Below are 72089 nucleotides of genomic sequence, written 5' to 3' on the forward strand. Positions count from 1 at the left end.
TTAGATGTAGTAAAGACATCAAATTTAAAGTGGTAAAAGGGAAAGAAACCTTTTGGCCTCTTTCAATAAACTTGACAGCAAAGAGTTCTCTGGTCTTCTTGTCACAAACAAGCTTTGCTACTCCAAAATTACCAGAACCCAACTCCTTTACTATCTCATAACGCTCCATGATCAAGAGAAAAAAAAAAAAAAAAGATAAGGGGTTTCAAATTCTTCAGAATTCAGAAAGAATCAAACTTTTTTTGGTCCAGTGCTATTATAACTGAGATTGACTTGCAGAATTTATAACATTCAAAGATAAGAACAAAGGGGTTGAAAATATTCAGAGGTTTATTTGAGGAAAGACTAGAAAACATTAACTGATAGTCTATTGGGTAGATTTTCTTGGCAGGTACTAAGTTGTTCAACTATTGTCATCACTAACTAGCTCAGAATGTAAGAAGAATATTTTACTTTACTGCGGTTAAAGGAGACTTTTGCAAGTTAGATTCTTAAAGCCCGTTTGGATGAGTTTTGACTTCATTATTTAGAAATTCGAACTTTTTAGCTTATTTTAGCTTAAAAATAAGTGTTTAAAATGTTTTTTTTCTTTTACTCAAACACTACGAGAGTATTTGGATTTAATGTTTATTGACTTTTAAGCTCTTTTCTACATTTTGAGGTGTTTGGGTAAAATAAAAAATGCTTTACGCACTTACTGTTACGCGGCGCCTTCCTGAGACTTCCTGGAAGGGCGACGTAAGGCTAAGCAACCGAAGATTCCAAAGTTGCTGTCCGCCAACCGAGGTTCCCTCCGCACGCTAGACGAGACTGTCAGTGCCGTGCGGGAAAATCAATGTCAAGAGCAATTGAGAGAACAAAAAGGTGAATTGAGAATGAGAAAGAAAGAGAGCTTGTTTGCATTAATGAAAATTGATTACAATGAGAGCAAGCGGTGTCGAGGGGGAGAGACACCAGTACAGAGAATTGATTGCTTGCTTGAAAGTTTTGATTGCTTGATCCCCCCTAATAATGCTTTAAAAATAAAAACCCAAGTCATAGAACTAGACATGGTTTTGCTAGAGAAACACAACCAAAAATACATAAAGTAAACTACTCTATAATTACAACAAAAGAGACCTAACTAGAGCAGGTCCATGTGCACCCTCGGTCGGGGCACTGTCATACGCGCAGGGCACGGTGTGCGCGCGCACTGGGGCGCGGGCGCTAGGCGCTGGGCGCTGGCACTGTAGCTGGGCTGCACTGACACTGGGCGCTGGGCACGCGTTGGGGCACGGCCAGCACAGGGGCGCGCGCGAGGGACATTGATGGGGCGACATAGGCAGAAGCAACCTTGTCACTTGGGGCGTCCGAGACCACGGGGCCGTCCATGGCGCTAGGCGCTGAGAGGCTTGCCATGGCGCCATGGGGCGCGCCTAAGGGGTCATGGGGCATGGCTGGAAAGCCGCCCATGACATTCTCCCCCACCTGAGTTGGCGACGTCCTCGGCGCCTTGTTTGCAAGATAGTCATCGATCAGGTGCTTGTAGGCTTTGAGGCTGGTGCCTCTCTCCCATGTATTCTCTTCGGCATCACATCCCAACCATTTCACCAGGAACTCTTGGTGATATTTTCTTGAGGCATGTATGACTCGATCGTTGAGGATGGCTTCTACTATCCTTTTTCCGGTTGCTTGTGGGCCTCGAATACTGGGTATTGTGAGCTGGCTGCGTGAAGGATCTTCTGTGTCTTCTCGAAAAGGCTTTAGAAGACTGACATGGAACACAGGATGAATCTTCCACCAAGCTGGGGTATCCACCCGGTATGCTACCTTCCCAATGTGCCTCTCAATGGACAGAGGGCCAATGTATTTTTGCAACAGGCGGGGGTCATGGACCCCTGCAAATAGGTATCTCTTTGGGATCTTCACCATCACCTTGTCCCCAACCTGATATTCCACAAAGCGGCGATTTTGATCTGCATGCCTCTTCATCCGCTTTTGTGCCTTCACTAGATAGCTCCTCACTATCTCTAAATTCTGCTTCCATTCTTTCGAGAAGCTAGCTGCTCGTGGAGATTTGGCCATGTTTGGGGCATTCACAGTGTGTGGGAGTAGCGGTTGCTGCCCGGTAACAATTTCAAAAGCGCTCCTGTTTGTGCTAGAGCTCTTTTGTGAGTTGAAACACAGTTGGGCTGCATCCAACAACTTCACCCAATTTTTCTGCGAACCGGTGACAAAGTGCCGCAAATATTCCTCCAACATGTCATTGAACCGCTCCGTCTAACCATCGGATTGCGGGTGAAAACTCGAGCTGTGACTCAATTTAGACCCCAAGCACTTAAAGAGCTGGGTCCAAAAGTTGTTGGTGAAGCGAGAGTCGCGGTCACTAACAATATCCTTGGGCAGACCCCAATATTTGACAACATGGGTGAAGAAGAGTCGAGCTGTCTCCTCTGCTGATATATACTTGGGTGCTGCAATGAAGGTGGCATATTTAGAAAACCGATCAACCACGACCAAGATAGTCGTGAGATCTCCGACCTTGGGCAAGCCGGTGATGAAATCCAATGAGACGCTTTCCCAAGGCCTCTTTGGGACCGGCAATGGCTCCAACAAGCCCGCTTGTGTCAAGCGATCAGACTTGTCTTTCTGGCATACTAGGCAAGTCTTCACATACTGAGCGACATCATCTGCCATCTGGGGCCAATAATATGCACGGCGTAGCAGTGCCATGGTACGTTCTTCTCCTGGGTGGCCTGCCCATAAAGTATCGTGACATTCCATTAAGAGAGTTCTCCGCAAATCTCCTCCTTTAGGAACATAAAGGCGGTTTCCTTTTGCCTTCAAGAACCCGTCCTCCATGTAGAACTGGCGAGTTTTCCCTTGACCTGCTAGGTCGACCAAATACTGTGCCGAAGGGTCTTTGGTGAGGAGATCCTGGATTTGATATTTTATGGTGGTAGCTACTTCGCTCCCCCTGAGGGTGGCGAGCAAGCATACCGATGCTAGATCGGCCCTTCGGCTCAGTGCATCCGCAACATGGTTGGTCTTCCCACTTCGGTATTCCAGATTGAAGTGAAATTCCGCTAGGAGTTCCTGCCATCTGGCCTGGCGGCCATTTAGACTTGGCTGGGTCATGAAGTGACTGACAGCCGTGTTATCCGTCTTCACCACAAATGGGGATCCCAGAAGATAGTGCCTCCAAAGGCGCAAGCAGTGGACAACAGCCAATAATTCTTTCTCGTGAGCCGCATAGCGTCGTTCTGCATCCTTCAACTTTCTACTCTCGTAGGCCACCGGGTGCCCCTCTTGTAGCAAGACTCCGCCCAAGGCGTAATCGGAGGCATCCGTTTCCACCTCGAAGGGTTTGGTCAAGTCGGGCAAGGCCAAGACAGGGCTACTAGACATAGCCGCTTTTAGTGAGTTGAAAGCGTCTGCTCTCTTTGGCGACCAGTCCCAAGGTGTGATCTTCTTGAGGAGTTCTGTCAGTGGTAATGCAATGAGGGAGTAGTTCTTGACGAACCGCCGATAAAAGTTGCATAGGCCAAGGAACGCCCTCAAGGCATGGATATCCTTGGGTGGTGGCCAGTCTGTGACAGCCCTGATCTTTTGTTGGTCCATCTTGATGCGACCTTCTTCAATAACATGCCCGAGGAAGTCAATCTGTTTTTGGGCAAAAGAGCATTTGGACAGCTTTACGTACAATTCATGCTCTCGCAACCGAGTTAGGACTTTCCTCAGGTGCTCCAGGTGTTCGCCTAACGTTTTGCTGTACACCACACTGTCGTCCAGGTATACTACCACAAATTCATCAATGTATTCTCGAAAAACCTGGTTCATTAGGGTGCAAAACGTGGCTGGAGCATTGGTTAAGCCGAACGGCATGACCAGGAAGTCGAACGAGCCATATCTGGTTACACATGTCGTCTTGGACTCGTCTCCTTCAGTAATGCGGACTTGCCAATAACCTGTCTTCAGGTCTACTTTGGTGAACACTGTGGCGCCGCCCAGTCTATCAAATAAGTCCGCCATTAGTGGTATGGGATACTTGTTCTTCACGGTGATCTTGTTGAGAGCTCGATAGTCAACACAGAGCCTTAGGGTACCATCATGTTTCTTTTGGAATAGTACAGGTGACCCATAAGGTGATTTGGAGGGCACGATGATCCCCGTGTCCAGCATCTCCGTCAATTGTCTCCGAAGCTCGGTGAGTTCGGGTTGTGACATTCTGTAGGGTGCGCGGGCAGGTGGCTTCGCGCCGGGCACCAATTCAATTTCATGATCGACTGTCCGCCTAGGCGGGAGTCGCTTCGGCATGTCTTGTGGCATGACATCCTCAAACTCCTTCATGAGCTCCTTCACAGGCGTTGGAATGGGGCCTGAAGAAGACTCAATCTCTTCAATGCAAAGGGTAGCCAGGAACGTGGGTTCTTGTCGATGGACCCCCTTCTTCAGTTGCAATGCAGAGATATTTCCTGATGCCATCTTTATGGTTGTGCACGGGACCATGCAAGGTTTGGCCCCGTTTGCTCCCATCATCAGAAGCATGTCCGCATAGGGTATGGGGATGATGCTAGTCTGCCTCATGAATTCCAACTCCACTATCAAATCGAAATCGTCAATGATCACTACTCGCAAGTCGAACTTGCCTTCATAAGGACCCATCTTTACCGGCACTCCTTTGGCTATTCCGCCCACCAGTTGGGGTGGCGAGTTGATAGCTTTGACACGACCCTTACCCTTTCCAACAACTAGGCCAAGGCGTTCTACTTCTGTGGTGGCCAGGTAGTTGTGCGTAGCACCTGTGTCTATCATGGCCTTAATAGGCTTGCCATTTACTCTCAAGTCGACAAACATCAGGGTCTTCTCCTTTCTGGGAGGAGGCCCGTTGCCTGCCTTTGCCTTTCCCTTCTTGGCAGTTGATCTTGGGTCTTTCTTTTTGCATATGCCAGCACTGGTGCCTTCTACAACGTTGGAAATGGAACAAACAAGTGCATTGAAGGCACTTATTGGTTCTGTCTGATCCGCATCATCCTCATCATCATCCGTCCCATCATCCAAAATTTGATGGGCGTTCATCTGTGCCTGTGGGCATTTATTGTTCCAATGTGGTCCGCCGCAATGGCGACATCCTGAGGGGGGCTTCCGCCCCCGATCATTATTATGAGATGCAGCACTATTGCTGCCTGAGGAAGAACCTTTTGATTTGGTTGCACTACGATCTCCCCCACTTCTGCTGGGGCCAGCATTGTAGGATTGGCCCCCTTTGAATCCCCCACGGGCTGGTGGTTGAGGTTTATCCTTTCGATCATCCACTTGATAGTCACTGAGGCATTCCGCAGCTTGGATGGCCTTGGGCAAGGTATCCACCCTCTGTCTTTGTATTTCCATGCGGGCATAGGGTTTCAAGCCTTCCATGAACGTGAAAAGTTTGTCCTTGTCGCCCATGTCCCTTATGTTCAGCATGAGGGCAGACAACTCGCGGACATAATCTCGGACTGACTTCGTTTGCCTGAGTTCCCGAAGTTTCCTCCGTGCATTATACTCGACGTTCTCGGGGAAGAACTGTAAGCGGATGACTGCTTTTAGTTCTTCCCATGTCTCAAGAGCATCCTCGCCCGCTTTTATGGCTTCATATTTAACACGCCACCAGAGTTTGGCGTCGCCTTGTAGATACATGGCAGCAGTTGCGACCTTCTTGGGCTCTTCCAGTTCACCCACAGCGTCAAAGTACTGCTCGATGTCAAAGATAAAATTTTCAACTTCTTTGGCATTTCGAGAACCCTGGTAGGGCTTTGGTTCAGGAATCTTGAGTTTCTGGGGTGCCAGGGCAATGTTTGCCGCGCCCCCGATGGGATTGCCCCCTCCTCGGAGTAGGCCTTGTAAGGCAGCATTGACAACATTGAGCTGATTAGTCAAATTGTCGATGGTTACTTGCATGGCAGTCAGTCTATCTGCCTCCTGAGTCCTATGGGCTAGGTCCTCATCTCTTTGTGTGGCGGCCGCCTGTGCGGCTGCATCAGTGTCAGTAGCAATGTTTACAATGTCTTGTTCGGCCTGCCGCATCCTGCGGTCCAGGTCCTCCACCCTTTCAGTCACGGGTCGAAATCTGTTGACCGTCGTTTCCAAAATCAAGAGGCGGTCTCCATGGTTCACCATGGTCAGAAAATGATGACAATAGCAACGTGTTCCCTCGTCCGATGTCGAGCCTAAGCTCTGATACCAACTGTTACGCGGCGCCTTCCTGAGACTTCCTGGAAGGGCGACGTAAGGCTAAGCAACCGAAGATTCCAAAGTTGCTGTCCGCCAACCGGGGTTCCCTCCGCACGCTAGACGAGACTGTCAGTGCCGTGCGGGAAAACCAATGTCAAGAGCAATTGAGAGAACAGAAAAGTGAATTGAGAATGAGAAAGAAAGAGAGCTTGTTTGCATTAATGAAAATTGATTACAATGAGAGCAAGCGGTGTCGAGGGGGAGAGACACTAGTACAGAGAATTGATTGCTTGCTTGAAAGTTTTGATTGCTTGATCCCCCCTAATAATGCTTTAAAAATAAAAACCCAAGTCATAGAACTAGACATGGTTTTGCTAGAGAAACACAACCAAAAATACATAAAGTAAACTACTCTATAATTACAACAAAAGAGACCTAACTAGAGCAGGTCCATGTGCACCCTCGGTCGGGGCACTGTCATACGCGCAGGGCACGGTGCGCGCGCGCACTGGGGCGCGGGCGCTAGGCGCTGGGCGCTGGCACTGTAGCTGGGCTGCACTGACACTGGGCGCTGGGCACGCGTTGGGGCACGGCCAGCACAGGGGCGCGCGCGAGGGACATTAATGGGGCGACATAGGCAGAAGCAACCTTGTCACTTGGGGCGTCCGAGACCACGGGGCCGTCCATGGCGCTAGGCGCTGAGAGGCTTGCCATGGCGCCATGGGGCGCGCCCAATGGGTCATGGGGCATGGCTGGAAAGCCGCCCATGACACTTTTGGGCAAAACATACACCTTAACTTTGCGATTTAGAGTAGATATACCCCTCGTTATAAAAGTGGTATATATATGTCCCTGTCGTTACAAAATGGTGCAAATATGTCCTTTATGGTGACGGAATTTTAAAAAAATAGTTTATTTTTTAATTAAAAAAATGTCACGTGACTTTAAAAAAAAGTCTATCCATTTTTTTGAGTAGACATACTTTCTAAAGCTACATAGTAATTTGTTTTCCTGGTGGATCGAGTCTGGTTTATTTTTAAAATGGGTAACTTATTTTCTTTAAAGTCACAGAGATATTTTTTTAAACGAACCAGACCCGGCGCATCAGAAAAAAATTACCATATGACTTTAGAAAAATATGTCTACTAAAAAAAAGGTAGACTTTTTTTTAAAGTCACATGATATTTTTTTAATTAAAAAATAACCTAAATGATTTTAAAAAAAAAAAACATCAACAAAAAGGGTATATTTGCATCATTTTGTAAAGGCGGGGTATATATACACTACTTTTGTAACGAGAGTATATCTGCTCTAAATCGCAAAGTTGAGGAGTATATTTGCACTTTTACCCCTTACTTTTAAACTAAAAAAGTTCAAAAATAAGACAAAGTCAAAAGTTGAGTATTTCCAACTTATGACTTTTATCTATTTTGGCTTAAAGGCACCTACAATAAACCAATCCAAACTGGCTCTTAATCAGAGATTAAATCGTGAACGTCTGTTGTTAACAAATGCTTTACTTTAATGTAAAACTTCCTGGTTCGAATTTAGTGGAGCAATATAAATACCGAACCCTAAATAAAAAATACTACTAGGAAATTTGAAAAAAAAGAAAGAGAAGTGATTGGACACGTGGTAAACGTTGAGAAGGAAACAAGAGGTAGGAAGTTGTGTACACAGCATGACAAAACAAGTTGCTTGTCGGTGAGATTCTGCAGAAAATGTTGGCACTAATTGTGATTTTGGTGGGTCAATTGATTAGAGTTCTTCATGTTGGGCCTGGACCTCTGAATTTGGGCTTTTTGAGGAAATTGAAATGATCCAATTGAGAGGGATGAGATCCTCTAAACTTGGGTCATCCAAAGCCCACCAAAGGCGGTGGAGATCTGGGAGGAGGCCCCATACACATACAATCATTTTTTACACTAATCCTATTTAATTAAGTAAGGGGTTATTTGGTATGGGGACAAAATTATGCTGGGATTATAATCCTGGGACTAGGGCTGAACATGAAAAATCGAACCAAACTGATAACCAAATCAAACCGGAAAAAAAACCGACATTTATTTGGTTTGATCTGGTTTAGTTTTTAAATTTAAAAACCGACTATATTTGGTTTGGTTTTGGTTTCAAGTCTAAAAAAATCAAAAAAAAAAAAAAAAACAAACAAACAAAACCAAGTTTATATATACATAGTCTAAAAATTATATTTGTATATATATGTGTGTATATTTTAATTTTTTTATGAAAAAATTACAATTTATATTATGTTTTTATACTCTTGGACCATGCTTTTGAAAAAAATTACTTTGGCATATTTCCATGTTTATAGCAAACTCTGGCAAGGAATATTATATCTATAGACTAGTGAGTCACTAGTACTGTTAGATACTTTAGCATGTTTCCATAGTAAAGATGTGGCAAGTTTTTATTTTTAGAAAGGTAATAACTAGTAAAGGTGAGGCAAGCTTTTGTGGCAATATACAATTTTCTATTTCAGATGAATTTGGTTTTAGATAATGACTATAATGTATTTTTAAAAAACGGCAAAAAATGAAAAAATCGATAAAACGTGACAAAAACCGAATAGTAAAATCCAATATAGTTTGGTTTGGTTTGAAAATTTGAATAACCGAATTAATTGGTTTGGTTATTTTTTAAATAAAAACCGATCCAAACCGAACCGTGAGCACCCCTACCTGTGACTAAATAATCTCTGAATTATTTAGTACTAGTTCTTTGTTTGGTTCATTGGATTAAAGGTGGGATATACCATTAATAATCCAAAGCATATGTTTGGTTTGAAGTTGGATAAAGCTGGATAAACTTTTCATTTCCAATTTTAACCTTGATACTTCAATGGCTTATTGTGCATAAGTAGTACAAAACTTATGCAGAAAAATGCTGGAAATATGCAAAAAAAAAAATGCAAAAAAGTGGGCAGAAAGCCAAAAAATGCAGAACTTGTGCAAAAAAGAGTGCAGAAATCATGCAGAAAAATGTAAAAACGAATGCAGAAAATATAAAAAATGCAGAAATTGTGCAAAAAGGAGTACAGAAACTATGTAGAAAATGCAGAAACTGTACAGGAATTGTGGTTAAGGGGTAAGATGGTCATTTAGAAAAGTTATCCCAATATTATTACTACCGGTATTAGTTATACCAGGTTTCCAATGGGATAATATTATCCAAGATTGTGGTATAATTTTATACCGGGACTAATTAATAACTCAAACCAAACGTGGTATAAATTTAACCCAAAAATTTAATACCGATATATCCTACCTTATACCCTCTACCAAACAACCCCTAAATGTATTAATTAAGCCTACTACATCACTATTCAGGTGGGAGTTTTATAAAATCCGGCCAAAGTGATTTTTGTAATAACCGGAGCAAAAATAAGATGATTTTTATGTAATAAAAAAAAGAATAATTTTTGTGTAATGAACACAAAGTTGGATGACCAATTCGTGAAGAACATTTAAACCAAATACAATTTTGATGGCTTTTATGTAATTTTTAAAGATTTGTACAAAAAGCAAGTGTGAAAAAGTTTTTTGTTCTATTAAGAGACGAGACATGATTTCATAGTTGATACGCTACCCAGGGGTATCTTGTTAAAATTTAGTGCATTTCCTTGACATTATTTTACGTTCCAATGAGAGCCAAGTTGTGTGACGGTAACAGGAAATTGCATTCTACTGGTCGTTTGGTAGCTGGTTAGAGTTATGCAGGTATTAATAATATATGGATTAGTTATGAGATAATCTATGTATTATTTTATGCAGGTATTAGTTATGCAGGATTTAGTTATTCATGTATTAGTTTTCGCATTTTATTCTGCATAAAATAATACATAGATTTCCTCATAACTTATACATGTATTAGCTATGCGGGTTTCTAAAATGCAAACCAAACATTGTACTAATTTTATACATGAATTACTCACTTCATAACTAGCTACCAAATACAGTATTACTTATACAGGACTTTAATACATGAATAACTTACTCCTAATCAGCTACTAAAAAAAACCCCTTTGGTTCATTGGATCGCCGAAGTCCAATATGTGTGTACTCTTATGTGATGTTAAATTGTTGGTTTCAACTTTCAACTTCCAATAAAGAATGGCGATTGTGTTAAGTTAATAACGAATAATATTAGTTTATTTATTGGTGAATGCTTAGACAGTTAGAATATTCTTAAATTTTTTGCGAAAGAAAAATACTAAGAGCCTGGTTGGATGGGCTTAAAAAAAATAGCTTATAAGCTGGAAACAGCTTATAAGCCAAAAAAAAAAAAAAATTGGGGTAGCCTAACTTATTTTTTTTGGCTTATAAGCTGTTTTCGGCTTATAAGCTGCTTTAGATAAGCTAAGCCAAACGGGTCCAATTAATTTTTTGGGCTTATTTTAAGCATAAAATGGCTTTAAGCTGGCCAGCCAAACACTCAAAAAAGCTGAAAACAGTTTATAAGCAACTTATAAGCCAATCCAGACGGGCTCTAAGTAATACTAAGTATTGGAACGAAATAGGTCCAAGCGGAGAAAATGGATATTAAAGCTTCATATAAGACCTCAACTAGTTATTTGTTGTTGTTAGATTAATTTAGGAGTGGCAAAACTAGCCAAATTCATTTGACCCGCCCGATCCGCCCAAGCTTTAATGAGTTTGGACTAGAGTGATTTTGAAAATGAACAGATTTGGGCTAGCCCAAGTTGACCATCACAAATTATCAAGGGAATTCGCAGTAATGCCCTTATTTTGGGGTGGTCTTTAATTTTTGCTCATCAAAATGAAAGTATTTAACTTTTGCTCTTCTCCTAAAATCTTAGGGTTCCGGGTTCAAACCCCTGCTCAGGCGAAAATTAAAAAAAAAATTGTTAGGCAGAGGTTGCTTATAAACTTTACCCCATCGGACATAATGTGCCTGCAAACTATGCCTGATGGGGCAGAGTTTGCCTGCAAATTATGCCCAATGGGATAGAGTTTATAAGCAACCTCTGCTTAGCAATTTTAGAGTTTATAAGTGAGAGAATAGTTGCAATCAACGGATATCAATATTTTTAGTTTCTCAAAATGTTTTAAAAGTGAGTTAAGTTGGCTGGGTTGGATTATGACCCCATCCTGTAGCTCATCTTAGCTCAAACAAACTTTGAACAGGGTCGGCATTGACCCATATATTGATTCAGCCCATTTTGATCCGTCCAACTTCAGCCCAAACGACCATTTGCCTCCCCTAGGCCTACCTAGATTAGAGAAGTTTTGATAAAAAATTAAAATTAAAATCTTGTGATTTATTGAAAAAATTAACGTTTTTTGATTATTGAGAATTAACCCAAATTGTTTTTCCCAAAACCAAAAACAACCAAATGGTATTTCACCAATTTTTTTTACTTCAAGTGCTTCTTCATAATTACTTTCTCAAAAAATGACCAAAACCTTCAAAACCAGATATATAAGATCCAACAATATACTACTAGTAAATAGCAAACATTAAAAATATGACTATCCTCAATTCGATTCTTTTTCCCACTGGGTAGATTCCAAAAGCGATATGCTCATTCTTCCTAGGGAACTGGTCCAAAGAAAAGATTAGGAAGTTGTATTGGTAGTGGACACTTTAGGTAAAAGGTTATTGGTATTCGGTGTTTACACCAAGTTAATAGATCAATAAGATATGTTTGTATAGACATTTGTTAAATCACTTTACTATTGTAAGTTTACTTGATTTTGTGTAAATATCTGATGGGGATAAATATTTACCCGACACTTGGTATATAACTTTATGCCTTTTTTTTTCTTTTCCATTTGATATATTTTTGCTTCGAACTCTATATAGGCGATTAATTTGGATTTTAGACAAGATATTTTATTTTGACAATAAAACACTCTTTATCAAAGATGATTTTATTTTTAAGATTCGAGTTCGAAATTTCTCATTGAGAATTGAATAATGCTTACCACTCCACCCAATTTTTGATGGTATATATTTAAACCTTATTCAATCGAATGGCTCAAAAACACAAAAAGAAAAAGCTCTGAATGAGTTGTTGCTGTGTGACTGTGTCAATGGATTCTTTAGGGCATATATGATGATCAGCAAAAAAGTGGACCATGTCACAAATAAAAGTTGCACCGTCCATGCCCATCACCCCCACTTCATTCGCCTAAAATGGCGGGGACCCCTCCACCTGACCCACCACACTTTCAACTCTAATTCTAATAAAATTATAAAATAAAAAATAGATATATACTCGGAAGCATTATATGCATCAAATCAATGAATACCTAATTGGTACATAAGACTATCACTTAACTAATACATAATTTATTAAAAAGGGAATTCTAGTAGCTCAGTTGATGAAACTTTCATTATTGGTGAGGGTTGAATTTCCATCTTGTAATCCCCTTCAGCATTTTTTTCCCTATTTTTTTTTTTTTTTTAAAGATACTCCATTCGGTCCAAAAAAAGTGTCCACTTAGCCATTTGAAAGCCCGTAAAATGCTAACTCCTAGGCAAAAATAAATAATTTGACTAAAATGCCTCTAATTAAATACCAATATTGGTCACTTAACACTTAATAAGGGCAAAACTTGAAATGTAAGGTTAATTTTTTCTTGATTTAGTAAGTGAACACTCTTTTTGAACAAAAAAATAAAGACTAAGTGGACAGTCTTTTTGAATCGGAGGAGTAATACATTAAAGTAGTAGTGAATAAGATAATTTTTTTATAATTGTACTGTCTGAACTAGTTTACGCACACCTCGATTAATTTTATAAGATACCTGGGCGGAGCTAAGGTTCCTGAAGGGGCCGAAACTGTACACTATATATACAAGGTCAAAATTATTATTTACGTATATATAATAGTAGGTGTTGAATCTCTTTAATTAACTTCTTTATATGTTTACTTCTTTTTAATTTAAATTTTCTTAGTGAAAATCCTGTCAAAAGTATGTACTATCTATCACCTGTATAAGTATCTGATAACTCTAATCACATAAGAAGTGTTTTTTAGTAAACTTATATCATCTAACTATAAATTTATTACTTGACTATACATAATTTCATGCATGAATGGGCATGTTTCAGGGCCACTAACCTTCCCATTTCTCTCTACATTCCGTTTGATTTCTTTAATACAGCTCTAACGTTGGTGCCACATAAATTGATATTTGACTTCCTTTTCCAACACTAGCCTCCCTCACCCCATTTTCCTCCTCCCATTACTATATTTTTCCTGCACATACTTAACACAAAGATAGAAAAAACTCGGATAACAGTGATTACATATAGAACTCCTAAATTTGTCTAGAAGTATCATGCAGAGTAAACACACACACAAGAAAAAAGAAAAACTAAAAATACCATACACGATTGATAACATATAGAACTCATCCTAAATTTGTTCCTATCTTTCTACTTTAATAAGAACTCATGTAAATTAATCTGATACAAATAATAATTTTTTTGACAATCATTGACATTTGAGGGTGAGGAGTGTGGACTGGTGCAGGCAAGAACTTCCCCACATAGAAACAAAAGTTTTGTTCCATGCTCTCAATATTCCCGCTGAATAAATTAAAATTTATTCGGAAACTTCACTAATACTGTTCTACAAAGTTACTATACCTTTCTATTTTAATCATTCAAACTTGAGAATCAGAAGTCTAGGATAACTTTAGAACGTACAAAACGAATAGGAATTTCGAATTGCAAGGACTTGATTGGATTACGACTTACAAAGAATGTGGACTCATTCGAAACCAAAAGGAAAAAGTGTAGTTAATTACACCTTGCTCGGATGGTTGCTAATTATTGTGTCATAAAGTATTGTATTACATCGTATTGTATTGAATTTTTTGAATAAACACAATGTTTGAATAAATTGTATTGTTTTCCGTCGTACATAATGTTAGACATCATCAATAGAATAAATCTACAAGAAAGTGGGTACAATGTATTTATCATAAAAAGATACGGTAAATAATAGAATATAATTATTAGACAATACACAGAGACAAAATAAAAACAAAAAAAGATAACAACGTGATCAAACCAAATCAATAGTTAGATAAAATGAGACTTTTAATCGTTACGCAATGATAAATTTAACAATACGATGCAATAAAATATAAATAACAATCAAAACAAACAACAACAACGTCAATAACGTAACCATTGCATTTAAATCTAACAATACAATACGATAAGCAAACAACCAATCAACCATCCAAACAAGCTGTTAAAAGCAACAAAAACAAAATGTTAAAAACAAACTTTATATTGATAATACCAATGGGCCCGACGTGATAACCAATGTAAGCCCAATTTCAGCCCAAACACAACTGTCCAAAGCCCAGTCAACCCCCCAGCTCAAATCCCTGCTGTCAATCAATCACTCTAACCGAACCAACGGTCTAGATTCACCCATCAAAATAAAACAACTAAAATCTCTCCACTCCTCTCAATTCAAAAAACCCCCTCTTCCTCTCACAATTTTAAATAATTCCATTCACAAAAAAAAAAAAAAAAAAAAGAACTCAAAAACGCCCTCAGATCTCACACAACAGAGAGAAGAAAAAAAATGGCAGTCGCAGCAACGGCGCGTGAGGAGAACGTGTACATGGCAAAGCTAGCAGAACAAGCGGAGAGATACGAAGAAATGGTAGAATTCATGGAGAAAGTGTCAAATGGACTTGGTTCAGCAGAACTAACAGTTGAAGAGCGTAACCTTTTATCAGTTGCGTATAAGAACGTGATAGGAGCGCGTAGAGCATCATGGCGTATAATATCATCAATTGAACAAAAGGAAGAATCTAGAGGAAATGAAGAACATGTTAACAGTATACGTGAGTATAGATCTAAGATTGAGAATGAGTTGTCCAAGATTTGTGATGGGATATTGAAGTTGCTTGATACTAAGTTGATTCCTGGTGCTACTTCTGGGGATTCAAAGGTGTTTTATTTGAAGATGAAAGGTGATTATCATCGTTATTTGGCTGAGTTTAAGACTGGGGCTGAACGTAAAGAGGCTGCTGAGAGTACTCTTACTGCTTACAAAGCTGCTCAGGTTTGTGTTTTTATTTTGAGATTATCTTTGATCTCTTTGTTGATTTGATTAGATTTATGGATCTAAGCTTCTTAATATGTTTATATCTTATCAGATCTTCTATTATGAGTACTTGTTTTAGCAGATCTTATATTTATGATTTTTGGCACAGTGATGTTTTTAACAGCAAGATCAGTTTTTTGGCACATTTTTCAATGTGTGTGTGTGTGTGTGTGTGTATATATATATTAAGAAATGCTCCTTTGTTGTGAATATTGACCTTTTTTCTGTTAGCAGTATATGTTAATTTATGTTGTTTTTGATTATGGGTGTGTTTGGAAAATGTGATTTTAAGAGTATTTGCATATATTCAAAGCAAAACACGATGAGTTTTTTGAATTCGGAGTGCAACTTCTGGTGGTGGGGGTAGAATGGGTGTAAGTGGTGTGTGGGGGGGTGGGGTGTGGGTAGGTTTGTAGTTTGGGTGGTGGGGAGTTAAGGCGAGGTGGGGTAGGGTGTGGGTGGGTTTGTAGTGGGGGTGGGCTGGGTGGATAGTCTGGGCAGGGGGATTGGTGTGTTTTTATTGATTTGGAAAATGTTTTCCTCAATTGTTTAAGGAAAACACTTTCCTCCGTTTTCTCCTATTTTGCGGAAAACATTTTCAGTCATACCAAACACACCCTATGTGGTTATGGATTTTCTCTTCATGTACACGGGGTTATTTGTTTAATTATGTTTTGGGCACAGAAAAATGCTGATTTTGTTTCTGTTTGTGGCATGATGTTATTTAATGAGCTAATGCTCTGTGATTAGCCATGATGATGTCTTGGTTATGGTATGAAGTATCTTGTTTTGTTTTTTTTCAGTTTTCCTCATTTTCTACAATGCTTTGTAGGATATTGCATCTGCGGAACTTGCCCCAACACATCCCATCCGACTTGGACTGGCTCTTAACTTCTCTGTGTTTTATTATGAGATCTTGAACTCTCCCGACCGTGCTTGCAACCTTGCCAAACAGGTAAAACTATCTTCCGTATAGATCTGATGTTTTCTAGTTCCAGGTTATCTTATATTTGTCGAAGCCGTTTGTTTCCCTTAGCAACCTGTGCATCTTATTTTTGCATCTCAGCTGCGAAAAAGTATCTTCCTTTTGATATCATGTTCGTCCTATGAAACAGGCCTTTGATGAAGCAATTGCTGAGTTGGACACATTGGGAGAGGAGTCTTACAAGGATAGCACTTTGATCATGCAACTTCTTCGTGACAATCTCACTCTCTGGACCTCTGATATGCAGGTAATAACCCGGCTCTACAGACATTTTTCCAATCATGGTTGTTTCCTTGTCTATTTACACTAGCTATAATTGGTAGGATGTATGGCTTTTACTTGACAAAGGGTGCTTGCAGTGCTAATGGCGTTTGTGATCTTACTTTTGGTGCAGGATGATGGTGCTGATGAAATCAAGGAAGATCCCAAACCTGAAGAAAAAAATTGAGGGAAAATGGAACCCTCTAATTTGCTTTTCACTTCTCCCTGGTTGTTTTTATTGGGAGAAGCTGATTATCATAATTTCCTTGCTATTATGGTTTTCCATTAAGAGGTTCACTTCTTATTGGCAACAAACAACTTTAGTATTGATGTTTTAAATGTTCCATCTTTAATTTAATGTGGTTCTGGAGATTAAGAGGTTCTCTTTTTTTTTTTTTTTTTTTTTTTGATGTGGTCCCATCTTGATGTTTTCCATTAAGAGGTTCTCTTATTGGCAACAAAAGCGTTTGAATTGTTATTGTGTAATTCACATATCAAATACATCAGAGTGTAACGCAACAATCTGTTTTTGGTAATAAAGCTTTATTTGTGTCGTCTCTCTCTCTCTCTCTCTTTTTTTTTAATCTTGGAGGATTAAGGGGCTGTTCGAAAGTGTCAAAAAAGTCTTGTGTAGTGAAGTCGATTTTCGTTGGAGCTTCTTGTGTAACTATCTTTCAATTTTGAGGGAATCGTAGTTTGTCTTAACCTGTCCTGGACAAAAATAGTTAGGTAAAAAGTATCACGTGCCCTTTGTTGCTGGTTGCAAATTCAATGGTTCTCTCGTCCTTTCGTCCAGTTATGCAAATTGATGCCGTCTAGTTTAGTCATTCACCTACGTATTCATGTTTTTTGTCCAATTATACGTACTACCGTTTTTTCGAGGTGCCTAATTAAAGTGTGCTGCTGCTTCTTATCTTTCCACATCCTATCTAAGATCAAATAATGAATCTAATGTACTACCGGGGCGAGGTATCATTTGGGATCACAAGGGTGATATACTTAAAAGTTTTTGCCATTACGGTCAATTTAGTAAGTAGTAACAATCTGGTAGAAGCAAAGGCAGTTTTATAAAGTAGTAAAACTTGCAGCAATTCTGGTCTCCTGAATGTTGTGGTAGAATATGATTCATTGTTAATCATCAACATAATCAATAGAAAGATGAAGCCTTTTTGTCAAATTGTTCATGTGATTGAGTGTATTTGGGATTGCTAAGTCTGGGAATTTCATGTCAAGCCATACTTTTAGAGAGCGCAATAACATTGCTGATTATCTAGTAAATTTGGGGGAAGTGTCTAAATCTTGTTGTATCTTCAATGAAGCTGTTTTGTCACGGGCCTAAAATCTAAGGCAGCGTGGGGCAGCGATGAAGGTCTTAACTACCGCTCAAAGCTTCAGCCCAAACTCTAAGTCACTGGCGGAAACAGTGAATAATACAAAGGCAAACACACACAAGAACTGAAAGTAAGAGGCACACGGATTTGGGAGGCAAATGCCCGTTTTTGATATATCTCCTATATCTGTCCTTTACAAGTATGTAAGGTGAAAGTGAATTGAATGCCTACTGCCCTGAAGGCTTACAATATTTATAGCTGGAAAAGAATCCCTAAGCTGGCCAGTGGGCCCTATGCATGTGGCTGCCTTTGTTGAACAGCTTGCTGTCATGGACCACAGGCTGGCAGATTCAGTGCTTGCCTTAGCTGGAGAGTGGCCCACGAGCAGAAAGGTGTGCGGCTGGTCTCCCACTCTTGTCTGGCAAGCTGGCCTCCCATTATTGTGCAGACAGATGGGCGGCTTGTCCCCCACTCTTGTCTGGCCAGTGGACGTCCCACTCCTGTGGACCCTTTGGCATGCTGACTTTGACCCGCGTGTGGTGCTGGCGGCGAACGATGAGGGGCGGAGGAAGGCGGGTCGGTACACTCTCCCTCAACCGTTTTGGCGACGACCGCGGCGCCACACAATTGCAAGAATTCATGGACCTTATCTTTGAACTGCCATAAATCCTCGTATGCTTCCCATGTAGCCTCCTCGGGTGGTTGTCCCTTCCAATGGACAAGAAATTGGGCTTTCGAGTTGCCCCATCCTTTGCCTCGGACTAATTGATGGTCAATGATAGCTTCAATTTCTTTGTCCTTAGTAGCAGGAGTCTCAAAGATCCTGGTGCGGCTGGCTTGAGCTCGACCCTCGTCTTCCTTATCTTCGAAGTATGGTTTTAACTGACTTGCATGGAAGACGGGGTATATTCTCAGATGGTGAGGCATGTCCAACCGATAAGAAATCTTGCCCACCTTGGCAACGATTTCAAAGGGGCCCTCGTATCGTCGAATCAAACTCTGACTCAGTTTCCTTAATGACTTGAACTGCCTCGGATTGAGTTTGACCATGACTTTGTCGCCAATTCTGTAATTTGTTGGACGACGCTTGCGATCTGCAAACTTCTTCATTTTTCGAGAAGCCTTGTCAAGATATGACCTAGCCATATCAATTTGTTCCTCCCAGGCCTTGGCCATATGAAACGCCCCTGGGTTCCGCAATTCCGCTCGAACAGGCAGCGACTGCGGTGTGTTGGGCTGCTGCCCAGTAGCCAACTCAAATGGGCTCCTCCCTGTCGCCTCGCTCCGTTGCAGGTTGTATGAAAATTGGGCGGTGTCGAGCAATTTGGCCCAATCTTTCTGATTAGCACTAACAAAGTGCCGCAAATATAATTCCAGTAGCGCGTTGACCCTTTCCGTTTGGCCGTCAGTTTGTGGATGAAAACTGGTTGAGAAATGTAATTCTGACCCCAGCAAACTGAATAACTCCTTCCAAAACGCCCCTGTGAATCGTGGGTCGCGGTCACTAATGATATGCCTCGGCACACCCCAATGCTTGACAACGTCTTTCAAGAACAACCTTGCAGCTTCCTTGGCTTTGCAACTAGCCGTGGTGGGGCTGAAAGTTGCATATTTTGAGAACCGATCAACCACCACCATAATGGTGCCGAAGCCTTCTGAATTGGGCAAACATGTAATGAAGTCCATGGTGACGCTGTCCCATGGTCTCTCAGCTACGGGCAATGGCTCAAGTAGGCCTCCAGGTGCCTTGTTCTCTACCTTGTCTTGTTGGCACACAAGACATGTGCGGACGTAGACTTCAATGTCATCTCCCATGCGCGGCCAGTAGTATGATGACTCTAGCAACGCCATGGTTCTCTTTTGTCCTGGATGGCCTGCCCAGGCCGTGTCATGCCCCTCCTTGATCAGGGTACGCCTGAGATTACCCCATCTTGGCACATAAATGCGCCTGCCAGTAGTGTAGAGGACACCGTCATCTACCCAGAATTTCTTTGTTTTGCCTTGACTGGCCAAGGCAAGAAGTTGTTGTGCCACTGGATCATGCTGCATCCCTTGCTTGATGGCATCAATAATATCACTGCTGGCCGTGCTAATCACAGCTGCCAGCACCGCTTTGCGACTCAGCGCATCGGCCACGACATTAGCCTTCCCTGGTTTATATTCCAAGGTGTAGTCGAATTCTGCCAGAAAATCTTGCCACCGAGCTTGCTTGGGTGACAGCTTTTTCTGAGACTGGAAATAACTTGTCGCCACATTATCTGTTTTGACAATGAAATGTGCCCCCAGCAAGTAATGACGCCAGGTCCTTAGACAGTGGACTACGGCTGTCATCTCCTTCTCTTGGACAGTATATCTCCGCTCCGCATCGTTCAACTTTCGGCTTTCAAAGGCTATAGGGTGGCCTTCTTGCATAAGGACGCCACCAATAGCAAAATCTGAGGCATCAGTATGGACTTCAAACACCTTGGTGAAGTCAGGTAGGGCCAAGACAGGCTCCTTCACAATTGCCTCTTTCAGGCCGTCAAACGCCTCTTGACACGAAGAGGTCCATTTCCACTCGTGACCTTTCTTCAGCATGTCGGTCAGTGGGGCTGCAATGGCCGAATATCCAAGGATAAACCGCCTGTAATAGTTGGCAAGGCCAAGAAAGGACCGAAGTTCGGTTACTTTGGTTGGGGCCTCCCAATCTTGAATAGCACAGACCTTGTCGCTATCCATTCTGATTTCTCCTTGGCTGATTGTATGGCCAAGGAACTGCACTTGTGGCTGGGCAAAAGTGCATTTCTCCTGCTTGACGCAAAGGTCATTCTCCCTCAACACTTGGAAGACCGTGCGGAGATGTTCCAGGTGTTCCTCCAAACTGTTGCTGTATACTACGATGTCATCAAGGTAGATTACAACAAACTGGTCCAAGAATGGATGGAAAAGCTTGTTCATGAGAGTGCAAAATGTGGCAGGGGCGTTGGTTAGGCCGAATGGCATGACTAACCACTCGAACGCCCCATATCTGGTCACACAAGTCGTTTTTGACTCGTCCCCTTCGGCAATCCGCACTTGATAGTATCCTTTTCGCAGGTCCATCTTGGTGAATACCTTGGCTTGTCCCAAGCGATCGAACAAATCTGCAATCAAGGGAATGGGATACTTGTTTTTCACCGTGACCTTGTTAAGGGCACGATAGTCAATGCAAAGCCTCAGCGTTCCCTCCTTTTTCTTTTGGAACAAAACAGGTGCTCCAAATGGTGCCTTTGATGGGCGAATGTGCCCAGATTCAAGCAACTCCTTGAGTTGCTTCCTGAGCTCTTCAAGCTCTGGTGGTGCCATGCGATAAGGAGTCATGGCGGGTGGCTTGGCTCCTGGAACCAACTCGATTTGGTGGTCCACCTCCCTACGTGGGGGTAACTTCTTTGGCAGTTCATCGGGCATCACGTCCCTGTTCTCCTCAAGGACTCGCTGCATACATGGGGGTAATGCTTCCCCCTCTTTAGAACTGGCTTCATCCGCAACTGCCACAAGAGTCGCTAGAAAGGTTGGTTCTCCCTTCTTGAACCCTTTTACCAACTGCATCGCGGACAAGCGCACGCCCGTTTGATGTACACGAATCAACGGCACGTCGCAAGAACAGCTTGGGTCTCTAATCAACAGTTGGTTGAGACGCGGCGAAATAAACGCGTTGATCTCGTACCAGAAATCCAGACCCAATACTATATCAAATACATCCATAGGGGCCACAGTGAAATCGGTGAATCCTTGCCAAGTGCCTAAGACGAGATGGACTTTTGGGGCAAATCCATTTACGTCAGTGGGGAGGCAGTTGACTGTCTTCAGCAGTGAGTCACTGGAAACGTAGGAAAGGCTCAGCTCCTTTGCCTTTTCTTCTGTAATGAAGTTGTGCGTTGCACCTGTGTCTACCATGATGCGGACTGGCTTTCCTTTTAGGGTTACTTCCACGAACAATGACTCTCTCGGTCTGATTTGAGGTGGCTTAGTTGTGATGGCAGCAAGTGTCATATGATTGAACAAGCCTGCAACTTTAGGCTTCGCTTGCTCCGCAGCTTCTGCCTTTGGACCTGGTTCACTGGTCTGACCTCCGGCTTGCGCACCAGCTTGCTTGTTGGCAGCAAGTATTGCGCCTAGTTTGCCCAACGAAGGGCAATTTCTGTAGAGGTGGCCTGATTGTCCACACAGGTAACAGCCGTCGTTTGAGGTGGAATTCTGCTTCCTTTCTTCGTAATTTTTGCGAAAATTGGAGTTGGAACCCCGGCTGCGATCCCGGTCTCCCCTGGAATCACGACCCTTGTTGGAGACAGATCTACTTTTGTCCCCGTTGCCTTGATCTCCCTTGGCAGCAGCTTGCTTCCCTCGGTTATCTTTTGCTTTGGTATTGTCGGTGCGAAAATCAACTAACGATTCCGCCACCACAATTGCATTGTCAAGACTGTCGACTTGACGCCTTTGTAACTCTTGTTTGGCCCAGTTTTGGAGGCCATCCATGAAGTAGAACAACAGTTCCTCGCTGCTCATACCTGGGATCTGAAGAGTGAGCTTTGTGAATTCTTTCACGTACTCGCGGATGGTAGACGTTTGCTTGAGCTCCCTCAACTTTCGACGGGCCTCGTGCACAACGTTTTGGGGGTAAAACTGCCGTTTTAGCTCCCTCTTGAACTGTTCCCAATTCTCAATGGAACATGTTCCCATCTCCATCTCCGCTTTCTTTCTCCGCCACCACAATAAGGCGGTATCGCTCAAGTACATGGCTGCTGTCCGAATGCGAGCAACTTCTTCGTTAATGTTAACGTGCTCGAAGTACGCGTCCATTTGCCAAATGAACTCTTCCACATCTTGGGCGTTCCTTTCACCCTTGAAATTTTTGGGTTTAGGAACTTCTATGCGGGTTTCTCGAATATTGACTGGACCAGCACCGTTTCTGAGCCTGGCCGCTTCCAGTTGCGTCTCCAAGGTCTCTACCTTCGCTTGCAAACTGGCCAGCGCCTCTGTGAGCCTGAACTCAAGGCCGGTCAGCGCCTCCTTGTGGTCATAGCTCTCTGCTTTAGCTTCTTTTTGGACTTCGTCTAGTCCGTCAAGAGCAATTGATTCAAGAGTTTGAAAGTTCTCTTGTAAGGCGTCAAATCGCTGGCTTAAGCTGAATAACCCAGCTTCAGTGTTGATAACTTTTTCCACCAGCTGGTTTGGCGTCGAACTTTCGCACACATCACCCGTAGAAGGAGGTAGTTGGAAGGTCAGCCCTTCAGATGGAACAGCGGGTGGACCTCGGACTTGGCTTCGGTCCCGTTGTTTCTTCTGTTTGGTTGTCTTCTTGGTGGGAGATTTTTCTCCACCGTGGTGCTCGTCGTGAACAGTTTCTTCGTTGGTGTTTGTCATGATAGTAAACTCGCTCTGATACCACTTGTCACGGGCCTAAAATCTAAGGCAGCGTGGGGCAGCGATGAAGGTCTTAACTACCGCTCAAAGCTTCAGCCCAAACTCTAAGTCACTGGCGGAAACAGTGAATAATACAAAGGCAAACACACACAAGAACTGAAAGTAAGAGGCACACGGATTTGGGAGGCAAATGCCCGTTTTTGATATATCTCCTATATCTGTCCTTTACAAGTATGTAAGGTGAAAGTGAATTGAATGCCTACTGCCCTGAAGGCTTACAATATTTATAGCTGGAAAAGAATCCCTAAGCTGGCCAGTGGGCCCTATGCATGTGGCTGCCTTTGTTGAACAGCTTGCTGTCATGGACCACAGGCTGGCAGATTCAGTGCTTGCCTTAGCTGGAGAGTGGCCCACGAGCAGAAAGGTGTGCGGCTGGTCTCCCACTCTTGTCTGGCAAGCTGGCCTCCCATTATTGTGCAGACAGATGGGCGGCTTGTCCCCCACTCTTGTCTGGCCAGTGGGCGTCCCACTCCTGTGGACCCTTTGGCATGCTGACTTTGACCCGCGTGTGGTGCTGGCGGCGAACGATGAGGGGCGGAGGAAGGCGGGTCGGTACATGTTTCTTGGTTAGAGCTTCAATGAAGTTAGAACATGATGGTATCCCAAGTCTCAAATTTAGGCCTATAAGAAACAAGTTTGTCTCCAATGACAATTGACAATCTTTTAAGCAGATTGATGAGAACAATTCTGTACAGTGTCTCAACACTGATGCTATGACTGATTCAAGGCTTAGAAAGGATTCACATACTCACAGTATAAGTTTTTCTGTACAAATTTGTAAAATTTTGGTTGACACCAACCTTCACGGTGTAATTAATGCTAAGGCTCATGTCCTCTTCCATGTAATTATGATTTTTAGTATAATACAAATCGGGCGGCCTAACTCCTCCATCATAATGATGGAACTTTTTGGGGAAAAAGGTACTATTTGTCAATTTGATTGTAGGCCTATGAATATTCATTAGTGTTATTTATGTTGTAATTCAATTCTCCTAGGGCCACAGTTGACCCCTGTTATTTTAGCAACAAGACACACCGCCCATACTCTATAGAAATCAGTGGCGGAACCAAGATTTCCGCCGAGGGGTTCAAAATATAAAAAAGTAAACATACGAAGAAGCCTAAGGGGGTTCAACATCTACTATATATACATAAAAAATAATTTTAACCTTGTAAAAACAGCGTTTTTTTCCGCCGAGGGGGTTCGGATGAACACCCTCGGCATAATGTGGCTCCGCCACTGTTTGGAAATTTCTACTGTACATGCTATTGTATTGCTCATTTTTCCTATAACGTCACTGTTGATCTTTCGTGTTCCAAAGGGGTGAATACTAAAAGTTCATAGGCAGTAAACGCCCTCAAACTATTGTGGAGTGCATTAATGGACCACATCAGAATAGGCTTCGTCCACGTTGAGTACCTATGAAAGTAGACAGCCAAAAAGAAGCTGTTCTTTTTCGAGACGCATGAATATTGCTGGATTGTGTTTGTCCTAATCTTGTTATTCACTGAATGTGTTTTGATTCGTCAACATCTTACTATTTTTTTCTTCTTCTTCTGGTAAAAGACAATTTTCGGAGGAGGCTTTTTTGTTTAAAAACTAAAAAGAAAGAATGTACCAATTAGTTAGATTGACAAGTTGAGGATGTCTTCGACAGAATGGCACTTGGTCCCTAATGTTTTTTCCCTTCCCTCCTCTCCTCTCTTTTGGGGCATTATAAATAAAAAAAAAAAAAAAAAAAAAAGAGGAGAAAAAAGCAGCAACCAATATTTAAACGTTGATTTGCAACTATTTGGTCGTATTTAACAAATACGGCTCCAAGTATGGCCGTTCATGGTAATGGGAACAAACACTCCAACTTGATCTATGTGACCTTCTTATTTGAGAATCACATTTTTGTTAAGCTTCATTCTGAGATCGGATAGAACTGAAACTCCTGGACTACAAGAAATAAGGCCCAAATATGCACATTGAAATAGTTTGGGGCAATTCACAGAATTGCCCTTCTTTTGGGGTGGTCTTTAAATTTTGCCCCTCATATTTGCGCTCTTTAAATTTTGCCCTTCATATTTGTGGTCTTTAAGTTTTGCCCTTAGCTTGGATACCTGAGGTTCTGGGTTTAATATAAACTGTTAAGTCCAGATATCGATCCCACGGAGACTTAGATTCTACTGTCAAATTAATTCAAATTCGAATGAAACTATTCAAGAAAGTGAAAATCAAGATTGTTTGTTGTACTAAACTAAAACTTGAAAAGTAAACAATTTGTGATGGGTGTTTTTATGACTGGGACTATGTGGACAAGGACTGTAAGATTTTCAGATGAGAGAAAGATCTAGGGTTATGACTTTCGACAATCCAGTTGATCTTCAGACAATTCCACCTATTTTGTTTCCTGGGTTACTAGTTAACGGGTTAAATTATGCTTTATGATATTCTCTCGAACTACTCACAAGCTTGTAGATGTTACTATAACGCCTATATCTCTATGGTCATCAGAGGTAACAAGAACGCGTTTATTTCTCCGTATTCAACTAAGTAGGGCTAAAGGGTATATCTCTATCCTCATTAGCGAAACGATTAAATCGAACAAACTCTATTTATTCTTATTACGTACGTGAATTCCCTTTCTCAAGTTCAATTCATGCACCACGGATAGTGTCTAACTATTGACCAGATAATCAAACAATTGAAATCAAGAATTAATAAGCAACCCACAATATGGAAAATCAATAGATAATAATTGTCATCACATCAACTTTCAAGTCTTTCGCCACAACCCTAGAATTAGGAGATTAGCTACTCATGGTTCGATCATAGACAAAAGAAGCCATGAATAAACTAGGGTTGAAAAAGATGAAAAATAAAATAACCTAGAAAGAGAAAAAGGAGAACGGTGGCTTACAAATCCTTGAATAATCCCAGCACACCGTTCTCAGCTATTAAAACGTCTATATATAGGCTAGGGTAAAAATAATAAATAAGGAATCCAAATCCTAGTCTAATCGGGAGAACTTCCGCAGATCCCCGCTTTCCTTCCGCATCGCGGAAGGATCGCGCAGAGTACTGAAGCTTCTCGCTTTTCTTCCGCGATGCGGAAGGATCGCGAGATGCTGATGACTGAGTTGGTTGTTCCGCTTTCTTCACGCGATGCGCCTCGATGGCCTGAAGTTCTGAGGCTTCTCGCGATGCGGAAGGAAAGCGAGGTCTCTTGAGTCGATTAAATCTCCTTTTAGTTCATCCTTTGCGGTCTTCGACTCGTCACATCAGCCAATCGACATATGCTACGAATTCCAATCATTTCAAGCACAGTTTCCATCGTTTGTCGTCATCGTACCTATACACATGAAATATAACGACATAAGTTCAAATACGACGGTTACGTCATGAATTAAGCGATAAAAGTCATAAGAAGAAGCTGTAATACGACACAAAACATGATATTTGTGCCAAATATCAGGGTTCGAACCCCCGCTCAGGCATAAAATAAAAAAATAATTTCGCAAGGCAGGGCTGGAGGGAGTGTATGCCGGATCCGGCATAAAGTCCTTAAGGAAAAACTAAAGTTATGCCGGAGGGGACATAACTTTTTCTCAAGGCATAGTTATAGTTATGCCTTATGGGGCAAAACTTTTCCATAAGGAACTATGCCTTATGGGGCAAACTTTTAATTAAGGCATAACCAAAAGTATGCCTCATAAGACAAAATTTTTCCTTAAGGCAAACTTTTAGTGTTGCCTTAATGAAAAGTTCCGCCTCATGGGACATACTTTTAGTTATATTTTATGGGGCACACTTTTAGTTAAGGCATAACTAAAAGTATACCCCATAAGACGGAACTTTTCCTTAAGGTATAATTAAAAGTTTGCCTTGAAAAGTAAATAAAATAAAATATATGTCTCAAAGCAAAGTCTGCCCCCTCCGGCATAACTTTAGTTTTTCTTTAAGGATTGTTTGCCGGATCCGGCATACACTCCCCCCAGCCCTGCCTTGCGAAATTATTTTTTTATTTTATGCCTGAGCGGGGGTTCGAACCCAGAACCTCAGGTATCCAATCGAAGGGCAAAACTTAAAGAACACAAATATAAGGGGAAAAATTTAAAGACCACCCCAAAAGAAGGGCGATCCGTGCAAAAAAATGAATAGTTTGGCCCTTAACGTGGTCATACTTGGGACCAAGTAGGCCCGAAATGAAAATGGCATAAAAGGCTAAAGACAAAAAAATTGCGCGGATTGTCCTTCATATGGACCGGTCTTTAATTTTTATCGTTCAAATTGGTGGTCTTTAATTTTACTTTTCGCTTAATATCTTGAGGTTCGGGATTCGAATCCTAGCTTAGTAAAAAAAAAAAAAAAGAATTTTTGCAAGACGAATGTTTGGATTCATGGCAGAATTTTGTAAAATTCTACTCATGCAAAACTTTGCCTTAAGGCAGAATTCAAGCCATTGAGAATACATCAACTTTCCTATAAAACAGTATCTGCTAGTACCTATCTCGACTGTAAAGATAGAATGTACATGTTTCAACAAAGAACGCCATATCAGGAACCGACTTGTCCACTGCTGTACTAAAACTCCCTACCTAAAAGAAAATCCCTGTGGTTCTAAAAATAGCCTGCGAAATACTCTTTATCTTGAGCAACCTGAGCCAAGTAACAACTTGTTGAAGGCAAAACTCTGTTTTGCGAATTCAAACTTTAATTTGTAATTTTTTTTTTAAATTTTTGTCTCAGCGGGGGATTTGAACCCGAAACCAAAGAATTTTTAACGAAGGGAAAAAATTAAAGACCACCCCCATCGGAGGGTAATCCTGCAAATTGCCCGTTTAATTTTTGTCCTCAAATTTTTGGTCTTTAACTTTTTACCTTTCTCATTTAATGAAATTTGTGGGCCAAAGTACCTTATTCATTGGTCTACGAAACCAGAGACTCTAGGTTCGAACCCCAGTTTCTAAGTTGTTACATAGAAAACATAATTTTGTAGGATAACTTAATTTCTATAGTAATTATGCCGGATAAGCTATAGTTTCTATGTAACTTCCTTTTGGGCACAAGGATGCGAGAACCAATCCGAGTAATCAACCGCTTTTTCTACAGAACTATGTCGGACAAAACATAATTTCTATGTAACTACATTGAAACTATGCATTGCCTGGCAATTTCTGTAGAAATTAAGTTATTCTACAAAACTATGCCGAAAAAAGCATATTACAGAACTATGCCTTAAGACATAACTTTTCCCGAATAGGCATAGGTTCTATGAAAACCTTGCCTTGCGAAATTATTTTTTTCACTCTGCTTGATTCGAATCTAGAATGTCAGGGATACTTTCGGTCACTTTTTTATTACTTAAAGTGCCGAAAGGCAAAAACTAAGAACAACAATTTGAGGGGCAAAATTAAAGACCACCCCAAAATAGGACATTTGTACGAATGATCCGCTAAAAGACTAAGGACCCGTTTGGCAATAAGAATTATTCATTTTTTTTTTCACTTTTTACAAAGAATAGTGTTTGGTCATGAAAATTCCAAATACAACTTGAAGTTGTATTTGGAATTTGTAAAACTTGTTTTTTACTTTTTTCACAATCAAAACCTTGTTGAAAAAATAAACTTCACCATAAAAACACTATTTGTAAAAATTATGGCCAGACACAATTCCAACTTCAAAATTAAAAAAAAAAAAAATGAAAAAGTTTTTGATTTCTGTGGAACCGCTGCTAAGATTTTAAACATTGGTTACTGAACTGAATCGCAAAAGATAGTATATTATTATTTGATCTCTTGAAGTTGGACAGTCAAATGAATCAACTAAAGCAGACCTTGAAAGGAAATGAGAAGTACATCATGAAAGAAAGATGAAATATAGAGAGATATGCAAGAACTAGTGTTTAACACAACGATGGAGGCATGATTTTCACTAAATAAATTCAACATTCACTATATTTATATTAATATTTTTTTATTTATATATAAATTATAATTTTCCTGTGAAGTAGCTCCGCCCTTGATCTAATGCTCGAGCTACAACCTTACGCAGACATAAGCATGACAATTTTTACTAGCAATAGGTTGTCTTTTTTGAGCTACTTAATTTGAAGTCTAGAAGATTAAAATTCAAAACCTGTAGCTCTTTAATTCACTAATTAATTATGAGGTTTACCATCTACCACAAGTCTTAAAAAAAAAAAAAAAAAAAAAACCTCAATTTATGTGGCACTTTTTTTTTCTCATTTTCGGAACGTTACAAAATGCCGGACATCATTCATAATTTTCAAGAATTCAAATTTATTAAACCACTCAAATGTTAATCTACGAGGTTATGTTTTCTCTATCAAGACTAGCTTAAACTTTAATTTCTTATTTTACTATTACTAATAATAAGAACAGATAAGTCAATTTAACACCTTAAACTCAGGACCTACCAAGCAAGATCAAATAAACAAAATAAATTGGAGTGCATTTTTCTAATAAATTAAATAAATTATTTTAGAATGATTCTAAATAGTAAATACCAATGGTGAAAATATCATCAGTAGGAGCGTTGGACCATATAGATCTGGTAATGTCGTGAATTTTCCCAATAGGCTATCTATATTATTGGAGGTCTTAAATGCAAATATCTCTCACTGTGTCAATTTTTTGTGCTTTCGAATACCTTTTATAGCTCGCTCCACCATATATCCAAGCTGACCAAGCACGTAAATACTCAGATACGATGTAATGTTCAGCGAAAGAGATTTGGATGAATTCAATTCATAGCCAGCGGCGGAATCAAGATTTTCACTAAGGAGATTCAAAATATAAAAAATTAAACACATGAGTAATCCAAGGAAATCAAACATCTAATATATATACATAATTTTTTTTTTATCTCATATGTACAATTATAATTTTCTATAATTTTCTGGGAAAGAGATTCAGATGAACCCCTTGCCCTAACTCTGCCCCTGCCTGCATCATTGTATATTAATAATGAAATTTTTTATTCCATAAATTTCAAATATATAGAACATTCTCCACGCTGACGAGGGGGGAAAAAACAAGAAGTGAAAACACTTACTCTGTGAGCTTAGTCTTTAATAGTTAGTTGTTTGTCGTATATACCTTGAAACTATTTAGTATGCATATGAATTTCATTTTCATCTATTATTCACACAAGAAAAGATCAACTCATTTAATCCAATGCTCAAAGATAAAGCTAAGGGAAATGAGAAAACACATATTACTTCCTGAACTTGTCACTGATTATCAGTGACATATCTAAATTCATGCACCTCAGGAAGTAATTGACATTTTCTATGTCATATGGAACATGAGGATATAGCGGTTGCACTTTATGATAGTGCAATTTGAAAATTCAGGACACGTATATAGAAGAAATTATGTATTATTTCCTTGGAAAATCCCATAACAAAAGTGTTCTTCTCGTTTCTTTTCTCCCCCCACATGAGAACTTGGAGAATGGTGCCTCGGTCAAGATACTTGTTTTGACAAAAGAATCAAAGGACGGACCCAATAAAGGCAGAAAAGGGGGAAATGTGATGGCAACAACAACAAAAGCAGTCTAAGCTAATGATGATTGGCATATATGGTATCCCTGTTTTAACTACAGGCGCTTTGGTTGAGGATATTGTTTTTTCCACTTGCATTCTTCCATCTGCAACATATGAAGATTCCTCCCTGGCATACATTGTGTGCGTCACAACGTCCCTATATGGGACTAATGTCACGGGCCTAAAATCTAAGGCGGCGTGGGGCAGCGTTGATGGTCTTAACTACCGCTCAATGCTTCAGCCCAACTCTCTGTCACTGGCGGAAGACAGTGAATAACTCTCAGGCAAAACACACACAAGAAGTTAAAGAAGATGAACACAGGTTTTGGGAGGCAAGTGCCCTTTTCTGATATATGCTTTAAATGTATCTTTACAAGAATACAAAAGATGAAGTGAGTGAATAACTCTGCCCTAATGGCTTACAGTATTTATAGCTGGAAAATCTGTCCTATGCTATACAGTGGGCTTCTAAGTATGTGGCTGTGCTGAACAGCTTGCTGTTATGGACTTCCAGCTGGCAGGTTGAGTGCTTGCTTTAGCTGGCCAGTGGCCCACGAGCAGAAAGGTGGGTGGCTGGTCTGCCACTCTTGTCCTGTAAGTGGGCGTCCCATTATTGTAAGTGGGCGTCCCATTATTGTAAGTGGGCGGCTGGTCTCCCACTCTTGTCTTGTGAGTGGGCGTCCCACTCGGGTGGGACCTTCGGCAGGCTGATTTTGACTAGCGCCTGGCGCTAGTTGCGGACTGACAGGCGCGGAAAAGGGCGGGGCGGTACACTCTCCCTCAACTGTTTTGGCGATGACTGCGACGCCACAGAACTGCAAGAATTCATGGACTTTATCCTTGAATTGCCATAAGTCCTCGTATGCTTCCCATGTAGCCTCCTCGGGCGGCTGTCCCTTCCAATGGACAAGAAATTGAGCCTTCGAGTTGCCCCAACCTTTGCCTCGGACTAACTGATGGTCAATGATAGCTTCGATTTCTTTGTCTTTTGCTGCAAGAGTCTCAAAGATCCTGGCACGGCTGGCTTGTGCTCGACCCTCGTCTTCCTTGTCTTCGAAGTATGGTTTTAATTGACACGCATGGAAGACGGGGTATATTCTCAGGTGATGAGGCATGTCCAACCGGTAAGAAATCTTGCCCACCTTGGCAACGATTTCAAAGGGGCTCTCGTACCGTCGAATCAGACTCTGATTCAAGCTCCTTAAGGACTTGAACTGCCTCGGATTGAGCTTGACCATGACTTTGTCACCAATTCTGTAATTAGTCGGGCGACGTTTTCGATCGGCAAACTTTTTCATTTTGCGGGCAGCCTTATCAAGATATGACCTGGCCAAATCCATTTGTTCCTCCCAAGCCTTGGCCATATGATATGCCCCTGGGTTCCGCAATTCAGCTCTTACAGGCAGAGATTGCGGTGTGTTGGGCTGCTGCCCAGTAGCCAACTCGAACGGGCTCCTCCCTGTCGCCTCACTCCGTTGCAGGTTGTATGAAAATTGGGCTGTGTCAAGCAGCTTCGCCCAATCTTTCTGATTGGCACTAACAAAGTGCCGCAAATAAAGCTCCAGTAGTGCATTGACCCTTTCGGTTTGGCCATCCGTTTGGGGGTGAAAACTGGTCGAGAAATGTAACTCCGACCCTAGCAAGCTAAATAGCTCCTTCCAAAATGCCCCCGTAAATCTTGGGTCACGGTCACTTATGATATGTCTCGGCACGCCCCAATGCTTGACGACGTCCTTTAGAAACAACCTTGCAGCTTCTTTGGCTTTGCAACTAGCCGTGGTGGGGCTGAATGTTGCATATTTTGAGAAATGATCCACCACCACCATAATTGTGCCAAAGCCTTCCGAATTGGGCAGGCATGTGATGAAGTCCATGGTGACGCTGTCCCATGGTCTCTCAGCTACGGGCAATGGTTCAAGTAGGCCTCCAGGCGCCTTGTTCTCTACTTTGTCTTGTTGGCACACAAGACATGTGCGGACATAGACTTCAATGTCGTCCCTCATGCGGGGCCAGTAGTACGATGACTCTAGCAATGCCATGGTCCGTTTTTGCCCTGGATGGCCTGCCCAGGCCGTGTCATGCCCTTCCTTGATTAGGGTACGCCTCAGATTGCCCCATTTTGGCACATAAATGCGCCTGCCTGTGGTGTAGAGGACACCGTCATCTGCCCAAAATTTCTTCGTCTTGCCTTGACTGGCTAAGGCAAGAATCTGCTGTGCTACTGGGTCGTGCTGCATGCCCTGCTTGATTGCATCTATAATATCACTGCTGGCTGTGCTGACCATGGTTGCCAGCACTGTTTTGCGACTCAGTGCATCGGCCACAACATTGGCCTTTCCTGGCTTATACTCTAGGGTGTAGTCAAATTCGGCTAGAAAGTCTTGCCACCGAGCTTGCTTAGGTGATAGCTTCTTCTGAGACTGGAAATAACTTGTCGCCACGTTATCCGTTTTAACAGTAAAGTGTGCCCCCAGCAAGTAATGACGCCAAGTCCTTAGACAGTGGACTACCGCCGTCATCTCCTTCTCTTGGACAGTGTATCTCCGCTCCGTCTCGTTCAACTTTCGGCTTTCAAAGGCTATGGGGTGTCCCTCTTGCATGAGGACACCGCCAATGGCAAAATCTGATGCATCGGTGTGGACTTCAAACACCTTAGTAAAGTCAGGTAGAGCCAAGACAGGCTCTTTCACAATTGCTCCTTTGAGGCCGTCAAATGCCTCTTGACACAAAGGGGTCCATTTCCACTCACGACTCTTTTTCAACAAGTCGGTCAGTGGTGCTGCGATAGCTGAGTATGCAAGAATGAACCGCCTGTAGTAGTTGGCAAGGCCAAGAAAGGACCGAAGTTCAGTTACTTTGGTCGGGACCTCCCAATCTTGAATAGCGCTAACTTTGTCGCTATCCATTCTGATTTCCCCTTGGCTGATTGTGTGGCCAAGGAACTGCACTTGTGGTTGGGCAAAAGTGCATTTCTCCTGCTTGACGCACAAGTCATTCTCCCTCAACACTTGGAAGACTGTGCGGAGATATTTCAGGTGCTCTTCCAAGCTGTTGCTGTATACTACGATGTCATCGAGGTAGATCACAACGAACTGGTCCAAAAATGGGTGGAAGAGTTTGTTCATCAGGGTGCAGAAGGTAGCAGGAGCATTGGTTAGGCCGAATGGCACAACTAGCCACTCGAACGCCCCATATCGGGTCACACAAGTCGTCTTTGACTCGTCCCCCTCGGCAATACGCACTTGATAGTATTCTTTCCTCAGATCCATCTTGGTGAAGACCTTGGCCTGTCCCAACCGATCGAACAAATCGGCAATTAAAGGAATGGGATACTTGTTTTTAACTGTGACCTTGTTAAGGGCACGATAATCAATGCATAGCCTCAACGTTCCTTCTTTCTTCTTTTGGAACAGCATAGGTGCTCCAAATGGTGCCTTAGATGGGCGGATGTGCCCAGCTTCAAGAAACTCCTTGAGCTGCTTTCTCAGCTCCTCTAGCTCTGGTGGTGCCATGCGATAAGGGGACATTGGCAGGTGGCTTGGCTCCTGGAACCAACTCTATCTGGTGGTCAACCTCCCTACGTGGGGGTAACCGCTTGGGTAGCTCATCGGGCATCACGTCCTTGTTTTCCTCAAGGACCCGTTGCACGCATAGGGGTATTGCTTCCCCTTCCTTGGAACTGCTTCCATTCTCTGCTGCTACAAGAGTTGCAAGAAAGGTAGGTTCCCCTTTCTTAAACCCTTTTACCAACTGCATAGCTAACAAGCGCACGCCCGCTTGATGCACACGAACTAACGGCACGTCGCAAGAACAGCTTGGATCTCTAATCAACAATTGGTTGAGACGCGGCGAAATAAACGCGTTGATCTCGTACCAGATATACAGACCCAATATGATGTCGAAAACATCCATCGGGGCAACGGTGAAATCGGTGAACCCTTGCCAAGTGCCTAAGATGAGATGGACTTTTGGTGCAAATCCATTTACGTCCGTGGGGAGGCAGTTGACTGTTTTTAACAGTGAGTCACTAGAAACATAATAAAGGCCCAATTCTTTTGCCTTTGCCTCGGTAACGAAGTTATGCGTTGCACCCGTGTCCACCATGATGCGGACTGGTTTGCCTTTTAACGTTGCTTCCACGAATAGTGACTCCCTCGGCTTGATTTGAGGCGGCTTAGCTGTGATGGCAGAAGTGTCATATGATTGAACAAGCCTGCCACTTTAGCCTTAGCTTGCTCTGCAACCTCCGTCTGTTCACCTTGTTCACTGGTCTGAGCCCCGATTTGCGCACATGCTTGTTTGTTGGCAGCAAGCATTGCGCCCAGCTTGCCTAATGAAGGGCAATTTCTGTAAAGATGGCCTGATTGTCCACACAAATAACAGCCATCGTTTGGTGTGAAGTTCTTCTTCTTTTCGTCGTAGTTCTTACGAAAATTAGAATTGGAACCCTGGTTGCGGTCCCGATCTCCTTTGAAATCACGACCCTTGTGGGGGACAAATTTGTTTTTGTCCCCGGTGCCTTGATCAACCTTGGCAGCTACTTGCTTCCCTCGGTTATCCTTTGCCTTGTTATTGTCGGTGCGAAAATCATTCAAAGACTCCGCCACCACAATGGCTCCGTCAAGATCTTCAACTTGACGCCTTTGTAATTCTTGTTTGGCCCAGTTTTGAAGGCCATCCAAGAAGTAGAACAACAAATCCTCGCTGTTCATGCTTGGGATTTGAAGAGTGAGCTTTGTGAATTCCTTCACGTACTCGCGGATGGATGACGTTTGTTTGAGCTCCCTCAACTTTCGACAGGCCTCGTGCACAACGTTTAGGGGGTAAAACTGCCGCTTTAACTCCCTCTTGAACTGTTCCCAATTCTTGATGGAACACGTTCCTTTTTCCATGTCCGCTTTCTTTCTCCGCCACCACAGTGCGGCGGTGTCGCTCAAGTACATGACTGCTGTCCGGATGCGAATAGCTTCGTCATTTATGTTAACGTGCTCAAAGTACGCATCCATTTGCCAAATGAAGTCTTCCACCTCCTGAGCGTTCCTTTCACCCTTGAAGTTTTTGGGTTTAGGGACCTCTATTCGGGTTTCCCGAATGTGGACTGGACCAGCACTGTTTCTGAGCTGGGCCGCTTCCAGTTGCGTTTCCAAGGCCTCCACCTTTGCTTGCAAACCGGCCAGCGCCTCCGTGAGCCTGAACTCAAGGCCGGTCAACGCCTCCTTGTGCTCGTCGCTCTCTGTTTTATGCTCGTTTTGGACTTGCTCTAGTCCGTCAAGAGCTATTGACTCAAGAGAATTTAAGTTCCCTTGTAAGGTGTCAAACCGCTGGTTCAATGTGAATAGTCCAGCCTCTGCGTGGATGATTTTCTCCACCAGCGTGTTCGACACCGAACTGTCGCTCGCTTCACCTAAGGACTGTGGCTGAAAGGTCAGCCCTTCGGAAGTAACAGCGGGTAGCCCTCTGACTTGGCTTCTGTCCCGTTGTTTCTTCTGTTTGGTCGTCTTCTTGGTAGGGGACTTGTCTCCACCGTGGTGCTCGTCGTAGACAGCTTCTTCGTTGGTGTTGGCCATGATTGTAACTCGCTCTGATACCACTTGTCACGGGCCTAAAATCTAAGGCGGCGTGGGGCAGCGTTGATGGTCTTAACTACCGCTCAATGCTTCAGCCCAACTCTCTGTCACTGGCGGAAGACAGTGAATAACTCTCAGGCAAAACACACACAAGAAGTTAAAGAAGATGAACACAGGTTTTGGGAGGCAAGTGCCCTTTTCTGATATATGCTTTAAATGTATCTTTACAAGAATACAAAAGATGAAGTGAGTGAATAACTCTGCCCTAATGGCTTACAGTATTTATAGCTGGAAAATCTGTCCTATGCTATACAGTGGGCTTCTAAGTATGTGGCTGTGCTGAACAGCTTGCTGTTATGGACTTCCAGCTGGCAGGTTGAGTGCTTGCTTTAGCTGGCCAGTGGCCCACGAGCAGAAATGTGGGTGGCTGGTCTGCCACTCTTGTCCTGTAAGTGGGCGTCCCATTATTGTAAGTGGGCGGCTGGTCTCCCACTCTTGTCTTGTGAGTGGGCGTCCCACTCGGGTGGGCTCTTCGGCAGGCTGACTTTGACTAGCGCCTGGCGCTAGTTGCGGACTGACAGGCGCGGAAAAGGGCGGGGCGGTACACTAATTTCCACAATAAAGTTAATTCCTTATATTATTTGCTTCAGGCCAAAACTAAGATGCTATTGGAATAGCTTGGAAAAACTAAATGGTTTAATAGAAGGCAAGGGAGGGACCTGCCCACCAGCAGAGGCGTAGTTTCTTGTCCTTCATTGCTTCATTTACTTTGTATTTTATAATCTTGCTGTCATATTTTTCTTGCAACCCTGCTTTGAAAACTTTTCTTTTAATCCGAGTGTTTGTAGGAAACAACCTCTAGGGGTTAGGTATGTGTACATTCTACCTTCCTCAGACCCACTTGTGAATTATACTAGGTATGTTGTTGTTTAGGTTTTGAATTCTAAAAAATACAACTTACTAGGTTCTGGTTAACTTATTGATGCATCATAAATAAACTTTCAAACACACAAGTACAAAGTTCACGTCAAAGCTATTGGGTTCTGTCAAACTCGTAGACAGGCTGTCTCTTAAATCCCCGATCAATCTCTACACGTTCAGTCGATACTACCAATCAATGCACCATGACTGAAAAGAACTATGTTCCAACATAGCTAGAACAAAACGATTATGTCTCGATCTCAAACAAATCGGTAGTGGCTTGTATAGAATGCTCACTATCCATTTCGCTCCATTTAAACTCGTTTCAAATTAACACAGCTGAGCTCATGAAATTTCTTCCATAAACACATACTGCCAGATCGGGACAAAGTTTATCATCACTACTTAAAAAGTGGTGTTTGGATGTGGTTGCTCTGCGTAAAGCAGATAGTAATTGATTCATAAGGTTACATGGAAGTTATAACCTTGAGCGGGAATAGACCATCTGAATAGCCCCACTGCAGTGTCTCCAACCACACATAAAATAAAAGCTAAAAGAAGGTTCTTGAAATCAACCGGTCAAAAGAGGTTCAAAATTAATAGAGCAGGAACTAGGAACACACTGGTCCACATATTGTACTCTTTTCATAAAATCATGAACCAAAAGAAATACAAATCACACAAGCTCCCCACGTCAGTCACACACTTTACCTTTATCTTTTTAATTAAAGACGTTAGCGACTTCAAAACAACATTTCTGGTTAAGACATCTAATGTTGATCAACAGAATTCACCATTGCACTTCAAACCACAAACTAGGAACTATCTCTAAGTGGCTTCCACTTTCCAAAACATGTACAACTAGGGGCAAGCCAGAGAGGCGGTAGGAGGACAGGAGGTTCCCATAAAGAGGGTTCATCTGAGTTCCATGGTCAGAAAATCACACTGTATCTATAAAGTCAATTTTTTGCTTGTGTATATAAAAAAAGATGAAAAAAAAAAGATGAACCTCCTAGGTAAAAATCTTGCCACTATGTACAACTGGCAGACAGTTTATATGTCCATGCTCATCAAGTATAATTTTCCCTTTGGAGTAACATAAAATTGAACTAAACAGAAGGAGCAGTCCGTTAGCAGATTCGTAAATCTACAGTCTATCCTATGTTGCAACATCACTATCAACTTCAAACTCCATGTCAGGATAATCGAGACCCACAGTGTGTTGGGGGACAACCAGTAAACAGAGATTATCTGTGTGTATGGCTTCGCTAACCACCATTTTACAGCAACCACAATACTTAAGAATCTAAAGCAATCCAAGAACAAAAAGGGCCAATTTCGTGAACAATGCTAGTGACAAACTCACAAACACTAGAAATAAGGCCTCAATTCCTCCACCCTTATAAGTTGAAAATGCAATAGTCATGCTCTTCAAGACTTTACAAGCTTATGTAATTTGGACCCTCAAAAATATTGCCGCATCCGTGTCGAATTCTCAAAAAATGCATAGCTTTTGAAGTATCTGAATGAAATACCTCAATAAAGAGAAGTACAAACTAGAAACGGCACAAAAGCAAATGCACAATCTAATTTGAACTTATTACTCTATAAGAAGACTACGCTCCCCTGCCTTCTTGCTTCTTTTTTATAAGAGTGGTGTTAGAACCAGTTGAACACACCATAGCTATTAAACTGGTATCTAATATCTTCGACTAGCATAGGCAACGAGTAAACCTACCAACCAACCAAAGCTTAGAAATTGGAAACAAATCTCATCAAAAAAAAGAAATTGGAAACAAGACCTAGCATTTATTGTCTTGTCGAGACTTGAACTCCGGGCTCCCATGATTTTTACCCACTTCATTCACCGCCCGTTGTGACACTTCCTTTATTTCTTCTTTCAACACAATTTAACAAAAGAGCAATAGTTGAGAAAAAGAAAGTTAAGTCAAAGCATATGATATGGCCAAAATTTACCAAATATCCAATTAAAGATGCCCTGGCAGCAGAAAGAAAATACATTTGATAGAACCCATCCGCAAGTACATACAATGAATCAACTCTCTTAGTACGACCAAAAACATTCTAAGAGCCCGTTTGGATTAGCTTATAAGTTGCTTATAAGCTGTTTTCAGCTTTTTTGAGTGTTTGGTTGACCAGCTTAAAGTTATTTTGTGCTTAAAATAGGCTCAAAAAAATAATCGGGCCCATTTGACTTTTTTTTAGCTTATAAGCTGCAAACATTGCAGCTTATAGGCATAAGCCCATCCAAACAGGCTCTAAATCAATGGAACTTACAGATTAAAGTAAGTAGTAGCAGATCACAAAGAATCAGTATTCTACAATTTTCTCCATGAAGATGATAAGAACATATAGCTGAATGAACAAACAAAAAATTTCTCTCTTCATTGTCTATAACATTCATGTACAAAACAAACCCCAAACTAACCATTTGATAGCTACATCATAATATTTGGGCATAAAAGACTCTACTCTTGAATATAATCCAATAATTCCCCCCAAAATATAAATGTACAAATTATAAACCAACTATAATCCTATCATAAAAACAAAAACAAAAAAAAGGATTTTTTAATAACTCCTAAAACAACTTACCTTTTTCTTTTCTTTAATGTTTCTATGAGAAATTACTCAAATACCCTTCCACTTTGGACTTGCTACTGGCAGTGTCGGTGACAAAGGTAACTGTTGAAACCCTAGTTGACCTGACGGTGAAAGTAACAAACTTGGAGACAACAAACCGTATGGCGATTTCGGTGACGGTAAACACCCGAACGGTAACGGCGATGACGGAAAAGACGGAAACGGCGCCGTTTGTGGCGGTGGAGGAATATTCTGTTGATGCTGCTGAGGTGGCGGAAACGGTGGTTGCTGAGGTGGCGCGTGAACAAAGTTGTTCCAACGTGGAGCTAACGGTGATAATCCAGCAGAGGTTTGTAGAAACCTCATGTAAGCTGAGATCGGCGATTCTGCTGACGCGTGTACTGACGGAAAAGGCGGTAACGGAGATAACGGCTGAACGGAGTTATTATTAACGGCGTTGTTGTTTACGAACGGAGGTGGACGGTTAGTGATTTGAGCGAGTGGTGGTGGACGGATCCTCTGTAACCGTGAGCTTGGTGCTTTCGGTTGTTGTATAGGTGGCGGAGTTGATATCCTTTCATGCGCAGGTGAGCCTGTTAGTTTCTGCACAACATCGCGAAAATCACTCTTGTTTATGTTATACACCGGTGGCTGTTGCTGCGGCTGAGGAGGAAGTGGCGGAGGCACGTGTTGATTCTGCGGCGGCGCGTGGGGGTTGTCGAAGAGAGGGGGTTTGTTGTTTCTGATGGGTTTAGAGATCTTGTGGGAGATTTTGTTGAGGTGTTTGAGATACATGTCTCTATTACCAGCGCTATTACTATTACTACTTGTAGCAGTGGAATCACCACCTTCACCACCAGAAGAATTACAGCTTTTATTATCCATTAACAAAAATAGGGAGAGCAAATACTCTTTTCTCACACTAGACCAGTCCAACTTGTTTCTCTCTCTAGAAATGAGGTTATTAGTGGGTGTATATAATAATAATAATAATAAGAGGAAGAGTATTTATTTTCTTTCCTTATCCCGCAGACTTTTTAGCGACCATAGATAGGAGGGACAGACATAGGAAACAAAAGCGGGTAACAAATTAGATATTATGCCTTTTTTATTTTTATTAAAGTAATCAAGTTGTAAGATCAGAAAGATTCAAACTTGATACAGTAAACATGTTCTTTTTTCCTATTTCAGTAAAGACCAAAGGACGAAAAAGTAAGTGAATCAAAAGAAGAAAAAGAGAGAACATATTTGCTTTAGCCTTTGGGAAATGGGGATTTATTTATTTAGCGAAGAGAAGGTGATAAACGAAAGGGTTTAAACAAAATTCGTGTGTGCAAAAGAGAAATAGAGAAGAGATGATGAATTGATTATGATTTATGATGATGAGTGTGAGCGTGAGGATGCGTGTGATATCAGTTCTTTTTGGTTGCTATGATAAGAGTGGGGTGGACTGGTGTGTGATTACGTTGTATTTTTGTCTTCTTCTCGACTCAGTCTAGTGATTTCGTTGAATAATATAATGGTAAAAATTCAAATGCTTCAAAACAGCCCTAAACTTTTTTATTCGGTCTAAATTTAAAATGGTCTAAATTTATTCCGTCTAAATTGAAAAGATTGATTTCATTTCATGATTTCAAATCGCATGTTTAAACATCTACTAATTATTTTGATAGACTTGATTATTTGTTATCGTTTATCCCTACATTTTAATATGGCAAAGAGCGTAAAAGTGCATTATATTGTAGACACTATACGGATATTTTTAATCGTTAATCGACACATAATTAGTTTGCCATGACTTATTTTCTTCTGTTACTTCTTTTTTGTATTGCTTTAAATTGCTTGTTCTTGAGCCGAGGATTCTGTCGGAAACAGCCTCTCTACCTCTCACGATAGGAGTAAGGTTTGCGTACACTCTATCCTTCCCAGACCTACTTTGTGGAGTATTGGAGTAATGAAATATCTACTTAAAACGAGTCAACTCGGTCTTACTCAGAATTTTGGAACAATTTTTCTTCAATTCTATGAATTACCTGTTCCATGTAATGGTGTCCACCTTGATCGTATGAGTGACGCTTTAATTAAGATTAAGTAGGTACCAAAACGTTGTGTGCGTTTTAAGGATTGTTTGGACAGAGACATTTAGATTTAAGATATATCTCATATTATAAATTTTATTTCTTTAGAAATTCAGATGACATGATATATGTCATTAAATTCGAAATTTCTCTTCAAACCAATTTTTCTTTCCACTAAAAATCCAATTTTGGTTGGGTATGCTAATAAAGGTGCAAACAGTAAATATTTATTGATGAGCAAAAAATATTTACACAATTAGACTAGTTTAACAAAAAAACTTCAGCCAATTTTCTTTAAATCATTAAAGAAAGACCTTAAAAATAATAAGTAACATGTTATAACTCATTAACTCATATTACTAGTGTAGAATATTTTTCACATTATGTGTATAACTTAAATCAATTAAAATTATATGGAATCAATTCTCACCATCCGAACGGTCTTATTTTTCTCATTCGGTATTAGTATTGATTTATGGTCCAATTTGGTTGGGCTTTAAAGAGCGAAATAAAGTTAGTACTTTACTTCATTCCGAGGCAATAAATGGTTTTCCATTATTTTCAGATTAGCCGTTGGGAATTAATTTTATTCTTGCTTTATGAGCTAGAGTAAATAATAATGACCCTTGGAAGTGGATTTGTTTCCAAGATGACATGTAATTACTGCAACCAAATTAAGATTACTTTCATTTGCATTGGTTAAATTACCAAAGAAGGTTTACAACCCCAATGACTATAACTGGCTTTCCTAATTTGATTAGATTCTGCATTATTATTGGATTAAAGTAATCTTTGACTATTGAGTCAAATTAAAGTTTGACTATTTTCATTTTTTTTGCCCATTCGGTATCCAGTACGCGCATTTGGGGCGTAACTAATCCGGATTCGTGCTGGGTAGTCCTACATTGGGAGGCTAAGCACTCCCTAATAAGCGTGACTCCGTACCCAAAGAGGCTCGAACTCGAGACCTTTTAGTTAAGAATAGAATAGTACCAGCCACTACACTACCACCCTTGTTGGTATTTTCACAAATTATTGAAACAGTAGTAAAGCAACAAAGGTCCAAAGGATTTTTCATATCAAAATCCGATGCAAGACACATTGCTTGTGCTAGATGAATTTGCGCAAGACCTGTCAATCTCCAGTGTATGTTTAGTACAGGGTAAAATGTATTTTCAAATAGTATTTGTTTGATAAAATTGTTTTTCAGTGTTTGATCATTCGAGATTGCTGGGTTTTTTTTTTATCAATATATATTTAAGTGGAAAAAAATAAGGCATAATTATTCAAATTCTTAATTCATATTACTTGCTTCAATTAACATTTGTCAACATTTCGTGTCTTATGCCCCATATTTATTCTACTATAGGAAGAGGAATGGTGGAGTCCTTTCCAAATGCTATACCAGAGTGGAATCAATCCTTCAGTATATAAATGAAGCCAAAAATGAAACAGTAGTTCCAATGATTTACTATTGTTGCTTATTTTACTCTTCATGTAATTTGCAAATATGTAGATTTTAATTGAAAAATCTCGAAAGATTTACGATTGAATTCACCCAAAAAAAAAAAAAAGTGAATGTAATTGTCACATTCCAAACTCCTCCACGTAAAATCCTATGTATAAAGTTCAAAAGAATCTTATATTAAGTTCTACCTAATAGTACACTTTTTTTTTTTTGGCAATTAAAGGAATATTTTATTAATCACCAAGTGAATATGTACAAACCAGGGAAAGATAAACCTATCCTATCCCCTCTCATTCTCACCTCTATTCCAACAACAAACCAAAACATACTATGAAACAAATTAACCTAAGCGCCTAAAGAGCTAATGTAGTTGAACAAATACAAATTGTTTCTAACATATAAGTTCAACTTCATCTAGTGCATCAGCTGATCTCTGGTTGTCATCTTGTGCTAAAAGGTGCGCATATTCCTCTCAATCCATATCCCATACACCACAATAGCCAAACTAGCTTTCAATAACACTGACCTTGGGTGTTTTCCCTTCGATTGGTGCTTGACCTATTGCCACTCCAATTTCCATTCCTGTATTCTCCCGTCCCATTTCTGCCAGTGCAATAGTCCATGCCACAAAGCCTTAGTAAAACTGCATTCAAAGTGCAGGTGGTTCCTTATTTCTGCACACGTGTTACACAGGACATAGTCTCCATTAACTTGCATTGTTCTCAATTTTCCGTGCAGGTTCAACCACAATATGAAATTCTGCTTTGGCTTAGCAACATTTTGGTAGAGTAGTCTATTCCCTCAGTCGAGGGTAAGCAGTAGCAAGATGAAACTTACCCCTCATGATCAAACTGTCAATATCACCCAGATCTAGCCAAAACTTTCGCATTTGCAAATTCTTCCTAATCATCTATGCTGTCTGCTTAGGGATCTGCATAGTATGTATATCTTGGTTTTTGATGTAATAAGTATGAATCCAGGAAATCCATAACTTATCATTTTTCTGACTTAATGCCCACAATAGTTTACAGATTGCCACTTGGTTCCAGATCCTCAAATTCAGAATATTCAAACCACCTGCTTTCTTGGGCAAACATACTTTATCCCGAGCAATCATAGCCTTCTTTGTAACAATAGCTTCGCCAGACCACAAGTAACTCCTACAAACTGCTTCTATCAATTTAATCATTTTTTAGGCATCTAGAAAAGTTGCGACCAATGAGCTTGAACCTCAAACAACACAACTTTTACCAATTGGAGTCTTCCAGCATAAGAAAGGCATTTTGCCATCCAGTTTGTGATTTTTGCAGTGATCTTGTCCACCAAAGGTTTACATTGTTGGATAGTTAATCTTTTGGTTGAGAGAGGCACCCCCAGATAATTGAAAGGAAGGTCACCCTCCTCATACCCCAAACCATCTAGGATAGCAGTTTTGGTTGCTATATCCAACCCCCCCACAAAGTACACTTGACTTTTGCTCAAATTTGCTTTTAGTCCTGAAGCTTCTAGGAATAAAGAAAATATATCCTTTAGAGCATAACAGAAATCAAATCCCCCCTAGCAAACAGAAGAAGATCATCTGCAAAACAAAAATGTGTAATGCCAACTTTTGGCATCTGGGGTGGTAATTGAAATATGGCTCATTTTGCAAGCACTTCAAGCACCTATTTAGATATTCCATCAGCAGCACAAATATGTAAGGGGACATTGGATCTCCCTGTCTCAAACCCCTTCTAGCTTGCATTATTTCAGTCATTTCCCCATTTACCATGAAAGTATAACTGACGGTTCGAATACAATTCATAATACATGTAATCATTGTTCATGGGAACCCCAAACCCTTCAGAATCTGTTCAATGAAATACCACTCAACTAAATCGTAGGCTTTCTGTAATTCTACTTTGATCATGCATCTAGGGGACAATTGTTTTCTAGTGTAGCCCTTTACAGGCTCTTGACTTAAGATAATATTATCTAATATCAACCTTCCTGGTATGAATGCAAATTGGATGTGACCCACAATACCATCAATGACCCCTTTGATTCTTCCAGAAATGATCCTTGAGATAATTTTGTAAACTATAGAGCAACAAGCAATAGGTTGATAATCTCTCACGATCTCAGGATGGGATTTTTTTGGAACCAGTGTGACTAGAGTGTTGTTTACAGCTCTGAGTAGCCTATTGTTCTGAAAGAATTCCATAACAGCTTCATATACATCCTCCTGGACAATTCCCCATGCTTTTTTTGAAAAAGAAGGTATTGAAACCATCTATACCTGGGGCTTTTATAGTCATCAATTCCAAACAAGGCCTGTTTAATTTCATCCCTGGTAATATTGTGGCACATCTCCTGTTGTTGCTGAATACTAAGTGTAGGTCCTTGTCTAAGTATAGTCAAGTTAACAGCTGGGATTTTGGTAGCAGGAGACCCTAACAACCCTTTAAAAACCTGAAGAATTTCAGCTTCCCTAATAGTACACTTATCATTCTTAAATAGAAAGTTAAATTTGATAAAGTCAAGTAAATTACAAGGGTATCAAAGACCAAATATTTGATACGCTCAAGCGAATACAATAACAAATAAAATATTAATCCCTTTATTCCTTTTTTTTTTTTTTTGGTCTTTAAAAGAGTCTGATTATTGCCTCTGAAAGAGGATCAGAATTCTACAAATTTGAATAATCCCTTTATTCTAATCCTTGTATCATAATTCCATGCATAACCTGTGCGTGGAAACACTCCAAAACGCACTCTAATATCATCGAGCTGCTTCTACTTTGATTGCATCTAGAAATTTGAATTTTCTTGATTTCAACTAAGGGTGTACAAAATAAACGGACAAAGCGCACCAAATCGATAATCCGAATCAAATCGAGAAAAAAAATCTGATTAGTGGTTTGGTTTGACTTGGTTTGGTGTTGGAAAAAAAAATCTGATCATAATTGGTTTGGTTTGGTTTTAAATAAAAAAAGTAAAACATAACCGAACCAACCCGACATTACATGTATATAAATTTTTAAAACATTTTATACATAAAAGATTTACTTATAATGTAATTTATTAATATTTCTTAAGTTTTTCATAGTTTTTGCCTTTTAACATATTATTTCAAGTTTGGACTTAAATTTTTGAATGTTCCAATAAGATTTATAGCTCATAGATGTTAGTAACTCAAACAAAGTCAAAACCAAATCAATGTTAATGCTAACAAAAGTAATTCAAGCCTAACACTAGGAATGATAATAATGTTGGATATCTATTATTTAGTTTTGCATTGTTAAATCAAACAATGAAAATACATAACTTAAAATTTCTTTTATCCTGTATTTAATACTTATTAGTCGTACTTATTTTAGCATAATTTAGTATTTTTAGGTGATGATCATTTTCATAACGCCTTATTGATTAGCTAAATTTATTTTATACTATTTCATTATCTTTTTTGTTGAATATTTTATTACAATGTCATCACTCATTTCACATTTTTGTTCTTTTCTTAAGAAACACCTTAATTATATAATTGTATCTTATTAGGATTGAAGAAATATTTGAAGTAAAAGTTATATTTTGTATGAAAATTTTTTGGAAAAAAAAAAAAACTGAAAAACCCGAAAAAATCCGAGGTCGAAAAACCCGACTTTTATTGGTTTGGTTTGATTTATCGATTTAAAAACCCGACACAATTGATTTGGTTTTGTATTTGAAAACCACGAACCAACCCGGTCCATATACACCCTAATTTCAACACTTCAATTTCAATTATTGGGCTAAGATTTTGTGATCTGATGAAGACACTAATTATGCATATAAGCTTTAGATATGTATGATAAAGTTTGGATTTGAAATGCCTCTTAGGAGCCTGTCAACACCAAAATTAGCCCAGTGAGACCTTAGCCTCCTCGACATTTCCAATTGCTGGGCTTTAAAAGGGCAATTTGCACGATAGGCCTTATTCGGGGGTGGTCTTTAACTTTCGTCCTTTGTCTAAAATATTTTGAGGTTCTAACTTTTATAGAATTTCAGCAGAGTGAAAAAAACAATTGCCTTACAAATTTTCGCAAGATAAACTTTTGTCTTAAGGCAGAATTTGCCTCCTTATAAGGCATAACTAAATTCTTCCTTAAGGTAGGATTTTAAGGCAGACTTTTAAGGCACGAAGCCTTGCCTTGCAAAATTGTTATTTTTTTTACCGAGCGGGATTTGAATCCAGAACCTCAGGATATTTTCAGTCCCTTTTTTAAGCGTAGGGCAAAAATTAAAGACCAGCAATTTGAGGGGAAAAAAAATTAAATACCAGCACCTTTGAAGGGCAATTCGTGCAACAAAAAAAAAATGCTTTTAGTGTAGATTCTAGTTCATTCCTTTGGTCCCATATTTCGGGGTAAAATTTATAAACAGCTACTTTGAAAAATAGTTACTGTCATGCAATTTCAAATTCCACAAGTTATGTCATAAAGTTTCACCTATGAAATTTTAAGGCCAAATACATACCCAATCCCCTAAACTTGACACAAATTTCCACTTAAGCACCTCAACATAGGCTTGTTCCTATTAGCCGCTTGAACTCAACCCAAATTGTGTCAATTAAACACCTAAATGATAATAATCTCTAAAAACATAAGGAGCGTGCACCTGCCATGACATGGCAAAGAAAATCGATCAATATAAGACACATGGAATACTCTTTTTTTTCTTTTAAAGAGCTTCTCATCTACAACTCTTCTTGCCGCCGGAACCTTGCTGTCGCCAGCTTGTTACTGCCCCATCTTTTGGTCTTATTCTCTTCCAATACTATTGCATTGTACTACATCCTCCTCTTCATTTTCCAATCATCATTAGACCATCACAAAAAGCACAGCTAAAAAGAAGATGAAGATGAAGGGTAGATATAATGGTAGATGTGGTAGCTTGAAAGAGAAGGATAGATACAGTGGTTGAGGTGATGGCATGGAGAGAGTAGGGTGGATATATGATGGTGCAGGGTGATAGACTAAGGAAAGTAATGGCAGAGCTAGAAATTTTGTCAAAGGTGTTTGAATTCATATAATCTATATATTAAGGGTGTTCAATATGTAATATATGTCTGTAATACGTAATAATTGACATGTCTACACGGTATAATTTTTCGGCGAAGGGTGTTCGGTTGAACACCCTTGTCGGGCTGTGGCTCCGCCATTGATTAGGAAAGGAGAAAGAGAAAATAATTTTTCAAAAAAAAAAAGGGGCTTTCACGCGCTCTATCAAAATGTAACTCACATTATGTGCCATGTCAGCAAGTTGTGTTTAATGGCCACAATTTAGGTTGAGTTCAAGGGGTTAATAGGAACAAGCTTATGTTGAGGTGTCTAATTGGAAATTTGTGTCAAATTTAGGGGACTGTGTATGTATTTAGCCAAATTTTAAACTCCATGATAGTAGCTATTTTCTAAAATTAAGGTCGAAAAGTGACTAGTAAACAATATTTAGACCACGCGTTCATTGGTCCAAAGCAAAAAAACATTCATTCCTCAATGGATACTTTTGCGGTTCAATCAGCATATTTGACCACATATGATCGTATATATAAGAATTATTTCCCTGAACTCTCCCTATAGATTAAGAAAGAGCCTAAAAGGTGGAATAGGCCAGCATGTAGCGTGGTTAACTGGTTTAGTTTTCTGTGATCGAAAATGAAAATCTTCCATTTTCCCCTTAGTTTTCCTGTTTTTCGAAAGAGTAAAGTACAATTTACCCTAAAAGCAAACATATTACTATATATAGGAGGTTGATCTTTCTGAATAATGTATAACACAAAAAACATTTTAATACAAGAGAGGATCATTAAATAACAGATCCTATTCTCTAAGAAGATCCATTAAAAAGAAGGATTGTGTACAGGATTTCACATTAACATGAAAGAGAGGGATAATATTCTACGTCCAACTAATTGAATGTTTTAGAATCATACGACACTCCTTTTCTGATACCGTGATACGTGAACAGGGGCGGATCTACGCGGGTGGCGGGGTGTTCACCCCACCACCTTCGGCAAAAAATTATAGTGTATATATAGGGTAGATTTTTTGTGTTTATGTACATATATTAACTTTTGAACACTCTAAACAAATCAGGGTGTTCAAAATTATCTCTAGTGTCCTAAGTTTGATCCCCGCTGACAATATTATTTTTAATATTTAGTTTTTTTTTTTTGACCCCGCTCAGTGAAAATCCTGGATCTGCCACTGTACGTGAAGACATAAACACATGTCTTTTGCTTTTTATTACGAAGTCAATCTTGTGAATAACAATGTCATAAAATAGAATGTAAAAAGCAAAAAACCAAGTTAATAAACAAGGAAACAAATTGGTATGGTACATTGGTAGAACAAGGAGTACAAATTAAACAAGGAAACAAATGACTAAAGAAACCATTTCGAACAAGAAAAACAATTCTACTTCCTTTAATAGCACAATTGTTACCTTAATATGATTCCTTTTTTTTTTCTCAAAAAAAAAAAAAAAAAAAAAAAAAAGAGAACCAATCGTTATTTGCAGAATTGTTGCAGCTCATATTGTTTTTAGGGGTCAATGAACATGATAATAACAATAGAAAGGATTACACTCTTATGCAAAATAAAATAAACAAAAACACTGTTAATGAAGACAGGAATTCGTTGACAAATTTTTTGACTATACTCTGAATAAAAAATTACGTTTGCCTCTATGAATCTCTCTACATCCTCAAAAAACTTTGTGAGCCTTTGCATAGTATCTATTTATGAACGGAGACTGGACGTGAGATACATCAGGAGCATCAAGTGAGGTCACCCGATAAAATGTATAAAACTTCATACTCTGAAATGCAGCTTGAGCTTGGACACACGTGTGCTAATTTGAGTTCCATAAGGAAAGTAATTTTCTAAATTAATTTGGTTAAAATATATCCATATAATGAACCAAATTGTTTAACGTTCTACTCGAAATGTTTGGACACACGTGTGCTAATTTGAGTTCCATAAGGAAATAAACTGCACGTATTTATATATTGTCCATATTACCCATATATAGCAACATAAGCAATAGTTTCCTTAAATTACGGTCCAGCGCATGTTTTTATATGCTTAACTAAATTACAAGACCAAAATTTCCAACCAAAAAAAAAAAAAAACAAATATATTCCTGAATTAATTTAACAAGTATATTTTATCTTTGATTAATCATCGAAACATCACATAAATCGACAACATTTATAGAGACTGTGCAAAACGATCAAGAGAAATCCCATCTTCCTTTGGGTGGCATGGTGTTTATGATACCTTTTCATATTAACTTATACTCCTTCCGTTTAAAAATAAATGGTGTTTTAGGTTTTTTATTTTGTTTTATTGATAGCTTTTTTTTCTAGGCATTTAATTAGGAGTATGTTAGTAAAAACACTCTTATTTTCTAGAAGTGTTTAATTTCTTAAGGGATGTGCATAAGATAAAAAACCACTTATAAAACATAGGAGTACCTTTTTCATACTTCGAAGGCGTTTAATGTCTGCTTCAGACAACATATTTCATTAATATCCCTAACACATTATGAGCCATTAGTTTTTTTCTGGCAGCACTTGAGTTATTTACAAAAAGAGAGTCATCTATAATACCAGAGATATCAGTATGTCAGCTAATATCGTTCAACCCATTTTTTTTCTTGCCCCATAAAATCTATAGACAATATTTCTGCAATTCTTTCGGCCGTAAACATTATAGATTTTCTTTTAGACAATAGACTTAAGTCACCATTCTCTTGTAAGAAAGCATCAAATGGAACCTGCCAGGAATCCAACAAAAAGCATAAGTTGCTACATGTGATGACAAATTAACAATTAACTGGAACTAAAAGGATTTCCAACATTAGGACTTTACCCCACCAAGTTCCTAATCTATACTGAAAAACATTTATTAGTTTGAACACATGGCTACATAAGATTAAAAAATAAGTATCAAAGACATTACAAACCAATAGAAGCGGAAGACCATTTGATAGCTTCAGATCACATAAGGAGTCACGTCATTATAATTTATACGGAAAAGGGCCAAAATTACCCCTGAACTTTGAAAAATAGTTTATCCATACCCTTCGTTATACTTTAGGGTCAATTATACCCTTACCGTTATACTATGGGGTCAATTATACCCTTATGTCTAACAGCTGTCACGTGACATCATCCCAGTCTTTCAAAATTATTTTCCCCTCAAATAAATCTCTACCCACTAAAATAATCCAACCGGACCCAATTTTTTTTTTCCAGCCAAGGGGTAATGGGTTGGGTCCGTATCACTTTGGATGGAAAAAAAAAATCGGGTCGGGCTGGGTTATTTTAGTGGGTAAAAAATTATTTGAGGGGAAAATAATTTTGAAGGGTTGGGATGATGCCACGTGGTAGCTGTTAGACATAAGGGTATAATTGACCCCATAGTATAACGGTAAGGGTATAATTGACCCTAAAGTATAACGAAGGGTATGGATGAACTATTTTTCAAAGTTCAGGGGTAATTTTGGCCCTTTTCCATAATTTATAAATAGCTTGAGATGATCTATGCTACATTATCATGTGGTTCAATAAGCTCAACTTTGGGTGTGTTTGGTACGAGGAAAAAATGTTTTTTTTATGAAATAAGTGGTGTTCTTACTTAGTTTTTGGTGTTTGATAAGTAAGGAAAAAAAAACGAGTATCTATGTGTAATCTAGAAAAGCACTATAGGCTAGAGTGGGGTGGGGAGTGGTGGTTCGAGCAGTGGTTGGGAGTGGGGTGGTTAGGGGTTGGGGGTTGCAGAGTTAGGGGGTGAGAAGTGATAGCGAGCTTGAGATGTCATTTTGGAATCTTATTTTCCCTACTGTCACTAGAAAATTATTTTTTTAATTTTAAAAAACTTATTTTCCAATGAATCGAACATATAAAAAGTAAAAAAAAGTATCTAATCGTGTCACACTCTTAGTCTACGTTAGAATGCGTGCTCGAATGACGACCATAAAATTTTAAAAATCTATAAAATATTACAAAGGGAAGAAAAGGCAGTGAAACTTGAATCTATATATAAGATAAATGGCCGGTGATGTGGTAAGCTCTAGAGCCAAATTTTGTATTTATCTTTTTTCTCAATTTTTTGCTTTTTTAACCCTTTATTTTGCTTTAATTTGTGTCAAAAATTCCAAAAGCCATCGGTTATGAACGGATCTACTACTCCACTCTGAACAGTCGCAACTGTTTACGAAAGCAACCAATCAACAAATGAACTTACTCGCTGAGCCGCAGAATTACAGTCCTTAACGCCTCATCATTTTTTCCCAAAAACTTTTTTACGATTACTATTAATTTAATACTTGCCATTTCTATGACAACATTTAGTGTATAGTTACAATATAATATTCTATGTGAAGCATTTTATTCACTGAATAGAATCATGCGCAAGCAGTTGTGTGATATTTTCATGTAAGTTCCATCTGTGTATGATGATTCATTTTCCCCATATGCATTCATGCCTCTGCTCTGTTTGTCAAAGGCATATTCAATTGCCAAGTGCGTATCATTAATATTTACGTATACCTCATGTTATTTTATTCTGCTAACATCCTATTAAAGGATTTGATTCCCCGAAAAGGATGAAGGCCAGGGGACGCTTTGTGACTTTCGGTGTTTCTTATTTCATTACACTCTTGAAGGTGCAGTGATCTTTCTCTATTTCCGATCTTGTAGAACCTATGCTTATTCATGTATTATATTTTACTATTTTTGCTTAGTTATTTTTCTTCAAGTTTATTTACCGTGTAATTATTTTTTAGTTGGCATTTGGCATTTGGCATTTGACATTTAAATTGAACACAATTTTCATTCAAATTCTTTTTGCATATTGTTTAATATATATATGGCTCAATAATCAAACTTAAACAGTGAAGAAAGATTTGCATTAGAGGTATCTGAATTTTATAACTGTTGTTATATGTGTGATCTTCTAGCTATAGCCTTCAAAATAATGTATTCGTCCACTATGATGATATGAATTTCGAGGCCAGAATGATGAGGTATTGACATAGTATAATAATCTATTCCGAAAAATAATATTTTTTCCCTTAAAAAATCTGAAGTAAATATAAAACTAAAGTTTTTATAATCATACAAATATAATGATATCTTTAAGACTACAAATTTTAAAAAACAACCTTCTTTCCTTCTTTATTCTGCTTTTCTTTCTATCTTTTTTTTAACAATGTCCCAAATCAACAACAACAACATACCCTGTGTGATCCCACAAGTGAGGTCTGGGGAGAGTAGAGTGTACGCAGACCTTACTCCTACCTTGCCAGGTAGAGATGTTGCTTACGATAAACCCTCGACTCAAGTAATGGAGGAAGTATATGAAAACAAAAAAACAAAAAAAAAAGAACAAAAAAAAATAAAAAGATAAAATACTTGCAAAATTAATTTTCTTGGAAAATAGAAAAGTTACTCAATACTCAGTATTTATGAAAACTCCAAGATTTCGAAATATGTTTAATTACCTTTAGGTGAAGAGTATATTATATTATAAGTTGGTACGTATATACATATCATGAGTGTTATTTTACCACATCAAAGAAGCAAAACACTTAATTTTATTTATTTATATGTATAAGCATGCTAATTTATTTCTTCTATTTCGTCTAAATATAATTACAGACAAGATTACCTATTTCAAACATATAAAAAAAATTAATCTATGAATGCGCGAAGCAAATAGATATACACTATATTATATAATACCGGTTTTAGGAAAGGTGATGCACTTTCTAAGACTAGAAAACACGTTTATCCTTTTTTTTTTCCTCATATTTTTTATTTTCACTATATTTTGTTTTGTTTCAAGAAGCTCAAAAATCATGTCTTTAAACGATTGAGGTGGTATTTATTTGTGCTTAAGTTCACGACCCTCTATCTCACTATACGTTTAGCAGTTGCTTATATACTAAAGTTAACAATTCATAATAACTTTCGATAACTTATTATAATAATTAGTACTTAGAAACATGTACATGCAATATTTTATATAGTATTAATATGTTTTTCCTTTTCAGTTTTTCATTATTAGGATTCTGCATGTTCCTTTTCTATTTATTTCAAGATAAAAGAATTAGAAAACTGCACTTCCCTTTGTTTTATTTTCTGGTGCTTTTTGGTATATTTGAATATTTTTATTCTTGAGAATGACTGTGATATATGTCATTCATGAAATTGAAGGTTTTATACTTTTAATGGATAAAAAATAGAAGAAGCAATGTTTGGTTATTGAAAAAGAGATTAATTGATATTGAGAAAAAAATTATATCTGAGAACAAATATTATGAGCGGATAATATAAAGAAGATAAAATAAATCGAAAGTAAAAGTCTTCTCTAATCATTCATTGGGGTTTTTTTAAATTTGCACAAAATAATGTCAAATACTTTATATTTATAATTCAGGCCAATTTATAAAACGTGCACATATACTACCGGAAGTTAAACTTTGGATGTATTTTTAATCAACCTTTTAAGCTTTTACATGAGTTATAAGTATTTTTAGTTTTAATATTCAAATATTACAAAATATTATTTCATGAGTTTAATGAGATTTATTAATGCCGCGCGAAGCGTGGGCATTTCCCTAGTTACTCTACTAATTGTCGATGAGGATAATTATCTCTAAACTACCAATAAGAATTCTCAACTGATCTATAACAAAGCTTTACACACATATGAAGGTGTACATGGATCGGATTGGTTTGAGTTTTTTAAAGACCAAACCAAACCAATTGCATCGGGTTTTTAAATCTATAAATCAAACTAAACTAACAAAAGTTGGGTTTTTGAACCTTGGGTTTTCTCGGTTTTTTCGGGTTGCTCGGATTTTTCAGGGTTTTTTGGGTAAAGTCTTCATACAAAACATATAACTTATACATCAAATATTTCTTTAGTCCTAGTAAGATACGACTATCTAATTAAGATATTTATTAAGAAAATAACACAAAACGTGAGATGCGAAATGAAATTATACTAAAATATTCAACGAAAAAAATTAATGAAATTGCATAAAATAAAATGATCATAATCTAAAAGTACTAAGTCATGCTACAATAAATACGGCTAATTTATAAGGCATGTAGAAAATTATCATAATCTAAAAGTACTAAGTCATGCTAAAATAAATATGGCTAATAAGTATTAATTACATGATTAGATATTAAAGAAAAAAATAAAATAAAGTTATGTATTTTCACTTTCTAAACTAATATAAAACTAAAGAATAGATATCAACATTATTGTCATTCCAATGTTAGATATAAATTACTTTTGTTAGCATTAGTATTGATTTGATTTTTGTTGAGTTTTATTTGAGTTACTAATATCATTGGGCTATAAAATTTATTGGACCATTTAAAATTCTAATTCCAAGCTTGAAATAATATGTTAAAAGATAAAAAAAAAAACTATGAAAAAGTTAAAGAAACATTTATAAATTACATTATAAATAAATATTTTTATGTATAAAAAATGTTTGATATTTTATAAATGTAATGTCGGGTTGGTTTGATTCGGTTTGACTTTTTTTAGTTAAACCAAACCAAACCAAACTAATAATGTTCGGGTTTTTCTTTTTAAAACCAAACCAAGTTAAACCAAATCACTAGTCGATTTTTTTCTCGATTTGATTTGAATTATCGGTTTGGTGCGGTTTGTCGGTTTACTTTATACACCTCTACATATGATAAAGTTTGGGTTGAGACTTAATTGAGAGTAGATTTCAGAGGCCTCTATCAACCCAAAATTAGCCCAGCAATGTAAGTGAACTGGGCCTCTACATTTCCCATTGATGGGGCTTTCAGTGCAGATCTCTACTTCATTCCTTTGGTCCATTATTTCGTTGAGCGAGCATGCAATGCCTCCTTAAAAGATCAAGGAAATAGGTGAATATATTTACAATTTGAATAGAAGAAAAATATCTTATAAAATTATTTTATGTGTTATTTTCATATTTATTACATATAAAAGTTAAAATCTTTTATGAAAAAGACAAAAAAACTAAAAATGAGTTTGTAAAGGGCTTACAACCAATTGATAAACTGACTTGAATACGCTTGTGCAAGACCTAAAAATGGAACAGGCGAATAACCCAGCATGTAGCGTGGTTAAATGGTTAAGTATTTGATGATCCAAAAGTAAAATGGGTCTTTCCATTTTTTTTCTCTTAGGGTGTGTTCGGTATGGAGGAAAACATTTTCCGGAAAATTCACTTATTTTTCGCTACTCAAACGAACATGAGAAAATAAGAAGAAATTTACTTATTTTTCAAAAACACATTTTTCAGGAAAACATTTTCCTCCATACTGAACACACCCTTAGTTTTCCAGCTTTTCGAAAGGGTGAAGTTTATAGGATGTTGGTCTTAGCAATATGATGTTTAGTACGAAAATGACACCTTTCTATTATTTATAAGTGTGGAAGAGGGACCAACACAACATTGACTGCTTGTATCAAAAACTTTATAAATTGTACACGCAATGAATGCTTGTACCAAAAGCTATATAACTTGTACACTTTAACCAACTATTTTTTTATCCCACGTGGACATATGTCATAGTACTTAATATTTATTCTCTTCTCATGTATAGACGTATGCACTTCAATTTTAATTCTCCAATACATTTATTTCCTCCGTGCACTTTTACTTGTTCACTTTTGACTTTTCACGTTCTTGGTGAATATTTATTCTTTTCTCATGTATAGATGTATGCAGTTCAATTTTAATTCTCCTACACAAATTTATTTCCTCCGTGCACTTTTACTTGTTCACTTATGACTTTTCACGTTCTTTAGGAATTAATAAATTCCATGTGAACATATGTCATAATACTGAATATTTATTCTCTTCTCATGCATATACGCATGCACTTCAATTTTAATTCTCCGACACATATTTATTTCCTCCGTGCACTTTTACTTGTTCACTGTTGACTTTTCACGTTCTTGCTGAATATTTATTCTCTTCTCATGCATACACGTATGCACTTCAATTTTAATTCTCCGGCGCATATTTATTTTCTCTAGGCCCTTTTAATTGTTCACTTTTGACTTTTCACATTCTTTAAGAATCAATATATATTATAAAGCTAGGTGGCACCTCTCTATGGCCTCCATTGGCATCTATCTTTTTTCTCAATTTTTTGACGTTTTCCTTTTCATTCTCTATTTTACTAAATAATAAAATATTAAAGGTTTCATCCCTCACCCGTAATAAAGACTCACTCACCATTTAATGGCATTATTTTTCCATCACTTCCCCTATAATTATTGTCATTACTTTGTATTAAATTTATTATGAGTAAAAGCAATGAACCTTCCCTCATTCTACTCATTCAATTCAATTAAATTCAATTTTAAGGACATATATATATATATATATATATATATATATATATATATATATATATATATATATATATATATATATATATATATATATATATATATATTAAAACTAGGTATAAACAAGGTGATGTGGCACCTCCTCTTTGGCCAAGAATTTTATTCATCGTACTCTCATATTTTTTATTTTTTCCCTTCTTTTTTTTAATTTACATCTATGTTAAGGAAATTAAAAATCACGTCATTGTGAAGATGTAACTACCGGTTTTGTGCATTTATCATGCAACAATCATTGTTGAATGCTCCTTTCCTATCTCGAACGTTACTTTTTTTATGCCTGTTTGTATTCCATACTTGAGGATGTTTCTAAATAAATTTGGTCATTATTGGACAATGTAAATATTTTTTTAATACACTTTTCAGTCACATATTCTCAATGCCTGATCAGACCATTCATTTCAATAAACCATCTTTCGAGAAGCCTGCAAAATTCGAGAGGCTGGTGGATTCAACGAGTCTTAGTCATGTATATATCTTAGAGGAATTTGGTCATTGGGATGGATAGGGGATTTGAAAAAAGTACAAAAATTTTATGATTGCTTTTGATGCCAGTCAGCCAAAGGCATTTCTCCAATTGGTGAGAATGTTCTTTATCAACGCCATCTTTAGAATTATGTTGAAAGATTAAGCTGAAAGATGAGGCAAAGATCCAGGCGTATCTCGCAAATTTTAAACATCTTTGATTTTGTGAACTCTTGATTTATACTCTATAAGTTTTTTTTTTTTTTTTTTTGTCATGGCTCTATAAGGTGATTTTCTTCTAATAGTACATATACCGAGTTAACATTCAACTATTTGTTTTTGTTTTGTTGTTAATAATTTTTATCTTTTCTATATTAAATAAATAAATTTTAGAAAAAAGACATGCAAGTTAACTAGTTAATAAATAAAGTACTCCATCCGTCCCATATTACTTAGCCACATTACTTGAATTTTTACGTTCCTTAAGAATTAATAAATGAAATACTCCCTTCATCCCATATTACTTGGTCACATTATTATACTTGACTTTCACGCTCTTTAATAATTAATAAATGAAGTACTCCCTTTGTCTCATATAACTTGGCCACCTTACTAAAAATATATGTCTATTTTTCTATTCTATATTTTTCTTATTATATATAAACGCCCAAGGTGGACGAACACAGCAACAATAAGTTGTACAAAAAACAACTGAAATTGTACTCTAAGCAGGGACTAACATGTGTACATTTCATAAGTTGAACATTAATTCTACCTTTTGTGTGTTTACTTTCTAAGTCCCCACGGGTCCGCAGTGTCTTAATTTTCCTTTCATTTCTTTCATTTGGTATATACTCCCTCTGTCTCAATTTAAGTATCTACGTTTGACTGGACACGGAGTTTAAGAAATAAAGATACACTTTCAAATTTTGTGATTCTAAATTAAAAATGTGTATAATATAATAAAATATCCTATGAATCTTATGATTATAAACTTGACACGTAAGATATTTGAATTGTCAACTTACTAAATATAAAAGAGACGGACATAACCAAAATAAGACAATTTTTTTTATTTAACAACAAACGCCCAAGGTGGACGAACATAGCAACAATAACTTGTACAAAAAGTAACTGAAATTGTACTCTAAGCCGGGACTGACATGTGTACATTTCAGAAGTTTAACATTAATACTACCTCTACTGTGTTTACTTTTTAAGTCCCCACGTGTCCACAATGTCTCAATTATCCTTTCATTTCCTTCATTTGCCATATACTTCCTCTGTCTCAATTTAAGTGTCTACGTTTGACTAGACATGGAGTTTAAGAAATAAAGATAGACTTTTGAATCTTGTAGTTCTAAATTAAAAATGTGTATAATATAATAAAATATCCTTTGAATCTTGTGATTATAAACTTGACATGTAGGATATTTCAATTGTCAACTTACTACATATAAAAAGAGGCGGATATAACTAAAATAAGACAAATTTTAACAACAATTGAGAAACTAAGGGGAAAAATAAGAGGAAAAGAAAAAAAATATGGAGACTAACTAAGGAGAATCTCAATATCCTTTGTAAAATATATAAGCCATAAAAACTAACTAAATTGAGTAACCAAATTAATCATGGTCTCCCTGCATCGCACGGGCATAGTTTGCTAGTTTTAATACAAGAGACTCAGAGAGGTCATCCACATGAAAGGGAAACAAACCTTCCTATACTTTCAAAATCATATATTCCTATGCTATTCTTCTTTAAACCTCTAGACAACAGATCGTATATCTCTAAGAAGGTTCATTAAAAGGAGGGGGTCTATTTAAAGGATTTCGTATGATCATCCATTGATTTCATACTCATTGTCATCTCTAACAGAAATGAAATTCATGGGTTAATGTACAATGGGTAGGGTACTACAGGACTTATTAGTATAGGGCTATATGGGTAGAGTTAAATATAAGATATACAAATTTTAAATTTTCGGATATTTGAAAGTCCGAAGACCAAATCCGATGTCTAATCCAAAATTTAGAAAATTTTAAAATAAAATTTGAGATCCAATCCATAATTCAAAATTCCAAACCAGATATCTAAAAATTTCTGATTTAGATTCGGATTTTGGGTTAGGCCTAACTATGTGCCTACTTTTAATGATAACCTCAAATTTTAACCTAACACAAACGTAGGACTAATAGTAAACTCAAATTTCAAGCTAACCACTACATCACACGATGTGGTCCAAAGCTCAATGTTTTGCTTGTTTAGGAAATTATTCTTTCTCTGGCGATGATTAGAAATACTCACCGAATTATTGAGAGTACATGTGTCACCTGATTGATATTTTTACTGTATATTATTATAGTCACTCACATGTATCGACCTCCCAAAAAGCAGCCTTTCATTATCTGTTGTCTTACTTTTAAAATTCCCCCCACCAAATCCCAACCTTGTCAAGTCAATCGACCAACTCTACCCCTTCGTATTACAGGAGAGAGGAGACCATTCAAACATAAAATTCTTTCGCAATTTTTTTGTTAATTACGGAAAAAAGTACTCTCACCCGTTTCATTTTACATGAACGTATCACTATTTGAAAAGTCAGACAATATTTTCTTTAGTCACAATTTTCTCAAACTATTTTTAAATATTGTTTAATTACTAACTATGTTAACGTATATATAATACTTTCATGTATTCTCAAGTAACTTTATTTTAAAAAGTTGAAGGATTTATGTCCAAATTTATACAAAAGAATTAGTACGTGTTACGTCCGTCATGCTTTGAGCCTTTCCACAAGGGATCGTATTAGGGAAAGAAGCAGAAGGAAATGACGGATTGTCTAAGACTTTTTAAGGAGACAAATTATTGTCATCCCACCCATCCGTGTGAGACTATTAACACTCGGAACCCCTTAACACTCCCTCACGCCTAGGCCGTGCAAGTAAAGAATAGATGAAATGAGAATTTTGGTAGGCGGGGACCTAACTCAAAGCTAACTTAATAATTGGACATTATCATACAAGGAGACGAATTGCCGTCCACTCAATGGCAGAGCCACAGTGTCGAAGACAGTTCGGCCGAACCCACAACCTTATGTTCGCACCTTGTATTTGCCTTAAGAAGTTTATGTAATATGTATAAATTAATAATTTAGAATTAAGTAACTTAAAGGGTTTGAATTCGGAACTCACAAACCTCAAATTCTAGCTCCGCCTCTGCGTCCACTCCCACTTATGTGGGACTACGTACCAACCTAATTAAAGCAGATGAAATTTAAACAAAATACAATATTTTTCTATGAATAATGTTTATCTTAATGTTTTCTCCAAATTTGGCCACACTTATGTAAAAATCACCATAACCTCTAGTGTATAATTTTAAATTAAGATAAATTTTGAGAAGAAAAGATAGAAATGACATTAAGTAAGCATAAAATATTAAATTTGACCTAAATAGTCATATGAATTTATCTCATTTGAACAATTGTGGCCAAAATAGTGTGGCAAAAAGACTACTCAATCATGGGGTCAAATTCTGCATCACAGACAGCAGGAAAACCCATCAGATGCAAAGGTTTTCTCTTATCACAACATTTTTGCTTCCTAATTAATCTGTTTGTTGTCATAAGTTAATTGTCTGTTGTTCGATTAAACAGCTGCGGTGTGCAGAAAAGGAGGGGAACCTCTGATCATAGAAGAAATCGAAGTGGCCCCACCCAGCTCTTGGGAAGTTCGGATCAAGATTCTTTGTACTTCCCTCTGTCATTCTGATGTTACTTTCTGGAAATTATCTGCTCTAAGTTCACCAAACTCAATCTCTATGTTCTTCATACGTGATTGTTAGTTAATTTCCTCGTGCAGGGACCAGCTTCTGCTTTTCCCATAATTCTTGGTCATGAAGCAGCTGGGTAATTTACTTGCTCTATCAACAATATATAGCTTTTGCTTCCATAGTTTCTTTTACTTCATTTTTTCTCATAGTAAGTAATTGGGAAGGTAGAGGCAGATGTGTATGTATACTCTCCTTAAGTCTTTTAGCCGAACTATATTGCGGCTGGAAAGAAAGACGATCTCACCTTCTCTGGTGTCTATGAAAGCAATCTGAATATCCCTGTTGACCTTTCCTCGTAGATAGAACCTTTGTTCTTTTTTTCACCCCTCCTCCCATGAGCTTTCCTTTTTGCTTTTTTGGTGACTCGAACATAAAACCTTCGGGTTAGAGGTGGAGGGTGCTTACCATCTGAGCAACCCCTGTCAATCTTTAACAAGTGAAAACAAGTAAATCTTACTAAGAAAGATGCTTGTTGAGTAAGGCCAGGTTTCAAGCCCAAACCCCTTGTATAGGTTGCGCGCTTGAACGCATCTTTTTTCATATCTATACATATAACTGCTCCTCTCCTTCTTAAGTCTTTAAGTATCCCTGTTGACCTTCTTTTGTAGATAATCTTTAATGAGTGGAAACAAATAACCTTACTAAGGCAGCTGCTGCTTGTTGACTAAGGCTGGCATTCGAGCTCAAGCACCTTATATATGTTAAATTTGAAATTCATAATTTTAAAAGTACAATGTGTTCCGTGGTAAAAACCTTAAAAGTTGAACTCATTAATCAGCTCAAGATTCTGAATCCACCTCTGTTCCATAAGAATTTCCACTTAATTACTCCCAAGGTGACGAGAAAACAAAGCAAAAAAAGCGTTTCACATTCTATTTACCTTTTCCTGTGATTCATGCACATCATGAGGCTAATTTCTTCTTGGTATAGTGTGGTGGAGAGTGTAGGGGAAAATGTGGAGGAAGTGAAAGAAGGGGACATAGTGATACCAGTATTTCAAAGGAACTGTAGAGAATGCAGAGATTGCAAGTGCCAAAAGGGGAATATTTGTTCTAAATTCCCGCAGGATTTTTATTGTGGGATGCCAAGGTATGGAAGCAGCAGGTTCAAGGATAAAAATGGAGAAAAATTGCACCACACACTCAGTGTGTCCAGCTTTTCTGAGTATACAGTTGTGGATGTCACACATGTAGTGAAGATGAGTCCAGAATTTCCCATTGATAAGGCTTCTCTACTTACTTGTGGAGTTTCTACAGGTCAGTTGCTTCTGTATGTTTTTCTCATTTTATCCCATGATTCTCTGAAATTGTATAAAAGGTACTTATAAAATGTTCATTTTTTAGAAACTGCTATTGCCAGCCACCAAAAACTTTAGTGTCGCCATTGAGGTACTACAAGTGTTGCATTTGGTCAACGAAAGGCAATGTTTTTTTCCCCGTATATGGTGTAGCATTTACCTCCTAAAAAGTGTTGTCTTAATGCAAAAGTTAAGCTTGTTTAGGTAAGGCCACCTCTGAAAAATGTTGCCTTAAAAGCGAAAAATATGACCTTTGAATTTTGATCCAATGTCACACTTCTAATAGTTTAGGCTACACTTTTGCGGCGTGCATGGTTAAAGGTCTAATATGTTATATTTCAAATTCAATTAATTTATCATTGTTGATATAAAATATTCCAAAATTTTTTAGTGTATAGTAAAATATATCCTTCTCGTTAGCAGGATTGGGAGCTGCATGGAAAGTTGCAGAAGTTGAAGAAGGTTCAACTGTGGCAATATTTGGACTCGGAGCCGTGGGACTAGCGGTAACTCCAGTTACTTCTTGAAAAATCACCTGTGTAGTCTGTGTATAAAATTAAAATTGCTTTTTTATATGTATGTAATAAATGTTGAATTTTCTCAGAATTATTTGTGTGTTACTCTTTTATATTATGAACTAGATGATGAAAGCCCGTGCCCAACACAAAAAATAATACCACACTTTTCTTTTTAGTTTGTCTTAAAAAGAATGAAACTTCCTCTGGATCAAAACAAGAGTCCACTTAGCCATTTGCACACCCCTTAAGAAAATACTAACTCCTAGACAAAAATAGGTAATTTGACTAAACTACCCCTAATTAAATAGGCATTGAGATTTGATCATATAACACTTAATAGGGGCAAATATGAAAAAAAAAAAAAGGTTAATTCTTTCTTGATTTGCTAAGTGGACTTTTTTTTTTTTTATCTAAGAAAAAAAGGCTAAGTGGACTCTTTTTTTTATCCGGAGGGAGTATATTTTTATGTTTAGAAATCATTTAACTTGAAACTTTCCCTTTTACCTTTAATGAAATGATTTAAATCCACACAAATATCTATGACTTGTTTTAGACCACAAGTTTCAAAGATTTTTCCTTTCCTTTTTAAACTTCGTATCTAGTCAAACTATGTCACATAAATAAGGACAGAGCGAGTACATTTTAGTAATATAATTATGGAATTTTTATTATAGAAAGTATTATAATTCAATTAATTGAAAATATCAATAAATTATTTTACGTAGTCCGCTTCTCCCATATATGACTTTCCTGGTTTGGTTATCCAATTGAAAGATTTGAAATACACCTTCTCCTACCGAATTTCATGCCATCATCTCTTTCTACTTAACAACACTGGAAAACAGTTTCATGTGTTAGCATCTGTTGTAGTCTTAAATTTTTAAGTATAGACCAACTTCATCATTTTAAGAAAATATATGTATAAGTTTATTGACCGTTTATATTTCGTCTTCTTGATGTTATTTCTCATTATTTGTGTGAGACGTATGTGGGTATAAGTTTTAAATCTTTTGACTTCTTTAGTGGTTTTTGTGTTCAATTTAAATCGTTATTTTTTTTTTCATGAATTTCTCTTCTTTAAATTTTCTCTAAGCATACCTTTACCATTTTCTGAACTTATTATCATTATTTAAATGTCCTGTTTTTATTTTATTTTTGCAATTGTCTCCTACTTCTTCACGTGGATCCCACCTTATTTTATTTTTTATTTCTATTATTGTATAAGAGTGGGTCCCACCTTAATTTTTTTAAATTTTTTTTTAATTTTAACTATATTAGAAGAGTGAGTGGACGACGATCGAACCCACTCTTTTAATACTCTCTCCGTTTCAATTTATATGAACCTATTTGACTGAGCACGACATTTAAGAAAGAGGGAAGACTTTTGAAACTTGTGGTTCAAAATAAGCCTTGAAAATTTGTGTGGCTGTAAATCATTCATAAAGTGAATTTGTTTCCAAATTAGGAAAGAGGTCATTCATTTTGGCACAGACTAAAAAGGAAATAGGTTCAAACAAATTGAAACAGAGGGAGTATATAACTAGACGGTGTATGCCTTGGATTATAGTGTATCTATGTGTATGTAGTTGTGTTTGAGTAGTGATAATATATATTTTTTATATTGCTAATAAACATACATAAGTTTGCACTATTTTTATGCATATATATATATATATATATATATACTATGTTCAAAACACGATTAATATAACAAAGTTGACAAAAATTTATTAATACTCCACTTTTTAAAAGAGAAGACTTGTTTAAAAGGGAACTATTTTCCTCTCTTTGAGATAAAACAATAACAATATTTAAGTATCAATTGATACTTTGAATTTTAATTCGATTAATTTAAATGTGTAAAATATTCTATTGTTAATGTATGTAGATTGGACCTAAACAATACTTATTATTTTTTTTATCAAATTTTGATTTAGATAATTCTAATTCAAATTATTAAATTAATTTTACATGTTTAAAACGAAACAAAGTAGAAATTTGATTTTCTATTTAAACGAAGAACTGCTATTTTTTAATTTTTGATAAATATTCTTGGTTTAGCTCATTTTACATTTGATTTTCTATTTAAACGAATAACTACTATTTTTTAATTTTTGATAAATATTCTTGGTTTAGCTCATTTTACTTGTCATGTTGTCTTTTGCACGGTTTTTTAAGGAAACGTCAATTAGAATTATAATTTGACTAATTTACCTTATTAATTATTTAATCTCCATTTAATATTATTTTTTATTTTATGACATTAATCTCTTTTCACATTTATTAGAGTAAGAATAAAAATGAAAAAGTAATTAAATTCTATCTTATTTTAGAAATATAAATATTTTAAGTATATTTATTTAGTAAACATAACAAATAAATGACATGACGGAATAGCAAATACAACAGTTAAATATCTAGATTAGATCTCAGGCTAATATAAGAAAAGAAAAGAAATTGTATGGTTTGGCTACTTAACCTTTTGAAGAAAAGAAATGATATGGAGTCCATATTTTTTGCTGTACAATAATTTCATTTGCTCCCATTAATGGATTGATACGTATGTGCCAATGAATCCACCATTATTGACTTAATGGGGATACTTTGGGAATTACATGAATATTGTGTGATTTTTTAATATGGGGTGCACGTTTTTTTTTTTTGACATTGCTTGTTTTTTTAATATGGGGTCCATTTTTTTTTTAATATGGGATCTATTTTTTTTTATTTTCTTTTTACATGAGTTTGGAGATGGTGGGGTCCACTTTTTTTAAAATAAAAATAAATATTGCTTGGTGTTTGTAGATGGTGAGATCCACCTCTTTTTTTATAATATTTCTTGATGTTTTTAATATGGGGCCCACCTTATTTTTTTTTTCTATAGAGGACTTACGACGAAACATGGGGAAACCCATGCTTCTATGCTTGGTGTTTGGAGATGGTGGGATCCACATTTTTTTTTCCAAATATTTCTTGGTGTTTTTAATATGGGGCCCACCTTGTATTTTTTATTTTTATTTTCTAAAGAGGACTGACGATGAAGCATTGGGAAACCCATGCTTCTATATAGTAAAGTAAAGTAATATTCCCTCTGTTACAATTTATGTGAATCTATTTTTTTTTTATTCCGTGTCAAAATGAATGACCTCTTTCCTAATTTGGAAACAAATTCACTTTATGAAGTGATTTACAACCACACAAATATTTAAGACTTATTTTGAGCCATAAATTTTAAAAGTCTTCACTATTTTTTAAATGTCGTGCTCAGTCAAATGAATTCACGTAAATTGAAACGGAGGGAGTAATATATATTATGAATTTTCTTAGTAGAATTTTTAATTACGCACTATTTTTGGTGGGGGCCCTTGTAAAAAGGAAAGGAAGGCAATGATATTTACAGAGGAGTATTTGATTCTCTTCATCCCAAAGAAGGGACCCAAAATAAATGTGTAGCACATGAAAGTTGTACTTCACCTTATTATAACATTTCTTTTCACAGAATATTTAAAACATATATATTCCTCTAATTTTGAAGTAATTTATAATGATTCCTGTTTGGTTCCCGAGCTCTCGAAGTACTACTAATAATTTAACAGGTAGCACAAGGAGCTAAGTTACGTGGAGCTTAAAAAATAATAGGTGTCGATTTAAATCCAACAAAATTTGAAATTGGTACGTACGTGTTGCATTCTTAATTGTACGTGTACCTAGCCATCCTTTCCCCAAATAAACAAAAGAAAATATACATTATTACTGAATAATGGGTTTCAACTTTCAAATGTATGATGATTAGGGAAGAAGTTTGGACTAACAGATTTTATCAACCCTAAAACTTGTGGTGAGAAATCAACAAACCAGGTTTGTTTAATTTATGGGATTTTTTCCAACTTCAGTAGAGACAAAGGAAAATTACGAATTAATTAATTAGCTGAAGTTATCTCACAGGCAATAAAAGAGATGAGTGATGGTTGGAGCTGACTACTGCTTTGAGTGTATTGGATTGTCATCCCTGATGCAAGAGGCTTTTAGTAATTGTCGCAAGGTAATCTTTTTACTTTTGAATAATAATTATTTATAGTCCTCAAACAAGCTGAAGTCGATTATATGAGTCTTCACTAGTCATGTTTCTTCTTTTAAATTTATCTCAGGCTAATATTATACAAAATATAAATAAAATGATCGTAATTGTAATTTATGCAATTTTCGAATTTATAATATACAAGTTTTGACAATAAAGTAATTAATGATTTAAGAATTATGGGGATGTCCCTTTTAAAAATATGTTCAAAAAGAAAGTAAATGTTTGAAACTTTTGATAACCTACATCATTTTATTTTGTTTGTGTAGAAGCTACATGCGTCAAAAGGTAGCTACCTTTACACTATGGTCTAGTTATATTAGTAAAAGTAAAATAATGTTGGTAATTTATTATCAAGAGTATATTTACCCAAACATATTTTAGAAAGTTCATGTTTTCCTATCCTGTTATGTCTATAAGGACATTAATTAAATGATCATGAGTTCTACAACGATATATATTGTAAACTTTTATTTTCCTGACGTGTTGATAATCGTATAGGGTACTGGAAAGACTGTAATACTTGGAATAGAGATGCACGGCACACCGTTAAGCATTAACCCTTATGAGTTGACGGCTGGAAAAACTACCATAGGATCCATGTTTGGAGGTGTCAAAGCTAAAGTTGACATTCCCATTTTTGCTACTCAATATCTGAATAATGTAAGTTTATTTCCTTGTGCTTGTTGTTTAATTACTTTTTCAATTCAATGTATCTAACTTTAATCATTGTGAATATTATATTATAAAATGGTCTAATGAACCTACCATATAGTCCCAAAAAGAAAAATGGGTTGAAATGTATGGCATGATATATATATATATATATATATATATATATATATATATATATATATATAAGTAGGCGTCTGATATTTTTCTTTTTGGATATTGGGCAGGAGTTGAACTTGGACGGATTCATAACACATGAAGTTAACTTTGAGGATATTAACAAATCAATTGACTTACTTGAAGCAGGCAAAACGCTACGTTGTATCATTTGGATGGACAAATAATCCTGTTTTCATCTTTCTTTTCTGTTTGCGCTTTGAGATAATAAATGTTGTATTTATTGCTATCATTTTTTGTAATTAAAAAAACAAAAAACAAAAAGGGAGCGAAATACTTGTATGCATTTCTTTTCGTTTCATAGATTTGAATCCGGAAAAAAGTTAGTTGGGATGATTAGAACACGACTTATATTCTAGTTCTGTGGAGTATTTCTTTATTGGATAGTGGTATGTATTTCTTTATTGGATAGTGGTATTCTTTAGAGAGAACTTATTCTGAATTCTGAATTAGAAGAACTTGACTGATTGTGAGGATTTCGGATCATAATCTCCAACTACCAATGAGAGTTCTCAACTGACTACGTTTATGAACAATAAAATATATTTTGGGTTTGTTTAGAGATAACGATTAGAATTAATTAACAATGCGTCACATGATTAATATTACTGTATTTTATAAAGTCAATTTTGAATTATTATAGGCTCTTCATTTTAAAATTTCCACGAATGACGAACACGAATCTCAAACTTTTTCACGCCAATAGACGAACTCCACCGCTTCATCTGACAAGAGACAATCAATATATATATATATATATATATATATATATATATATATATATATATATATATATATGGAGACACTTTATTTTTAGTTACTTGCAAGAAAAAATGTAATACGAGAAGAAAAATTATAAAATAAAGCTAATCAGAAAATAAGCGGAATGTCTAAAAAAATTCCTAAACATTGCACGAATTATTCGTTGCATCTTTAAACAATTCCTAGTTACCTTCCTAGACTTGGCTATGCTATAGCTGTTACCCTCCTTGGATGATCATGACTTAGCACGTATATTATGTGTACGATTAAAAAAAATATTCATCTGAAAACTTATTGTTTTATTTTTCTCCACTCTCATGCCCCTAAAGAAAAGTATATCTACTCTCTTAACACTCCTCTGTCACATTAGTGTCTACAGAATAACAACTATTGAATAGCCAAGTTCAGAAGGGTAAGTAAGACCACAAATAATTTAAGGATGCAACTAATCTATACAAAATTTAGGAGAATTTTTAGGTATTCTTCCAGAAAATAAAAGCATCCTTTGAACGATTAAAGTTTTTATTTCAGAAGCATATGAAATGAAAGATTTGAACATTTTTTCTATGAATAATTCTTACAAAATGATCGAGGGTGCGTGTGCCCACATGATTGATAAAACTATTTTATTGTGGTCAATCACATGCACCTCCGCCAAGGTTGCCTCACACTCAGCTGTTTGATTTTTCTATAAAGATTCTTCCTTTTACATAATTTCCACGACCAAACTTCAAATATTTTACGTCAATTGACCAACACTACCCTTCGACTGGCTACTCGAGACAATCGAAATAGATAGTACAAGAGTATTTGTTTTCACTGCTTATTGTTAATTACCTTTGAACGGTAAGAGTTTTTACAAAAACTTATGGAATGAAAGATTTAATAGTATCTTTTCTATGAAATAATAATGTCATCCCCAACTAAGGTAAGTAAAATGGGTTTAGCGCACAAAACATAAAGAAAATTCTATAACTACTAAAAACTATGGTTTAATTTAATAAGTTGGTAGCATACCTAAAACTCCCTAAGTTTGACATGAATAATTAATAGCAACTCTAAATTATTTGTAGTCTTAATTAATCTCTGAACTTGGCAGCTACTTATCCAGTTTTCTTATTTATTGAAGAAGTTGGATTGGAGAAGACCACAAAGTCATGAGTTCAAATTCTGCATCACAGACAGCAGGAAAACCCATAAGATGCCAAGGTTTTTTCTTTCTCAACATTAATTTCTCTTTTAATTTCTCATAACAATTTGAATACCTAATTAATCTGTAATTAATATCGTCTAATTGTATGTTTTCTTTAAGTAAACAGCTGCAGTGTGCAGAAAAGCAGGGGAACCTCTGATCATTGAAGAAATCGAGGTTGCCCCTCCGAGTTCTTGGGAGGTTCGGATCAAGATTCTTTGCACTTCCCTCTGTCAATCTGATCTTAGTTTCTGGAAATTATCAGCTGTAAGTTAACCAAATTAATTTTTAACTAGACTAATAAATATCTATGTTCTTCATAAGTTACTGTTAATTAATATCCTCAGGGACCAGCTTCTGCTTTCCCCAGAATTCTTGGTCATGAAGCAGCTGGGTAATTTACTTACTCTATCAACAAATAGCTATTGCTTCCATTTTCTTTTCGTCATCTTTTTGGATTATTAGGCATGAGGTTTTCTTCCTTTTTCTTAATCCACTTCAAGGCATGCCACATGTAGCCAAAATGACTTGAATTTCCAACTATAGTTACATCATGTTCGTGTGAACAAATATTCTTTAACTGCTATAGTGAAATATAATACTATAACTTAGCTATTATAGTGAAACGTTATTATACATGGCAACTTAAAGAGATCTGACTATATCCTCCTCTCAATTGTGTACCCAATCCCTTCATTCCTTTAAAATATAAATATCTAACTTATAACACTAATTGGTAATTCTTTTTATATATTATCAGCGTATTATAGTACTACATGGTAACAAGTAATCTACTCTACTATATAGAGGTTACTGGTCTTATTTTTTATGGAAGGTATACCTAGATATAGTTACTTTTAATTGTATGAAAAAAATCATGATATCGCACGAAAAAGAGTTTCATATTCTATTTATTTTTTCCTATGGTTCATGCATATGAGATTAATTATTTCTTTTTCATATGATTTAGTGTTGTGGAGAGTGTAGGGGAAAATGTAGAGGAAGTGAAAGAAGGGGACATAGTGATACCAGTGTTTAAAAGGAACTGTGGAGAATGCAGATATTGCAAGTGCCCAAAGGGGAATGCTTGTTCTAAATTTTCAGTTG

The 72089-nt window shown here is 37.5% G+C and overlaps 4 protein-coding genes and 1 pseudogene across 7 annotated transcripts in view; 3 read left to right on the forward strand and 2 right to left on the reverse strand.

Annotated features, from left to right (window-relative positions):
* Positions 1-464, reverse strand: part of LOC132627553 (serine/threonine-protein kinase SAPK1-like) — a 3437-nt gene extending 2973 nt beyond the window's left edge. For 2 of the 3 annotated variants that reach the window (XM_060342952.1, XM_060342954.1), the window contains exon 1: positions 50-462. In XM_060342952.1, coding sequence (XP_060198935.1) covers positions 50-169 — 120 coding nt within the window. In that variant the 5' untranslated portion in view covers positions 170-462. Of the gene's footprint in view, positions 1-49 lie in introns of all 3 variants that reach the window. The other variant, XM_060342953.1, reaches the window with a different exon arrangement.
* A 14218-nt stretch (positions 465-14682) lies between these two features.
* LOC132627554 (14-3-3-like protein C) lies at positions 14683-17116 on the forward strand. Its single transcript, XM_060342955.1, has 4 exons — positions 14683-15271; positions 16146-16268; positions 16429-16545; positions 16693-17116. Exons 1-4 carry the CDS (start codon positions 14786-14788, stop codon positions 16744-16746), a joined length of 780 nt encoding a protein of 259 aa, XP_060198938.1. The 5' UTR covers positions 14683-14785; the 3' UTR covers positions 16747-17116.
* A 22641-nt stretch (positions 17117-39757) lies between these two features.
* LOC132627555 (VQ motif-containing protein 9) lies at positions 39758-41284 on the reverse strand. The gene has a single exon (XM_060342956.1). The coding sequence runs from the start codon at positions 40863-40865 to the stop codon at positions 40029-40031; it is 837 nt and encodes a 278-aa protein (XP_060198939.1). The 5' UTR covers positions 40866-41284; the 3' UTR covers positions 39758-40028.
* A 20681-nt stretch (positions 41285-61965) lies between these two features.
* LOC132627558 (alcohol dehydrogenase-like 1) lies at positions 61966-69391 on the forward strand (annotated as a pseudogene).
* Positions 69392-70586: 1195 nt separating this feature from the next.
* Positions 70587-72089, forward strand: part of LOC132627557 (alcohol dehydrogenase-like 1) — a 5411-nt gene continuing 3908 nt past the window's right edge. Inside the window, exons 1-5 of one of the 2 annotated variants that reach the window (XM_060342957.1) lie at positions 70587-70636; positions 70920-70999; positions 71110-71249; positions 71330-71376; positions 71953-72089. The exon at positions 71953-72089 is cut by the window's right edge and continues 189 nt beyond it. In XM_060342957.1, coding sequence (XP_060198940.1) covers positions 70948-70999; positions 71110-71249; positions 71330-71376; positions 71953-72089 — 376 coding nt within the window. In that variant the 5' untranslated portion in view covers positions 70587-70636; positions 70920-70947. The other variant, XM_060342958.1, reaches the window with a different exon arrangement.

The sequence above is a fragment of the Lycium barbarum genome, chromosome 2 (genome assembly GCF_019175385.1).
Source record: "Lycium barbarum isolate Lr01 chromosome 2, ASM1917538v2, whole genome shotgun sequence".
Classification (NCBI taxonomy): Eukaryota; Viridiplantae; Streptophyta; class Magnoliopsida; order Solanales; family Solanaceae; genus Lycium; species Lycium barbarum.

Coding starts and splice junctions, on each gene's coding strand:
- LOC132627554 (XM_060342955.1), top strand. CDS start 14,786: ATGGCAGTCGCAGCAACGGCGCGTGAGGAGAACGTGTACATGGCAAAG. Junction 16,269..16,428: donor CTTGCAACCTTGCCAAACAG/GTAAAACTATCT, acceptor CCTATGAAACAG/GCCTTTGATGAAGCAATTGC. Junction 16,546..16,692: donor TCTGGACCTCTGATATGCAG/GTAATAACCCGG, acceptor CTTTTGGTGCAG/GATGATGGTGCTGATGAAAT.
- LOC132627555 (XM_060342956.1), bottom strand. CDS start 40,865: ATGGATAATAAAAGCTGTAATTCTTCTGGTGGTGAAGGTGGTGATTCC.